General features: G+C 38.5%; 1 protein-coding gene across 1 annotated transcript; it reads left to right on the top strand.

Moving 5' to 3' along the window:
* Positions 1-28,123: 28,123 nt before the first annotated feature.
* Positions 28,124-53,458, top strand: SLC10A2 (solute carrier family 10 member 2). Its single transcript, XM_003914055.4, has 6 exons — positions 28,124-31,487; positions 39,011-39,129; positions 44,678-44,766; positions 45,989-46,164; positions 47,965-48,122; positions 51,169-53,458. Exons 1-6 carry the CDS (start codon positions 31,111-31,113, stop codon positions 51,294-51,296), a joined length of 1,047 nt encoding a protein of 348 aa, XP_003914104.1. The 5' UTR covers positions 28,124-31,110; the 3' UTR covers positions 51,297-53,458.
* Positions 53,459-72,089: the final 18,631 nt, after the last annotated feature.

Here is a 72,089-nt window from a genome sequence, read left to right as displayed (position 1 = left end):
TACACTTTCCTCTTGCTACTCTGTGACCTCTTAGCAAGTTCTTTACCCCTCCACCACTCAGTTTCCTTGCCTGCAAAATGGATATGTTATTGATATATATCTCATAGATTTGTAGTAATTAATGAAACAATAAATGTGAAGCATTTAATACTGTGCATGACATATTACAGCCACTTAATACATTTTAACCTATTGCTATTATTATAAATTGTTTGTGACATGTGTTTCAGATATCTTGAACAATTTTCCAGGCCTTAGTGCTTCTATTAACTACATAATATTTACAGAACTGTATAAAAATAGATAAAGACACTTAAAAGTATGTATGACATGTTCGTTTTAAAAACTTGAATTTATGATTTTTGGAGAAATTTATGATTTTCTCCTATAAATCATTATTCTTTTAAAATCAACCATGTTGAGGCATAATTTACATTCAATAAAATTTACTCATTTTATGTGTAAAGTTTAATGCATGTTAACTAATGCATACACCATTGTGACTGGCACTACTTATGAGACACAAAATACTTCCATCCCTCCCCCTGAAAGGTCCTTTGTGTCCTGATCCACTCAAGCCCATTCTACCCCTACCCTGGGAAATTACTGATCTACTTTCTCTCACTACAGATTCATTTTACCTGATCTATAATTTGATATAAATCAAATCCTACAGTTTGCTTTCATTTTTTTCTGGTTTCTTTTCCCAGATTAATGTTTTGAGATGTGCCTATATTGTTAAATCTATCATTAGCTAATTTTTTACTGTTTTTAATTTATTTTTTTTTTACCCATTATATGGCTATACCACACAGTTTGTATATTGCTTTGCTGTAGATGGACATTTGATTGTTTCAGTCTTTTATGCATCATGAATAAAGCTGCCATGAACATTTCATTACAAGTCTTCATATAAACATACATTTTCATTTCTCTTGGAATTAAATTGTTAGGTAAAATGGCAAGTGCATATTTATAAGAAACTTCCAGGTTATCTCCTATTTTGATTTCCCCCAGTGATGTATGACTTCCAATACTCAATGACGTTACCAATATTTTGTGATGTAAGTCTTTACTTTTTGTCTTTCTAGTAGGTGTACGGCAGTATCTTACAGCGATTTTCATTTATTTTCCCCAATGATGAATGATGTTGATGATCTTTTCATGTGCTCCTTGCCCATTCATATACTGTCTTCTATGAAGTTCCTATTCAAATATTTTTTTTTCTTATTAAGTTGTAGAAACTCTTTATGTATTCTAACTACAACTCCCTTGTGAAATACATGTAATCTAATATCCTCTCACAATCTTCAGCTTGCCTCTCATATTCTTAACCATGTCTTTTAAAGAAAAGAGCTTTGGATATAGTCAAATTAATCATTGTTTGTTATATTTAGCTTTTGTTTTCTGAGGAATTTTTGCTTACCCCAATGTCACAAACATTTTCTTGCATGTTTTTGTCTCATAGTTGTATGGTTTCAGCTTTAACATTTAACTCTATGATATATTTAAAGTATGTTTTTGTGTAAATTGCAAAGTAATGGCTGAAGTTTATTTTTCTTATACATATATCCAGCTCCTCCAGAACAATTTATTTTTTAAGAAATGATGTTTCCCCAGTGAACAACTGTAACACTTTTTTTGAAAATCAATTGACTGCATATGTATGTGTCTATTTTTAGACTCAATATTCTGTTTCATTGCTCCATGTGTTTTTCTTAGGCCAATATCAGTGTTGAACACAACTAAGCCTTGTGTCCCCACCCAAATCTCATCTTGGTTGTGTCCCTACCCAAATCTCATCTTGAATTCCCATGTCTTGTGGGAGTTACTCAGTGGGAGGAAAGTGGATCATGAAAGCAGGTCTTTCCCATGATGTTCTCATGGTGGTGGGTGAGTCTCATGAGATCTGATGGTATTATAAGGGGGAGTTTCCCAGCACAAGCTCTTTTCTTTTGCCTGACGCCATCCATGTGAGACATGACTTGCTTCTCCTTGCCTTCTGCCATGATTTTGAGACTTCCCCAGCCACTTGAAACTGTAAGTCCATATTAAACCACTTTTTTGTAAATTACCCAGTCTCAGGTATGTCTTTATCAGCAGTGTGAAAACAGACTAATACAGTAAATTGGTACCAGGAGTGGGGTGTTGCTGAAACAATACCCAAAAATGTGGAAGTGGCTTTGGAGCTGGGTAAGAGGCAGAGGTTGGAACATTTTGGATGGTTCAGAAGAAGACAGGAAAATGTGGGAAAGTTTGGAACTCCCTAGAGACTTGTTGATTGGCTTTGACTCAAAATGCTGATAATGATATGGACAATGAGATCCAGGCTGAGGTTGTGTCAGATGGACATGAGGAAGTTTTTGGGAACTGCATCAAAGGTGAATCTTGTTATATTTTAGCAAAAAGACTGGTGGCATTTTGCCCCTGCCCTAGAGATCTGTAGAAATTTGAATTTATGAGAAATGATTTAGGGTATCTAGCAGAAGAAATTTCTAAGCAAAAAGCATTCAAGATATGACTTGGGTGCTGTTAAAAGCATTCAGTTTTATAGGGGAAGCAGAGCATTAAAGTTTGGAAAATTTGCAGCTTGACAATGTGATAGAAAATAAAATCCCATTTTTTGAGGAGAAATTCAACTTGCCTGAAGAAATTCGCATAAGTTACAAGGAGCTGAATGTTAATCCCCAAGGCAATGGGAAAAATGTCTTCAAGGCATGTCAGAGGTCTCCAAGGTAGCCCCTCCCATCACAGGCCCAGAGACGTAGGAGGATAAAAATGGTTTCATGGGCTGGGCTCAGGGTCCCCATGCTGTGTGCAGCCTAGGGACTTGGTGCCCTGCATCCCAGTCACTCCAGCCACAACTGAAAGAGGCCAACGTAGAGCTCAGGACATGGCTTCAGAGTGTGCAAGCCTCAGGCCTTGGCAACTTCCACATGGCGTTAAGCCTGCCAGTGCACAGAAGTCAAGAATTGGGGTTTGGGAACCTCTACCTAAGATTTCAGAAGAAGTATGGAAATGCCTGGATGTACAGGCAAATGTTTGCTGCAGGGGAGGGACCCTCATGGAGAACCTCAGCTAGGGCAGTGAGAAAGGGAAATGTGGGTTCAGAGCCCCCCACAGAGTCCCCATAGGGACATCATCTAGTGGAGCTGTGAGGTGATGACCTCTGTCCTCCAGACCCCAGGATGGTAGATCCACTGACAGCTTGCACCATGTGCCTGGAAAAGCACCACTCAACACCAGCCTGTGAAAGCAGTTGGGAGGGAGGTTGTGCCCTGCAAAGTCACAGGGGCAGAGCTGCCCAAGACCATGTGTATCCACCTCTTGCATCAGCATGACCTGGATGTGAGACATGGAGTCGAAGGACATCATTCTGGAGCTTTAAGGTATGTCTGCCCCGCTGGATTTCAGACTTGTATGGGGCCTGTAATCCCTTTGTTTTGGCCAAAGTCTCCCATTTGAAATAGCTGTATTTATCCAATGTTTGTACCCCCATTGTATCTAAGAAGTAACTAACCTGCTTTTGGTTTTACAGGCTCATAGGTGGAAGAGACTTGCTTGCCTTATCTCAGATGAGACTGTACTTGGACTTTTGAGTTAATGCTGAAATGAGTTAAGACTTCAGGGGACTGTTGGGAAGCCATGAGTGGTTTTGAAATGTGAGAACATGAGATTTGGGAAGGGCCAGGGGTGGAAAGATATGGTTTGGCTGTGTCCCCACCCAAATCTCATCTTGAATTCCCATGCATTGTGAGAGGAACTCAGTGGGAGGTAACTGGGTCATGGAGGCAGGTCTTTCTCATGGCGTTCTCATGATGGTGGGTGGGTCTCATGATATCTGATTGTATTATAAGGAATGTTTCCCAAGACAAGCTCTTTTTCTTTGCCTGCTGCCATCCATGTAAGATGTGACTTGCTCCTCCTTGCTTTGTGCCACGATTGAGGCTTCCCCAGCCACTTGGAACTGTAAGTCCATATTAAACCTCTTTTGAGAGGCTCAGTTATGTCTTTATCAGCAGGCTCAGGTATGTCTTTATCAGCAGCCTAGGCTCAAGTATGTCTTTATCTGCAGTGTGAAAATGGACTAACACACCTTGAAATCAAGCAGTATAAGAGATTCCCCTTCATTCTGTTTTTTCAGAAACTTTAAGCTGTTTCTTACCACCATCCAATATACATTTTTTGATGATAAAAATGTTCTATATTTGTGCTGTCCAATACAATATCCACAGCCACATGTACCTAAGTGTATGAAAAATTTGGATTTTATAACTGAGAAACTAAATTTTTAATTTTACTTAATTTAAATTTGACTTTAAATACTTACATGTGGCTAGTGGTTACCATATTGTACAATAAAGTTCTTTGCCTTTCCATTGAAATTTTAGAATCACTTTGTAAATTTCTACCAAAAAAAATGCTTTCTAGGATTTTGATTGGGATTGTGTAGAATCCATAGGTCAATGGGGAAAATTCATATCTTAATATCATGTCCTAAAATCTAAATAAATTCCCATTTATTTATATTATCTTTAACTTCTCTCTTTATTCTTTGTAGATTTCTCTACACAGATCTTACACAATGTCTTAGTTCATCCTGGCTGTTAGAAAAAAACACCACAGACTGGGTTACTTGCAAAGAGCAGAAACATTTCTCACAGTTCTGGAGGCTGAAAGGTCCAAGATCAAGATGCCAGCATATTGAGTGTCTGGTGAAGGACTGCTTTCTGGTTCATAGATGGCACCTTCTAGCTCTGTCCTCACACAGTGGAAGGGGTAGCTGAGCTCCTTCAGGCTTCCTTTATAAGGGCACTAATCCCATTCATGAGGGCTTCACCCTTACGACCTCACTACTTCCCAAAGGCCCAGCCTTCTCATATCAACACCATGGGGGCTAGGATTTCAACATATGAATTTTGGGGAGACAAATTCAAACCAGAGTGCACATTTTGTCTAATTTATTTTTAAGTATTTCACATTTTTATATGCTATAGAAAAGACTTTATGTTTTTCTATGGCTATTTCTAACTTACTAGTATTTTGCTAAGAATTTTTGAATTTATGTTCACTAAGGTATTAAGATTGTAATTCTGGCTTGCATTGTTTCTTATGAGAAATCAGTGGTCACTTTTAACTTTGTTCTCTTATGTGTCATTTTTTTTCTCTTGATTCTAAGATTTTTCTCTTGTAACTGTTTTTCAGCAATTTGATTATGTCTTAGAGAAATGATATTTTTATTTATTTTTATATTTTTATAGCTAATACATAGAAACAAAGCTGATTTTTGTGTATTAAGCCTATATCCTGCCATTTTACTAAAAATTTACTCATTAGTTCTAGTATCTGTTTTGTAAAGCCTACAGACTTCTAAGGTTATGTATATACAATTCATGCCATCCATATATAAAGACACTTCTTCCTTTACAATCTAAAGTCTTTGTTTTTCTTATCATATTGCACTGCATAGAAAAACCTTGGGTACAATACTGAATGTAAGTGATGAAGATGACTAGCTTTGTCTTATTTCTGCCTTAGGCGCCTAACGTTGGTAGGCGTGACTGCAGTAGGTTTCTTTTATAGACACCCCTTACCAGGTTGAGGAAATTTTCTTCTACTCCTAGTTTATTGAGAGTTTTTACCATGAGTGAATGTTGTATTTTGTGAAATTCTTTTCCTCAACCATCAAGATGACATGAGTTTCCTTTTATAGTAGGAGTTAATAAGATTTTCTTTTATAGTAAGAGTTTATCTCTGGAATGCAAAGTTGTTTTATTGTTTGGAAATAAACCAACAATGTAACCATTATACTAACATAATGGTTAATATAATATGGTTTCTATATATCACTTAATTCAATTTGCTTGTGTGTGTGTGTGTGTGTGTGTGTGTGTCTTGAGATACAGTCTTACTCTGTTGCCCAGGCTAGAGTGAAATGGTGTGATCATAGTTCACTGCACCTCAACTTCCTGGGCTCAAGCAATTCTCCTGCCTCAGTCTCCTGAGTACTCTGCCCTGTAAATTCCAGCCTCCTCCTTCTCTGTCTTCTCAGTTCAGTGCAACCACTATGGTCTGCTTGTGTTCCCTCTCCTCATAGCATGTTCCAAAATGTGTTTTCAGGAAGAAATCTGAGGAACCTATGGGACTCACATTGTTAGTTCCCCTTTTCTCAGGCATTAGAAGACTGAGCTGCTTATTGCCAAATATCTGAAAAGTTATTTCCTGTATATCAGCCAACATTGCAGTTGATTGCAGAGAAAAATGAGTCCTATATTACCTATTTTCTTCTCTTTTTTTTTTTTTTTTCAGGGAAGGGGGAGCAACAGAGTCTTGTTCTGTCACCCAGACTGGAATGCAGCAGCCCAATCTTGGCTAACTGCAACCTCTGTCTCCCAAGTTCAAGGGATTTTCCCGCCTCAGCCTCTAACTAACTAACTGTAGGATTACAGGCATGTGCCACCATGCCCAGCTAATTTTTTGGTGGTTTTGGTAGAGAGGGGTTTTGCTATGTTGCTTGACCAGGTTGGTCTCAAACTCCTTACCTCAAGTGATCCACCTGCCTTGGCCTCCCAAAGTGTTGGGATTACAGCTGTGAGCCACTGTCCCTGGCCCCTATTTCTTTCATAGTTGAAAATCTCTATGCACTTATACATACATTTAATATACAATGTGTCATTGAATTATAGCTTTTTAAAATTAATCTACAATACCCTGCTAAAACACTTTGAGTTCAAGAATCTTTTGTCTTTCATATTTATGAAACCTGAATTTAGCAAAATGCCTGGCATATAATGAACATTGGCATAAAATGTTTGTGGAATGTGTGCTTTCTTCTTCTCTCCCGACTCTGACCTCCAGTCTCCCAGATGTGTACTGGCAGGCTGACTTAATTTTATTTTTTATGAACCTTATTTCCCCCATTATTCTCTCTGCTTCCTTCAATTCAGGTGTTGAGCTATGTAATTTAAGCCAAGTCAGGTAAATCTACCCTGATTCCTATTTATTTCTTGACTTGATTTTTGATTTTCTGTATCCCAAATCCAACTAAATTAGTAAGAGAAAGGGAAAGATGTGAACTTCCTCCCTTAGCATGTCTAGGAAAATCAAATAACATATGTGGTAATACATATCCAAAAAATTAGGTAACACATAAATAGTACTTAATAAATGTGCTGTTATTCTCCTACTCTCACTTACCAGCCTTCATCAACACAGAAATCATCAAAGGACCCACCACTTTTCCATTCCCAAATACAAGTTAACAGAAACACTCAACAGTTAATTTGCCACCCCAATTACACAGCTACTTTGCGTTTTACATGCAAAATGTTTAATCCAGTTTTGACCCGTACTACTTTGAGAGTTTTTGTCTGCTCACTTATTAGTTCTACATTTAATGCTTTTGTCTATCAGTTCTTCATGTACATAAGCTCCTAGTAGGCAGTAATATCAGCAATAGCTCATGTTTATCTGGCACTTAGTTGCAAGTATTGTGGATCTAATAACACATTTAAATTTCCCAACAACCTTGGGTGGTAGGCGCTATTATTTTCTCTAGTATAAAGATTAGATAACCGATGCCTATAAAGGACATGAAACTTGCCCAAGGTCACCTAGCTAGTAAATTCAGGAGCTGGGATTCAAATTCCAGAGCTGGAACTCCTACCCGCTACAAGATGCTACCTCCACAAGGATGGTCTTATCTTCCTGACAGCAGAATAGTCCTCATACATTTATATCATGTGCCTTGAATTGGATGCCAGACTACTTTATTATCACCCCAGATCCACCAGGCCCCTCTACCCCCTGGGTCCCAGCCACTTGCTTCATCTTCTGGCCACAATGGCTGCAGTAAAGACAGAAGCTTCTGCAATCATTTCTCTGCATCTCATAACACCGTCAATTTTCTCAGTCTCCCTAGAGGATAAAAGTCAGGCTTTGTCTTGGCTTTTATCTCACTCATTCCTGCAGGAAATACAACCATCTCAATGCCCAGATCCAATGTGATTGGTCCCACCCAGGGTCTAGCTATTGCACAAGATGTCCAGAGTGACAAATTAATACTGCTAAGAAGGATGAGGAGTTAATGCCTCATGGAAAGTAATGTGACCTTTGATAGACAGGAAGAAGCCAGGAGATCAATTCTTCTTCCTTCCTTCCTACTTGACTGCTCCAAGACACAGTGATTCCATGTCACTTCTCCAACTCTCTAGATACAGTCCCAGTAACTGAGCAACCAACTATGTAATCTTTCAAAGTTGTAGTGTTGTGGGAAGTCAGAGACCCCAAACGGAGGGACTGACTGTAGCCGTGGCAGAGGAATATGAATCGTGAAAACTTCATGGACATCTGTCAGTTCACAAATAATACTTTTATAATTTATTATGCCTGTCTTTACTTTAATATCTTAATCCTGTTATCTTCGTAAATTGAGAATGTACGTCACCTCAGGACCACTGTGATGATTGCTTTAACTGTACAAATTGATTGTTAAACATGTGTTTGAACAATATGAAATCAGTGCACCTTGAAAAAGAACAGAATAACAGTGATTTTTAGGGAATAAGGGAAGACAGCCATAAGGTCTGACTGCCTGCAGGGTTGGGAAAAAAGAGCCATATTTTTCTTCTTGCAGAGAGCCTATAAACAGACATGCAAGTAGGAGAGATATTGCTAATTTCCTAGTAAGGAATATTAATATTAATACTCTGGGAAAGGAATGCATTCCTAGGGGAAGGTCTATAAATGGTCATTCTGGGAGTGTCTGTCTTATGCGGTTGAGATAAGGACTGAGATACGACTGGTCTCCTGCAGTACCCTCAGGCTTATTAGGGTGGGGAAATACTCTGCCCTGGTAAATTTGTGGTCAAACCGGTTCTCTGCTCTCGAACCCTGTTTTCTGTTGCTTAAGATGTTTATCAAGACAGTACATGCACAGTCGAACACAGACAGTTAACAGTAGTTCCGTTTTGCCTTTGTCCTGTTCCCTCAGAAGCATGTGATCGTTGTTCTGCTTTTTGCCCCTTTGAAGCATGTGATCTTTGTACCTACTCCCTGTTTTACATCCCTTCCCCTTTTGAAACCCTTAATAAAAAACTTGCTGGTTTGAGCCTCGGATGGGCATCATGGTGCTACCGATATGCGATGTCACCCCCAGCAGCCCAGCTGTAAAATTCCTCTCTTTGTACTCTTTCTCTTTATTTCTCAGCTGGCTGACACTTATGGAAAATAGAAAGAACCTATGTTAAAATATTAGGGGCAGGTTCCCCCAATATTGTAGCCTGTTCTATTAGGCACCACTTTGAATTGTTTCCTGTCTTCCTTGCCTCACTTTCTTTTTCCCCTCATTATTTCCTCCCTCCAATTATATTCTCTGGCAAAGCATAAGCACACAAGCTTGACTTGAGGGTCTGTTTTCTTTGGGCAACCAACTTATTTTCTTCAAATAATATAGGTTAATTTGTGCTGACACATATGTTCTCTGTCTTTGCATATTAATTATCTATTGTTGTATAACAAATTAGTCAACACTTAGTGGCTTAAATCAAGAAACACTTATTATCTCATGGTTTGCATGGGTAAGACATGCAGAAGCTGCTTAGCTGGGAAGTTATGGCTCAAGGTCTCTCCAGAGGTTGCAGTCAAGATAGCAGGCAGAACTGCAGCCTTCTCTGAAAGCTCAACTGGGGCTGGGCCATCTGCTTCCAAGATGGCACACTCACAGCTATTTCCAGAAGCCTTGGTTTCTTACTAACTCTTAGCAGAAGGCCTCAGTTCTTCACCAAATGTATCTCTCCATAAGGCTGCTTACATGTCCTCCAGAATGAGTGTTCCACGAGAGGGCAGCAAGGAAGATGCAATGCCTTTTATGACCTTCTAAGTCACACACCATCATTTTTGCCTCATCCTATTCATTAGAAACAAGTCATAAATGTGGCTCACATTCGAAGGGAATAGAAGTACTCTCTACCTTTTAAAGAAATGAGTGTGGACAGAATTTTAAATCACCACACCTGGTTTTTCTAGTTGCTAAGAATATATATTTACAAGGCAGATTGCTAGGGTTATAGTCTACTGGCTTGAAATAGAGAGTTGCTAAAGATTCTATGAAAAAAAAAAAAAAAACTGAACTCGTGGCCACCACTAACACTTTGCAGAGTTCTTTCTAACTAACTGTCTTGCTGTATGGCACTATCATAAATGATTCGCACTTCTTTTAGGATGTAATATATGATGTCAGCATCCCAAAATAATTTTGGTTCAGCCTTTCTTGGTTCTTTATTCTGTCCTCTCCAAACCTATATCTGCATTTTATGATAAACATCCCAACAATTGATGATACTGACCACGTCTACTATTGGTAATGAATATTAACAAAATAAATCTTCTAATTTGCCAGTAATAACAAGGTTATTGGAAGAATCAAGTAAGTTAGCAAATGAAAAATGATCTGGCACAGTGGGTAGTCAATAAATGTCCTCCTCTAAATCAAAACAAAACAAATCTAAAAAAAACTATTTATCAGCTAATAGCTCTTACCTTACTGCTTCTTGAGTCACTGCAACTATACTCTTGTAGATCACATAATCAAAATTTGTTCTGCCCCTACATGGTGATAAGTAACTTGCCTCTTTCACCTGATATTTTGTTGGTATAAAACATATAAAAAAAATGACATGTCAGTTTCGGTATTTCTGCTTAACTGTCTTCTTCCTATACTTTTGATATACCTTGTCTACCACTTTGGCCTTGGTGAAATTGAATCTCACTCACACTACAGGTTCAATGAGATTATTATTGCCCTGCATATTCAATAAGATAGTAGTTTATGTCATTAGTTTCCTACTTCAAGATACATTCACTCAGCTATTGAAACAATTAAACTTTTAACTGAAAACAAATGCTAATTGCTGGCCACAGACATAACTTTCTAGGTATTAGTATTATTTAAAAGCAATATTTTGCACACACATAAAGGTAAGCCTTATAGCCACTCATCGAAGATCTTTAGGTCTCTTGTTAAGTTCCTATGTACGGCCAATTGTTAATTACTTGTGCTAATAAGTAACAACATAATTGAAATTAATGAGCCAATAACTGTCTCCTACCTTCCAAAAAACTTCCCTTTTCTCTTTACTACAACATCTACCACACTTAAATAATGTGTTTTATTTCATTCTATTTCTTCTATTTATGCTTATAAAGTGCTAATAAGCAGAGAAGAGTCAAAATAGGTCAACCTGAAGAAGAAAAGCAAAGATCTTAGTATACCTAAAAATGAATATTCATTCCTCAAACAAATGAGAAAGAAATGCATTTTTCTAGGTATAAATACAGAGTGGGAAAATCTTCGTATCATGGTAATTATAAGTGATATGCCCTTAGACCAAGAAATTATGTTTATAACTAGGCCAATAAATAGTTTTCAACTCATGTACCAATTTCATACGGTGCACATACTGAAAAGGATCCCAAAACCAAGGACACAAGGGACAGGATGATAGCACATCTAGACCCATGAGAGCAGCCTTATTCATAATAAATTGCTTGAACATTTTCATATCCATCATGTCCATTTAATCCACACAAACCTCACCTTTGAGTCATCAATACCTTCTATTTCTGGGATGCAGATTACAATTTACCATTAATTTCCTTCACCCCACCCCTATTAACCCAGCTGTCCCTGTGAATTCCTAGTAACTGTGCTCATTCTGGAAGGACAGCAGCAATGAGGGCAACAGTGTGGCAAGTTTAACTGAGAGAAGGAAGCAGAGAGGAAAAGATAGCAAGGCTCCAAGGGAAGAGTCAGAGATCATCATGGTTTTGGAAGGTGTTTATAATGCTCTCTCAGGAGAAAAAGAGAAATGCAAGTTTGGTGTCTCCAGAAACTTCTCCTGGTGATTCTCCATCATAAGAATTCACCTGGCTTGCCCTGTAGATCCACTTCCAGGCTAGGGAAGAGGACAGTGGGCTTGTATAGAGGTAATAGGGCTGGGCTGGACATGGCAACTTCTGGAAGACATCTCTTCATGCAAAAGCAGCTATTCTATAAAAGGGCAATTGCTAAACTAACATACCTTCAGCAAATATGGTTACCCATTGCCTAGTTGATGAAACACTATAGTACTTTCCAATTTACTTTGCATTTCCTCCAAGAAGTAGGGAACTTCACCTTGACACTCTTGGCCCCCTGAAAGTCGGCTCAAAGTATCTATCTGGCTTATCAGGGAGAGAATCCAACATTTTCTCCCAGAGAACCAAGAAAACAACTTAACAAACTTGACTATTATTTCTCTCAGCGCAACAAGGACTGCTTTACTTTCCTGGAGAGGCAGTGGATCCCCATGCTCAGCACATAGCTCCCCAGGCGTGTTTGGTCACCAGGCTAACACTATTTAGCATCCATTTCTTTAATGAGGACTTTGCCCTCACAGGGTTGACTGTTGACTCAGAGAGATGCAAAAGGCCTCCACACTTGATGTGCCCAAGATCTGGAATGTCCTTCCAGACAAACGCCCAGTAGCTTGGAGCCCATTTATTGTGAAGACAAATGCATTTGTTCCCATCACAGAACTGCAGGCAAAGTCTAGCAGAGTGGGAACGGGAAAATGAAAAATATATCTTTATAGTCTATGTCTGTGTATGATTTCAATCAAAGTAACAAGGCCAACAAAGTAACAAGGCCAAATAAATTTACACCAAAGACTTCCTACTCCAATGTTAGCATTGTTGTGGATACAGTTTGTAAAATATAAAAAATAAAAGCTGGATGCGGTGGTTCAAACCTATAATCCCAATGTTTTGGAAGGCTAAGCTGAGAGGATTGCTTCAGGACAGAAGTTTGAGACCAGCCTGGGCATCATAGCTAGACCCTGCCTGGAAAATAAATATAATTTTTTAATTTTTAAAAAGTCTGTTTTGAAGACCAAATCTTAATGTTGTAAGTACCTAATCTAAGTACCATTTACTTCGGTTACTCTAGTGAGTCCTAGATGATATCCATGTGCAATTTTTACCTAAATTTCCATGACTTTACTGTTGAAACACTGGACTTACTATTTTTTAACTCTCCTAGGCTACTTACCTTCCATTTTTCTTTTCCTATTTTTCTCTATAAGCTAAATTCTAACTTCACCACTTCCAGGCTATGTGATCTGGAACAAGTCACTTCACCCTCCTTGTGAAGTTCTTCATCTATGAAGTTCAGATAAAATAGACCCCACCTCATAAAGCTGGTGGAAGAACTGAATATGAATGCATTGAAACCTCACAGAACTGAGGCATGCCATTCTCTGATTCAATATCACCATCAGAGAGAGGGAAAAAAATGCAGGTTACAATATCTGCAACTTCATTATTATACAATGAATATTAAATAAATATTACCTATTATTATTGGGCCCACTACACAATGGGACCATGTTCCAGGTATCCCAGTCCTAGGCATTTTTATCTTATTCAATCCTTTTTCATCAACATTGTTCTCATCACAAGCTGACTCTTGACTTTAGACTTTCTCTCTTTTAAGTAGGCAGGCTTTGTATCTGTCTTCTGGCTCCAATCTTTCCTGGCTGTCTGGAGTAAAGATGCAATACCTGTCCTCCAGTACCTCCCTCCCAACACCCTTCCCAAGGTAACTGAACATTGATAAACAAGCACCTGTGCAGTGAGAGGGAGCTGCTCAAGTGCATGAACTGGAAAACAGCATCTTGAGCAAGCGCTAGGTAAATCAGTATAAGTGCACTTTTGGAACTTGTTTCAGCTCACTCTTTCTTCCATCAGTTTGTGGTTTATAGAGTGATAAATAACATTTTTAAATGTTGCTTTCGTGACACTCAAGTGGAAAGAAAATTTGCCATAAACTAGATAGCAACCTTTGCACACGCTATCCGCCATTCCCTTTTCCTGGGCAAGCCTAGAAAGCCCAGGACTTAGGAAGGAAAGTGAGACACATCTAAGTCCAGAAGTAGCAGGGAGCTGATTGATTTGGTCTAACCAAGCCTCTTTGAAACACAGAAGCAGGCTATAACACAATTGATGATCTTGGCTCTCCTCAGATCCACCGTTACTGCCACCAACTTTCTTTAGAGTCTTATCACCTCTCACATGGATTCTAAATTGCTTCCAAGTCTTTCTTGTTCTTACTGGCAAATTCCTTCTGATCCACAGCACTTTTCAAATGGATGCCAAATTAATCGGATTATTGCATTCTGATCTTCAATGGTTTCTTGCAGCCAGCCGCATTAGGTAGAAAAGACGGATTCTGGCATTCAAAGCCCTTCAGAAGTTTAGCCCCAACCTCACTTTCTAGCCTGATCTCCTTTCATTGCCTACAAACACCATACTCTCCAGCAGGGCCAGATCTTTTTCAGCGATCCTTTTAATGATTTGCAACTTTATTTCCACCAGAAACTTATTCTCCCATTTCTCCCCCAGTCAATTTCCATTTCAAATTTTACTTCCTTCCTGACCACAATCACCCTATCCTCCTGCTCTCACAACAAGATGTAATCTCGTCTGCATCAAACATGTCTTGGTGCTGTGGGTATAGCACTCCTTAGGCTCTTACTACATTCTGCTCTGTATGGTAATCACTTGTATATTGAATTTTTTCCTTGCCACCATCAAACCATAATCAGCCTGAGCATAAAGACTGTATCATTACATTTCCTCCGATGCCTAAAACAGAGCTTGGCCTGCTGAAAGCACTGAGTAAATATTTTTCAAATTGAATTGAATACTGTTTCATGGAGAAATATCCTTTATTCACCTTATATTTATTTAAATTTGTTTTATTTTGCAAATATTAGTAACTATATCAACCTAACATTTATTTTTCCTTTCTGTTCCTGTTACTGCCAGTGAACAATATTTTCCATAGCTGTATCTATATACTGAAAGCCAGAGAGAGAGAGAGAGAGAAGAGAGAACCAGGCATTATATTTAATGTTTCCAGATGAAAGGCCACCAGTACTTCACGTTCTCAGGTGACCGCATAATGCACCAGGCCATGGAGTCACTGAAATAAAATAAAGTTTAAAAGGCAAGATTCTATTATTATTCTTTGGGACCATACTTCTCAATTGCCCTTTGGTTTATCTTTAAAAGAGTCTTTCATCCCATGAAATTCAGTGTTCTCTCCCTTTTCTCATTATAAACAATTCACTTCACATATGCAGAAAAATGAAATTAGGTTGAATAATAAAAAGTTATGAATGCTGATAGAAAATAAATATCTTTTTATCTTCCTTTCATTTTGCTGCTTGGTCTCTGTGGTTTTGCCTTTCTGGATCCGTGCCTTTTAAATGCCTTCAAGTCTAAAAGTTGAAAGGTGGAAAAGATGAGAAGATTTACTGTTAATGAGCACAATTGGGTCCTATGTCTTTATAGTCAATATTTTAAGTAGTTTAAGGAAAAGAATGTTAATTTAAGAGATAGGTCAAATGTTTTGTCTTGTTTTTCAACAGGAGCACCTGGAAGAATATGTTGTTTTTATTTATTAGATATTTATAAGGCTCTCAGAGCCCAGCGAATTATGATGAACACTAGGTATTTAATACAATATGATAAACATAAAAACTCCCAATACAGTTTATTTGTTTGTTTCCAGATTTTTTTAAAAAGTACTGAATCACGGAACTAGTAAAAAGAAAGAGAAATAGAAAGAAGGAAGAGAGGAAGGAAATAAGGAAAGAAAAAAGAAAAAGGAACACTCATATTGGGAGAGGTAGCCCAGGCTGTCTTTCATAATAAGAACATTGAAAGAGCAAAGGGAAGGCTTTCAGCTAACTTACCGAAGCACCTGTCAAAATTCAGGGTTGAGTCTATCTAAAGAAAACAATACGGTCAGTTTCTATTTACTTTAAAGAGCTACAATAAATCTGTTTGAAATGTCTAAATGTATGCTTATTGTGAGTCACTGTTTTCGTGAACACACAGTCATGTACCTGTCTCTTATACAGGCGGTAGCATTTAAGGTAATTTTATAGGTTGAATGACCAAAAGGCTACGTGTCTTGGAAACCCTTATACAGAACATCTATGCTGGAGGATCAAGGAAGATCAAGGTAGGGTCAGGGGAGGGTGCTCAGAAATACACAGTTTAAAAAAAAAAAAAAAAAGGAAAGAAAGAGTACTATTCCAGGGATTATTCCCACCCCAATTCTTCATTCAGATATTTCTACTCAAAACCCAATTTTCTCAAAAACAAAGTGCCTACATCTATTTCTCTTGCCATTTCCTTAAATTAAAATTCCTTCTATTCCCTATTTCTGTTATTGGGGTTGCAAGATTTAGCAAATAAAAATACAGGACATCAAACGAAGTTTGAATTTCAGAAAAATAATGAATACATTTTAGTAAAAGTATATTCCATGCCATATTTTGTATGTACTTATACAAAAAAAAGATTGTCTGTCTGAAATGTAAACAGTGAATCATTTTTAGTATAAGTATGTCCCAAATATTGCATGAAACATATTTACACTGAAAAAAATATTTGATGCTTATCTGAAATTCTTATTCAACTGGACATCCTGTATTTGATCCGGCAATGCTCATGTAAATTCTTGCATCATTCAAAGCCCATATCAAATCTCATTTCTTTAGTGAATAGTTTCATAGCCATTTTATTTCAAAAGGATTCATGCATTTATTCATTCAATCAACAAATATGGGTTGAATATTTAGTGTCCTCCAGGAACTGTTAGGCATTAAGGCTAAAACAAAGATCCTGTTGTTAGAAGGCAGAGGTACCCTTGAAACCAGCAAGAATGACACAGGGTAACAAGAGCTATGAGAGAGGTGCATGGGGCACCATGGGAGACCCTCAGTGAGCCTCTGCCTCTTGTCTCCTGTCTAACTGCGTCGCACATCGGCACTTGGAGCTATACCTTTCACTTCTAAGCCTCTCCCTAGTGTACTACTTTGCTTATGGTAGGAACTTAATATTTATTTGTTTTCATATAATGAAGGGCTTTTTCCATTCACTTCCCCTTCACTGGAGTTATTAGAAAGCTAACCGCAGGATTGGGTTTGGTTTGTTTCTCTTTAATCAAAGTAAGAAACTGCCTTTTCCAATAAGCTAAATGTGACAAGCTTTGCTCCATGTTCTTTGAACAGTCATTTAATCCTCATGCTGTCATCATGAACTAGGTGCTATTTATAACCCATTTTACTAAAGAGGAAACAAAGACACAAAATACTTCCGTTAATTTGCCCCAGGTCAGATGAGTAGGAAAGGAGGGGCTGAGATTCAGACCCAGCGGTCTAGCTCTAGAATGTTCTGTTGCCACTCTGTAGTAAGTAATAGAGGTAACTTTAAAAATTAAAACTAATAAGCTTCTGGAATTTTCTGTAGACACTTAATAGCTTCCTTTTTAATTTTATATTTTAAAAAAGCTATCCTTATTTTATTTCTGATGATCCGCAAATGAACCAGATAGATTCCTCTCTACTTCAAAAGGAAGAAATGTTAAGGAGAAGGAAGCCAAAACTGTGCCATCTCACATAATGAAAGCATTTGTTTGTTCATTGCATTCTCCTTCATTGCAGCCAGTGCAAATCATTCTGGTCTGTGCTGCAGTCTAATGTCTGATTCCAAGGGTCAGCTCCATACCCACCCATACGGCATAGTACAGACAAGAGCAATTCTGATGTCACTGGGAAAGTAGAGTCATGAAACCTTTTACAAGTGACTGCTTAACTTAACGTTGGCCACTACGGAGTTAAAATGAACCAAACATTCATAAACATTCACTAAGAAATGTTAAGGAGATGTGACACAGGAGAGAGAGAAGTCCTAGGTATTGAGGGTTGTTACTTTATTGCCTGATCTATGAAAATTCAAATTTGAGTATCCTGAATGTTATAAAGTCTTAGGGATTTCCAAAATGTGTTCTGCATGAAGCTATTGATGAATGTTAAAAATATCCATTTTCCATGTGTATAGAATGAGGATACTTAAAACATAAACAGATTAATTTGGATGCACTACAAGTCCCCTTTCTCTCAACATAGTACTGCCTGTTCCCACTTCTTGATAGATGGGATTTCTCACAAATAAGTCATGATTTAAATGTTAGCTACCTGGAATACCAATAGGAACCAGTTAAAAAGCATTTTTACTATGGAAAAAGATGAAGAATTGACAGCACTCATAAAGAGACTTTCATCTTCAGGAAATAATTGTCCTGCTTTGAATAGTGCAGGTTGTTGTGGTTTGGCCCCAGTGTTTATGTCCCACTTCGATTAATGCATTGTATTAGGAGAAGGCTAGCTTTGTGGAATCTTTGCTAATAAATTATGTGTTAAGATAAGTAAAATAAATAAAATTGTTGGGACAGACCTATTTGTCCCTAGATGGCATACTGATACCAAAGCTAAGACTCTATTGATATTTTTTAAAGGTCTGTTAACTGTAAAATATAGTTTATGGCCTCCTTCACTTTCAAAGTCAGAAAATAATGCAGAAATGGGAAGTTATTGTAGAAAATTCTGTTTAATATCTTATATAAATCAAAAGTTTCAGAATCTCAAAACCATACAAAGCCCTCTTATTTTGCATAAATTGTCCCATATAGAAACTAATATGAATTTCATATATAATTGATAGGAGAGTGACATTTAGAATAATATAAAATGTCAACAGGGACATCTTGAATAAACACATCACAAAAGCCTGTGTTTATAACAATAAAAGACAAAAAGATTTGGAGGGAATAAAGGAATCTCAGAGGTTGAAAGAACTTTAAAGTTTAACTAGTTCACCCGCCCCACTCTCATACACTCTATATTATCTCCTCCAGAGACCTGAGCCTGGGTGCTTGTACAGTATCTCCTAGGAGTTCACAGACTCTGTGTCCACCCAAACATTATCCCTGGGACTTACTGGTAAAGAACAAGAAAATGAGGCCAAGATCAGGAAGGACTTTGAAAGCAACTATTTTCCCCCTCTCCCACAACAAGCAATGCTTTTGTCTCCCTCTGAATCTCTCAGCACTTTACCTCCTAACCCTTGGAGAATGTGGGTGCTCGAGGAAGCACCATTGGTGAACCAAGAACCATGGACAGGAAAATTCGTGTGCAATGAAAGCAAGGCCAGGAAAAGTGTGAAGGTCCGTGGGACAGTGCAAAGCTCTGATGGAGGTGGCAAGTGTCCTGGTATTGGTCTGAAGCTGAGAAAAAGCCATATGATCCAAAGACTATCCTTTCATGTTTAAATTGTGGTTGAAAAAATAAGTAACATAAAAGTTGCAATCTTAACCATTTTTAAGTGCATAGTATTAACCATATTCACATTGTTGTGCAACCGATCTCTAGAACTTTCCATCCTGCAAAACCAAAACTCTGTGCCCACTGAACAACAACTCCCCATTTTCCCCTCCCATAGCCCCTGGTGACCACTTTTCTACTTTCTGTTTCTAAGAGTCTGACTACTCTAGATATCTCCTGTAAGTGGAATTAGGCAGTATTTGTCTTTTTGTGACTGGCTTTTTTCATTTAGCAGAATATTTTCAAGGTTCATCCATGCCATAGCACATGACGGGACTTCCTTCCGTTTCAAGGCTCCATAATATTCCATATATACAACACATCTTGTCAGCCATCCATCTGTCCATGTTTATTTAAGTTGTTCCCGCCTCTTGGCTATTGTGAACAATTGTGCAATGAAACATAAATGTGCAAATAACTCTTTGAGATACTGTTTTCTGTCCTTTTGGATATATACCCACAAGTGGGAATGCTGGATCATATGGTAATTCCATTTTTCATTTTTTGAGGACCTCAAGACTTGTTATTTAACCATATTGCTACTTATTCTTTTCAATTGCCTGTTCTTCCAATTCTTGCTTCCCAGTAGAGGCTATTAAATCAATCCAGGGACACCTGGGGACAACCTGCCACTGGCTTCTCCTACACAGATTCACACTATTACTGGGACCAAACCAAGCCTTTCTATACCACCTTTCACACATTGCTCCAAAGATGAAACACTGTCCAATCATTCTTTACTTACTACATTTGGACAGGAAATACATGTTGATTCTTTTTAGTAATTATTTCCCATTTTAGTTTCAAGATATCATTCAAGAAAGGCTCCCAACTACACAAATGCTATTTTTATTTTGAAGGAATGATCTTCCTTTCTTTATTTGAGAAAAAATTTAGATGTTTTTAGGGGTAAAAAGTATTATTTTGAGAGACTTGATATGAAACATGTAAATATGTTTGTGTATATTAACTTATGAACATAATTTATAAACTAGATAATGCCCATCAAATAGCTAAGATGGTTATCTTCTGCAAATTAAATTAGTAAAATAAACATGTCAAGGAAAAGATAATTTGTTGCAAAAGTCTTCAGAAAGACAATGTTTTTAGGTAAAATCCTCAAAAAGCAAAGCCTGTGATATGGTTTGGCTGTGTCCCCACCCAAATCTCATCTTGAATTGTAGCTTCCACAGTTGCCATGCGTTGTGAGAGGGACCTGGTGGGAGGTAACTGAATCATGGGGATAGGTCTTTCCCATGCTGTTCTCACGATAGTGAATAAGTCTCACAAGATCTGATGGTTTTAAAAAGAGAAGTTCCCCTGCACAAGCTCTTTCTTGCCTGCCACCATGTAAGACATCCCTTGCTCTTCCACCATGATTGTGAGGCCTCCCCAGTCATGTGGAACTGTGAGTCAATTAAACCTCTTTCCTTTATAAATTACTCAGTCTCAGGTTTGTCTTTATTAGCAGCAGGAGAACAGACTAGCCGAGAAAAAACTTAACTAATTATCCAGAAAATGTTCAATGGGATTATTATTCTGAAAAAATAATGTGTAAACATCAAGGCAATGTTCAGCAGAGGTCAAATAAAGGCAAGTACAAATCAAAGAAATTCCTGTCTCTTTATCAAGTATTCAGAAGAAAGCAAGACTGAATTGGGGACAGAAATGCTGTTCTCTCTAAAACTCACTAGAGTTGTGAAATCTGGAAGGCAGGGAGAGCTCTCTGGATTTTACATAGCCTGGAAAAAAAAAAAAAGGTGTTAAGATTATCTTTCTCCTTTCGTTCTTTTTAGCAAGCAAAATTCTGAGTACCCTTAAGGTACCCTGAGACTGCAAAGGAGGTATGTGAATAGAGACCACCAGAAATAAATTTTCCCCATTGCAATTAATAATTATTTGGCATTTTGGTTCAAATATCACTGTCTTGTGAGTTGATTTAAGGAACCAGTCATTGGAAAGTTGATAAACTCCAACCACTCTGCACCAGCAAACCAGAAGCTAAGACATAAGGAGGCCCTATCCTGGTTCCTGCTTAGCTATGCAATCCATCTACAACCTCCTGAGTGATAGAAACCCAAAAAGTGACCAACTTCTTGGAATAAAAAGAAATTCTTACAGCAATAATAATAATAATAATCATCATCATCATCAAAGAATTATTCTACCACACATGCAGCAAAAATTCAAAATGTTCTCTTCAGTAATTATCCAATGTTAAGAAAACCCTCAAAGAAACAGATGGAACAAATTGTAGTTAAATTTTTAAACATTTATTGGGGCTGCAGCAACCTTGCAGACAGTCCAAAATTCCAGAGCAGTATTCCTCAAGATGTAGTGGAGATTTTTGGAGTTCCGACCACATTTGAGAAGCTCTGCTCTTCCTTTTCAGCACTCAGTAACAGAGAAGGGCGTTCTGATTAATAACTTCCAAATCAATAAGATCTTCTGTTTATGAAAATGAGATATGCCACAGGAAAATCAAGCCCATATGTGAGTAAATTGTGGGGCCTTATGATGCTTGATGGGAATTGACACCCATTTATTTTTCAAAATATACATTTTACCAGAACTCAGATTTTGTTTGTTTGTTTTTTGAGACAGAGTATCACTCTGTCACTCAGGTTGGAGTGCAGTGGCACGATCTCAGCTCACTGCAACCTCTGCCTCCCGGCCTCAAGAAACTCTCCTGCTTCAGCTTCCTGAGTAGCTGGGACTACAGACATGTGCCACCACACCCGGCTAATTTTTGTATTTTTAGTAGAGACAAGGCTCAGATGTTTTTAAACAAGGCTTTCCCATATAATATCATCAGCTTCACTCATTCCATAATTAAGTTCAATTAATATGTCCCAAATACCAAAGGAATTGTCAATAGTGACAATATTTAGTTCAATCGATGTATAAAAACTAAAAAGTTTGTTCTTTATTGCATTTAGTTACATATGATATTCCTCTTTACTCCTCTAATGTCTCTTCTTAGAACCCTGGGAATTAAGTTTTCTTGCGGTAGTTTGTACATATCAACATATTTTAAAGGCAAGTTTACTGGAAGACCACATAGTGTGAAGATTAAACTATCAGTTCATAATAAGAGTGAGAAGTTTCCATCCCTGGCCCCTCTTTCCTGTCAATTGGCTGGTTGAAATCAGGCTTCGTGAAAGAGATTATCTTTGAAGACGAGAAAAGGGTAGTTTGAGAAGAAGAAATAGAATATTCCTCAAGATATGCAATAGCAACCCCCACTTCTATCAAGTAAGGGGAATAGACTAAAATAAATTCTAAGTACAGTCATACCTACAATATTTAGTGACTATTTGAGCATAAAACAAAATACAATGGTAAGGATCAAAGACAGACAGCAGCCAGCAATAAACTACATGGTAAGGTTTGAGATGGTGCTTACTAGTATGACTTAATACCACATTTTTCTCGAAATAAAGCTTCCACATTAATTGCAAATTCTGCTTGACTAACTCATTGACAGAAATAAATTCACATATGAATGTCAATCAATAAAAGAACAAAAGGAAAGTAACACTAAAAACAAACATTTGATAGTTCTTCAAAATAAAAGTACCTAAGTTAAAGCAGAGTAAGCATTTTTGACCAACATTTTCATGAGACGAAAATAGGTGTAAAAACCTTAAAAATAATCTGCTGGAAGATAACAGATAGCTAATAAGATGGGAAATAGAGATCCAAGGAGGTTAAACAAATGGCAGAGGCCATTTTTCCCAAAGGATTGTTCTTGGAATACTAGAAGAGATAATAGAGAGAATTAGCTGCACAGCTGACAATGTTTTAAGAATAGAGGACAGTGATTGGAGTCTGGTACAGAACTTTTTAAAAATCATCAAGGAGACAGGCCAACATAAATGAAACCCAGTATGGGGGGAAAAAAAAGGCAATGGAATCAGATCCATGGTGGTTCCAGATACTAGAAAGTCTATATTTTTAAGGAAGTCTGCTTACTGTGTTCAAGAGTATCACAAACAAAATTCTCGTCATAGAACTAGATAACTTAAAAAACTGAAAATAAAAGGTACAATAATTGAAATTAGAAACATATAGATCAGCTTAGCAGCAGAATAAACACAGTTGAATGAAGAGAGAATTGGTGAACTGGTATAGACCAGAAGAATAGGTTCAAAATAAAGGATGGAAAAAATATTATAGATGATATATAAGAAAGAGTGAGCAACTCAGAAGGCACAGTGAGAAAGTCTAAAGTATGGGCAATTTGTGTCTGAGAAAAAAAAAAGAAGTAATGTTTGCTAAGATGGTGACTGACAGCTTGCCAAAATTGAGACAAGATGTTTAGTGATATATTTAAAATCATTATGAAGCTCAGGCAAGATAAATAAAAAAAGCATATGTAAGTACATTGTATTAAATGCTGAAAACCAAAGACAAAGAGAAAATATTAAATCAGAAAGAAGGGAGAAAAAGGATAAGTTACTTTCAAAGTAACAACAATAAGCGTTATAGATAATCACTCAATAGACACAGTGGAATTCAGAATAAAATGTAGTTATAACTTCAAAGTGCTGAAGGTAAATCACTCCTAAAATATAATTTTATACTTAGTTAAAATATCCTGCAAGAATGGAGATAGCAAATCATAACTGAAAAAACAATTGCTGCTAGAAGCCCCTCCCTAAAGAAAATGCTAAGTGTTGCCTTCAGGAAGAAAAAACCAGACAGTTGTTCAGAAATGAAGAAAAAAAAAAAAAATGGGGAGCAACAAAATAAGAAGTATTTGGATAAATGTAATGAATATTAACTTGCAAATGAAAATAATGGTTCTTTTTCTTAATTTAAGCTAGAGAGACATAAAATTCACAGCTTCAATGACATGTGTCCATAAGGGTTCTTACATTATCTGAGAATGAGACAAAAATACAAAAACAATGGCTTGAAAACTAAAGGAGGCATGGTGTAATGTCTAATGCCACCGCTAAAATAGTAATAGCAACACTGTTTAAAACTCCCAATCTAACACATAAGACAAATGCAATAATAGAAAATAATAAATTAAAAACAAGGCAAGAAAGAAAAAGGGAATATAAAATATGTATTCAAATAGAAAGTATTTGGTAAAACTAAAGATTTAAACCCAAATATAGAATACATCATATTAAATGTAAGTGAAAGGAGTTTTCAGAATAAATAAACTCTGCATTGCTATTTAAAAAAAAACACATCTTAAATTTAAAGAAAAAGAAAGATTACAAATGAAAGGATACAAAAAGATATGCCACACAAGCATGACAAGGAGAAATCTGCTGTAGTCATTGATATGGTTTAGCCCTGTGTCTCCACCCAAATCTCACTTTGAATTATAATAATCATCATGTGTCAAGGGCGGTGCCAGGTGGAGATTACTGAATCATGCAGTCAGTTTCCCCCATAATATTCTCGTAATAGTGAATAAGTCTCATGAGATCTGATGGTTTTATAAGTGGGAGTTCCTCTGTACATGCTCTCTTGTCTGCCGCCATGTAAGACGTCCCTTGCTCTTATGCCATGATTGTGAGACCCCCCAGCCATGTGGAACTGTGAGTCCATTAAACATCTTTCCTTTATAAATTACCCAGTCTCAGATATATCTTTATTAGCAGCAGGAGAACAGACTAGTACAGTCATTTTTTTTTTTTTTTTTTGAGACGGAGTTGCGCTCTGTCGCCCAGGCTGGAGTGCAATGGCACGATCTCGGCTCACTGCAAGCTCGGCCTCCCGGGTTCCCGCCATTCTCCTGCCTCAGCCTCCTGAGTAGCTGGGACTACAGGCGCCCACCATCGCGCCCGGCTAATTTTTTTGTATTTTTAGTAGAGACAGGGTTTCACCGTGTTAGTCAGGATGGTCTCGATCTCCTGACCTTGTGATCCTCCCGCCTCGGCCTCCCAAAGTGCTGGGATTACAGGCGTGAGCCACCGCGCCCGGCAGTCATATTTTTTAAAACTGATAAAATTTACTTTAAGACAAAAAGCATCACCAGAGATAGATTGGCAGGCATTCCTGGTGTCACTCAACATGTCCAAATTCCCTCTTTTTCTGAGGACACCACTCTAACGGCTACATTATAACCTAACCACCACTTTAAAGACCTTATCTCCAAACATTATTACATTCTGAGGTACCAGGGATTAAACCTTCTGATTCATGAATTTTGTGGGGACACAATCAATCTCTAATGCGTAATTATAGTAACTCATAAAAAATGCTGATCTGATTAGCTTGAAAATCACAGCAGATAAGTAACAGTCAGTTTTTACTATTTTATATTATATGACAAAAGGCCCCACGCTCCCTGTTGTTTATAGCACAACCTCGTGTTTCTGTGGCTTCCATGGCTCTGCTCCACGTGTCTTCTCATTGTAGGAATAGATGAGGGAAGAGCTTTTAGCAGGGATTTGCCATTCCCATGCAAAGGGGAAAGAGTGGGGAAAATGTGCAAACACACAGTGATTTTAGGAGTTTCTGCTTGGAGGTAGCATACCTATCACTATCACTATTGCTTACTTGGCCAAAGCAATCCCATGGCTCAACACTAACGCTTAACAATTGGCTATTCTGGGCAGGTGTGGTGGCCCATGCCTGTAATCCCAGAACATTAGGAAGCCGAGATGGAAGGATTGCTCGAGCCCAGGAGTTTGAGACCACTCTGGGCAACAATAGTGAGACTCCCTCTAGCCCATCCCCGACCCCATCCCACCCACCCCCATCTTTACAAAAAATTTAAAAGTTAGCCAGGCATGGTAGTGCATGCCTGTGGACCCAACTAGTAGAGAGGGTGAGGTGGGAGAACAGCTTGAGCCTGGGCAATGGAGGCTACAGTGAACTGTGATCACACCACTGCACTCCGATCTGGGTGACAGAGGACGACTCTGTCCCCCTACCCTGCACAAAAAGATTTAAAAAAAAAAATTGGCTATTCCTTCAACAGGGAAGCGCTGCAAGCCAATTTCAACAGCTGTGACTATAGAATCCCTTTACAGAGAAGTAGGAAGCAATTAACTGAGAGCAGTAATACAATCAGCCACCGCAAGGTCATGGATTTACAGGAATTTGCTATTCACTCACGTTATAAAAGCAAAGACAAAAATGTGAGTAACAAAATGTTTGTCATGCTTGCAAGGGACAACAGGAGCTGTTAGCAAAATACATCGATTAATTTTCTACTTTAAGATTACGTGTTTCTAGTGAACCAGAAAGCATGCAAAAGTTGCTATCTACGAAGAGGATTTGCTTGGAGGTTTATCTAGGACTGATTAACCAAAAAGTATTTAATTATAGGTTCAGAGAACTTAATGTTTTCAGATACTTAGAAAATGATTGATTGATAACAACAACAAAATGAGTGAGACATAGGATAATTAACAGAGCCAACCCTTGCTAAAATGATGAAGGTGAACTAGCCATCCACCTACACACCTCCTAGCCCTATCCCCCAACCTCCCCTCCCATCTCTACTCCCCGTCTTATTCTCTCCTGAATTCTGCTCAAGTTCAGTGTCATTTTCTGCCTTCTCTAGACCTGGGCACAGACTGCTCCCTGATCTCTTCTTATCAAATGTGTCAGGTTGACTTTTGGTTTTGTTTTTGTTTATATTGAAGTATTGGTACTTGTGACCCTTCCTAGTCTCTGATCTTCCATACTTCCAAGGTAACAACTATCCTAACTTCTAACACCATAGATTCACTTTCCTGTTTTTGTATGTGTTCCTTAGTTTCTGGTTTCTTTCACTCCACATTAGATTTGTGGTAGTAGATTACTCATCCAGCTGATATATAGAAGTCCATCGTGTGAATATACTATAATATATTTACCTATTCTACCTTTCATGGACATTTGGATAGTTTCCAGTTTGGCGCTATTATGAATGGAGTCACTGTGAACATTCTAGTTCATGTCTCTTGGGGAACCTCATTTATAGATTTCTTTAGATTGAAACCTAGGACTGAAATGACTGGGTTAGAGGGCATATGGACATTTAGCTATAATCATTTTCCAAAGTGGTGGGACCATGCTACAGACGTTTAATAAGGATTTGCATTCATTCATAAAAACCTGAATAGTCTGCACAGTATTTTCAAAAGAAGCAGATCGAGAACTCAGTTCTGATTCCAAGCCTAGTACGTTTTCCATCCAGTGGATTCCAGGTTCTTCTATCCTACTTTCTTCTCCTCAATACTGTGCTGTCTTTTTCCTCTAAAGACTCAAGAATGAATAGCTAGTCATTCACGGGGCATTCTCCCCAGGGTACTTTTTGTCTTAAAGAGGGTCAGTGGTAACTCCAAAGAGCTCTAATTGTGGGACTTTCAGGTTCTATAAAAGATCAATCTGTAGGAAGGAACTAGAGAGGAGAGAGAGGGAGATAACTTCAGTCACAGGAAAGTACTTAACACAATCACTCAGATCCCAGAGAGTCATTGACCTGAATAGAGCCATTTCTGATGAAACACAATAGAAGATAGGAAGCTCATCTTTTATCACGTGAACTTCAGGGCAAACATGCTAGAAAGCTATTAAACCCTGGCCTCCTCAAATTGATACACAGGAACCAAAGGGAAGTCTCAGATGTCAAATTAAACCACAATTCCCATGTCTGCACCCAGGCGGCCAGAAGCAGGAATCGGCTCCTGGTTTCTTGAGGGTGGCCTGCATGTGAGCCCATGATGTGACAAAATGTAGCAGAAAAGACTGAGAAGGATGACAATGAACATGAAGCTCCAGCCTCCTGACTTACCCCTCTCAGGTGGGCATCTGTTCCCAATTCCGTATTACAATTAAAGAGAATTCTTTTTATACATTTAGATACTTTCAGTGTCTGGATTTGAATATAGCTGAAGTTAAGGGTACTAATTAATTGTGAATCATTCCAATACTTGAATATAAAACCTCTTGAGCCTAATGTGAAAATTTATGTAAAAACATTGTGAAAATTAGAAATGCACTGGCACTTTTTTTTAAGCAGAACTGTAGCGCTCTGTCTAGTCGAACAGACTGCTCATTTGCAAGTTGTCTATATGCAAAGCGTTCTGCCCCTGGGAGCCTAAAATCTCCTTAGCAAGTCATCTGAAATTTGAGAAGAGCTTTGTTCGGAACCTGCTTTCTGCTCTCTTCACTTTTCTTCCCTGTTTCCAGCACTGTGGGCAAAAAGCCTAAGGATGGATTACACCTGGCCAACCCAGCAACAGCCGTGGCCCAAAACAGGAGGCCTGCCCTGGGAAACCCATTTGAGTTCAAAGGAGGGTGTCTAAATATGCTTGTCTTGAGCCCTGTGCATTGGACCTTGCACTGCAGCCTTCCAACTTTAAAAGAAATTTCAGAATCCTCAGAGCCTCTGCAGGGCTCAAATTTTCTTTTGCAGATCAGACCTGGTGAAGAGGCTATTTGCTGTTCAATCCTAGGCTAGCTTTCTGCCTTTCACCTAGTGTTTGAGGTTAAGAGAAAGCAGAAAAGAGAGACTGTAAACTGATCAACACTGCATGGGCATCTGCCTCACCCAGCTTTGGGAGTCGGGGGAAGAGCCAGCCACAGGTGCTCGAGTGCAGGTGCCCAGGTGTGAGCGGCCAGGTGCAGATGCTCAGGTGTGGCAGCAGGGAGTGCACTTGGCCCATCTGCCCTGGGGAGGGCCAGCTCCCGACAGAAATAGGCCAGAGGTCAGTCTCAGGAAATGCTTGGAGCAGCCAGCAGGGTAGGGCCAAGTCATGATACACCTAGGAGTGGGAGGGGAGGCCTCTTTGGGAATTACCTGGTTTATCATTTAGCTGTTGGGGTGGGGAAGAGGTGGGAAAGACAGAAGGCTCTCCTAGGAATTGGCAGGCAGCCAGGACAGAAGTAATGGCAGCCCACTTGTGCTAGAAAGGCAGGCAGGACTTGATAGCTCAGAGATTCTCTCCTGGGCTGGGAACCACATCAACAAGTACAAATCGCCGTTGCCCTGGAAGGAAATGGCTCAGGTTTTTCCCAGTAGCTCAATGCCTAGGCACCCCCACCAGTGGTTTGGACATTTCGCTCTATTAGCTCTTCTGCTCAGTGGCCCATTCTGCTAGCCACGGCTCACATTTACTCAAGTTATGAAAAAGGTTAATTTTCCCATACTGAGTTTCTCTGCAAAAGCTGCTTTCAGTTGTGACCAGTAAGTTCCGTTGTCACCAATATGGGTACAACTGTTGTCACCCTGATATCCTGAGGCCATGATACTAAAAGTGTGAGCGCAGATCAGTGTCATTGCCATCAACTACAAGCTTGCTAGAAAGAAAACTCACCCTACACTTCCAGAATCAGAATCTGCATTTTAACAAGGCCCCCCAGGGAATCCTGTTCACACTGAGTTTTGAGAAGCTCTGTTCTAAGATATTACTCCAATCCCCAGCAAGCCAAACCGATCCTTTTCTTCGCATAATCAGAACGCTCGGTTCCAGTACTCCAGATACCAGCCATAGGAAAGCACGTTGTTCTCTCATTTCCCTTTAACCTTATCTAAAGCACTCAATTTCCTCAACCCTTAAGTCCTCATCTGTAAAATGGGAGAGATAATCCTGCTTAATTTAAGATGATTAAGTTGAATATTAAACTAGAATTTGTCCTACAAATTGTGCATCATGATTGGAATATTCAATTTTCTTATTACTCTGTGTCCTGACTCAATAACTGGGTTATACACTCCTGAAAACAGGACAATCTCTTCTCTACCTCTTTCTTTATCTTCCCTATGTACTGAAATATAGCATTCTGCCCATAATGAGGTCGACTATTTGACATTTACAAAAATGTCCCTTGGAATCCCCCTGCCAAAAAAAAAGATCGAATTTCAATTTATGACTCCAAGCACAAAGAGATCCTGTCACTTTGACCTAATTCTCTGAGGTTCATCCCTCTAAATAATTGTATTGTCTCCATCTATAAAGCACTCTGTTACTATGACAACGCACACATAATTGCATGTGTAAGTGGTTGAGGGTGGCTGTACAAGTCAGACTCCTTTCCACCAGAAAACATTCTCTCTTCCCAAATGTTACTCTCTCAGATTTGCACCAAGACCCTAGAAGTTTCTTAAACTTCCATATGCTTTATGGACACTATAGAGCAATTCCAGGAAACACTGATACAGTAGCAAAACTATTGGGAGAGGAAACTGGATGGAGATCTGGGTCCCAGTTCAGAGTCTGACACCTAATTTGCAACATAATTTGGCACAGGGCACTCAACTATTCCGGACCCTAAACCCTTCTATTGAAAGGAAAATGAGGGAACAATATGTGTTCCTATGGCTCAGTCCCTCCAAGATTCTGTACTATTCAGAGTTGATTTTAAGTGTCACTTAACTGAAATTATCCAACAAACCTTCATGTCATTAAACATTAACATGGCTCTTTTTATATGGCTTGGTTCCTATGGCTCAATCCCTATAAGATTCGGTACTATTCCGAGTTGATTTTAAGTGTCACTTAACTGAAATTATCCAACAAACCTTCGTGGCATTAAACATTAACGCAGCTCTTTTTATATGGCATGGTTCATTATCATGCCAATAAATGATTAATCGTAACTCTCTGTCTTGACCAATAATTTTGCCGGGCTTTTATGATTCACAACGTGCTCTGTGTTGTAATGCTACCTCTTGAAACTGACATCCTAGCATTTATTGTTTTTTATTACTTCCCTAATGTGGCTTTCAAAAGAGACACCAAGTGACATATTTTTAGAAGGGGTTTAAAAGTTTGATGGGGTAGAAGTAAACGTTGCTTATCTCAACTGGCAGCAGAGCCAGGCCCCAGGGACCAGCGCTTCTGTGGACTTGGCCTTTTGAGCAGCAGACCCAGCAATGAATGATCCGAACAGCTGTGTGGACAATGCAACAGTTTGCTCTGGTGCATCCTGTGTGGTACCTGACAGCAATTTCAATAACACCCTAAGTGTGGTCCTAAGTACGGTGCTGACCATCCTGTTGGCCTTGGTGATGTTCTCCATGGGATGCAACGTGGAAATCAAGAAATTTCTAGGGCACATAAAGCGGCCGTGGGGCATTTGTGTTGGCTTCCTCTGTCAGTTTGGAATCATGCCCCTCACAGGATTCGTCCTGTCTGTGGCCTTTGACATCCTCCCCATCCAGGCCGTGGTGGTGCTCATTATGGGATGCTGCCCCGGAGGAACTTCCTCCAATATCTTGGCCTATTGGGTCGATGGCGACATGGACCTGAGGTAAGATTATCTATCTACACCTCTAACTACTCAATCACCTTGGAGTAATCCTTCCAGAAGCCTATGGCATACTGAATGTCCAACTGATTTGCTACCCATCTAAAGTATGACTAAGGAATTAAACAGGACAGAATAAATGCATTCACATGCCTTCTAGCACAGCTGTTTAGCTATTTGAATTGGGGGATTTATATTTTGTGCTTGTGTTTTTAAATCTAACTCAGTTAACAGGGAGTTGCATAATTGCTGTTGATCTCTAGGAAAAGATTCAAAGCTTTTTTTAAAAAGTAATCTTTTCCAAACCACAAGCTGCAGCTGAGGAGGTTTATCCTGTTGGTAGCAGGGGGAAAAAAAAAAAGGAAAATACACTTTCTTTGTAATGATGAGGAGCTCTGGGTGCAATCAGAAAATAAAACTGTTTGTCAAACATTAGAACCTCTAGTGAGACAGTGATCAACTCCATCAAATATAGCCAGTTCTTTGGGCAAACACTTTCCTGGTATAAAACCTAAGGAAGAGTTCATATATTTGTTTCACCTCTACTGGCATTAAAAGTGGGGGAAAAGCCTACAGCAGCTTTTTTAAAAATTATGCTTACCTTACTATGAAATAAACAGAAAATGGTTTCTCCACTTCCCACAAAGTAATCTAAATTGCAATGTTTGCCCAATTCATCCTGTGCCAGTCTGAACTAGCACTGGAAAAAAAAAAAAAACTAATAGAAATAAGATGAAGCATTAATGTGACGAGACTGAGAAATTTAATGCTGAAAGTTGAATAGACAAATGTCTTTTTTCTTAGCTCATAATTCCTCATTTCCCTTGAAAGGTATGCATTTCCTTCTGCAAACCATCCAGGTGCTAACGCAATGTGTGCTTATTAAATACTGTACAGTATGCAATTAGCTCTGTTCATCCCCAGCTACTACAGGCAGAGGAGAGAAGCACAAAGTGTAGAAATGTAGCCACTGGATTGATAGAGTACCCAGTGAGCACTTAGGAACCTGCTGTCTCATTTCAACTGGTACAGGTTTCTCCAGAAGCTTTGGAAAAGTCATACAAACCCTATACCTTCACATGGCTTAGTCTTTTACATAAGAAAGCACATGATATCCACCATGCAATTGCTTTTTTTTTTTTTTTTAATTTAAGGAAAGCCCTATAAAACAACAAAGGATGGCAAGTGCTATTCAGATTTAGTTAATCTGTGAACCACAATATAGCAATAAGGTCTTTTTAGACTTCGATTTAGTTTGACCTGGACACTGATACACAGAAGTGAGAATTGTAAATGCCAGCAACTATTACACTGAGAAAAGTGAGCTACATGGAACAATGGGCCTTGACCTCCGATAAACAGCTTTCTCATAATATTTGTAACTTTTAATGCAGAGGAGTTTTGTACCTCAATGTAATGCCACACATGGAACCCTTTTATAAGACAGAAAAAAATGTGTGTGGTGCTGGACTATTAGGTTGTTGAAATGAATTCTCTTCTGTCAGCTAAAAACAGTAAGATATAACCTAAAAGCTCCAAGTTACATTTTTCTGTGGTTTTAAGGAAATCTTATTTCTCCTGAAACAGGAGATGATTGTGTAATCCTGTCAACCTATCATAACAATTCCTATAAATTATTTTTTCAATAAGAACTAAAAGTAGAATATGAAGCCTTGGTAGAAACCTCCAGCTAAATCCGTGCAAATGAATTCTTCCAGCAAGTCAGAATAAGCCCTATAACGCAACATGGAGCAACCGCACGTATCCAGAGCTCAACAAGACCCAATAAAAGACACTGCACACCCAAAATAAATTTCACTTAATCTCATAAACACTCCTCATGCAGGACCTACATAACTATTTTTATTCTAAATCTCTGTTGTGCTATTTTCCAGAAATGAGAAGCGGGGAAGGAAGCAGAGTGTTAGGAAGGGCAAAAGAGCAGATCAAAATACCTACAAAGCAAAGCAGACACTGACAACACACAGCCATCTCTCTATCGCTTATTCTCTATCACATATTCTCTCTTCATTATCAATTATTCTCTCTGGTTTCTGTAGCACTTATTCTAGTCTCTGGTCTCTGTGTCACTTATTCTACAAACACAAGAAGTTGTCACTGTATTTTAGAATAACCGATAATCATGTTTGTCAGGATGGGTCTTAATCATTGAGAAGAAGTTAAATTATACTGCTATGTAAGATGATGATATTATGCATTGTGTGTTAGGAAAACAATATTCCAATAGTTCTTTAATACAAATTAATTAAAAGAGTAGAACCTGAGTTATTGGGTAACAGTTTTCCAAAACTTTTTATTCTTCTGGATTAAGAATTGGATAACTAAAGACTTCTGATAATTTATTTAGATACAATCCTATCTAACATTTATATTTCCAATTGTATATGCTTAGAATTTTACCTTCTCCATCTCCACTTGAACTCTAGCAATGGCAAGAAGACATGACTGTTTATATTAACAGGCAGCTCCACTAATTGAGCTAATGCCACACAATGCCAGCAAAACCATTCCACCTGATTTTAACTCTTTTGGTTATGGTTCTTGGGAGAAGAAACCAAAACATTTCCCTCTCACCCTATCATCTCTTATGAACCTGGAAAGCCACTGCATTTTGCAATCTCTGGTGACTTTGAAAAATAAAAAATAATAGACAATAATCCTTGATCATTGGAATTCAGCAAGTACTATTTCAGCTCCTTCTCTGACCACTCCCAGCCTGGAAAGTTGTTTGTGAATCTGATTGGTGCACATATATTTTCACCTAAGTTACAGCTGTGCCATGGACATCACATGCACAAAAAGATCAGGGAGAAGAGAAGGTGACATTTCAGGTGAATCTGCTGGTGGCTAAAACCCATAGTTGAGGGGACACAGAAACCTCTTATGTCCTTTGTGTCTGCTCTCTACCCAGACGCAGGCAAATATCTGGTGTCTTCATGCTTCTTAATGGCCTCAGCCACATCATGCAAGGACTTCTCATTTCCTTTCTTTGGCTTCCTCTTTGGGTAAACCATTCTTATGCATCCTTCTCCCAGTTGCCCCCGATTCCTTCCCTGCCACCTACTTTCTACATTCCTTTTTATTATTTTATAGACTTTCCTACCACATCCTTTGTTCTTTGGTCAAATGCTGTTAGATTTTTCAGCTTCCAGTGTAGCATTCACTGATATTTTAGATATTCAAGAAACCTGACCCTCTGCCTAATCACAAATTCACAGCAATAAATCCTTCCTATGTCAACCCCTAAATGTCTCCTGTCTACTCTGGGAGACCTAACCCAAAACCATTTGGCTTTTTCCTTTATTCTCCCTCAAAGTAACCAAAAATTGTTTCTCTCCAGTAGCATTTATTTTACTAGCTAATATTTATTAAACACTAGTACATGCCATGCACAGTGCTAAGTACTCAAAATACGTTGTTGTATTTCATCCTCCCAAGAATCCTCTAGAGTTAGTACTATTATTTTCTGCATTTGGCAGATAATAAAGTTAAGATTCATAACCTTGACCAAGGTCATTGAGTCAATGTATGCCTGAATCAGAATTGGAATCATTCAGATCTACCCACAACCCCTATGCAGGCTCATCAGCTTTCTCTACACTCTTTCCATCACTTTTCATTTCTCCAATTTCTAGCACTGCCTATATACACTACATTAGATCCTTCACACTTGGTATTTTACTTCTAATATGATTACAGTCTTTTACATTGCTTAACACTGATTTCACTGAATTCCTCAACATTCACTAAATTTATATTGATTCTTTCTTTTATTTCCATACACGTGAAAGAAAATCTCCCTGGCAAGTCAAAATTAAGGCCAAGTGTTTATTCTTTTTTTCTTATACTTTACTCTTTTCTCTCATTCTAATATAAATTCAAGGTAGTATATGTATTTTTTATATCCATGCCTTTTATAGAACTTCAGATTTTTTTGTGTAAGACGATATTTTCTTTTGCTAATTTAGGCTCCTATATTATTTCTTAAAATTCATTATCTGTGAATTGTTTTGAATCTCATTTTGAGTGATTTGATTTTGTTCTTGTATTCATTCAAATAGCATCAACTTCCAGCCACCTATTCGCCTGTTCATCTGCAAGGTGCTTCATCAAGGCTCCTCACAAGTCTAAACCTTTCTTTCTCCAAATCCTCTTTTGTCCTTCATCACAATCCTTAAGAAACTGCTCTCAACAAACTCAAAATTATGATACAACATCATAGATTGTCGTAGCAATATTCAGAATTAAAAGTTTGTCAAGCATCTTCGAAAGAAAACCAAAGACAGAAAAAGACTTCCTTCTTTAACATTTTCTCATATTTTAAAACAAAAATTCTCAGACTTCTCTTCACTGGGATCCAGTTAATAAACCCTCCTCACTTCCCCACCAGACTCCCACCGCACTCTAGAAAAAAATATTGGATGCACAGAAACAAAAGTGATTTTATTATAGGGACAACTTTAAATCCATTCTAATATATTTTTTAAAATAAAAGATAAAAAAGAGAACCCTGAGAGAAGGGAGGAAGGAAGAGAGAAAAAAAATCACCTTCAAACTCTAGTACTTTCATTATAAGTAGGACAAAGTACTGTTAATAACAAATTAACTTGTTTGGTGTACAATTCTGCCTTAGCATCTATTTTACACCTAAATTAAGTTAACCTATAACCAGAATAGATTGAACTGCTCAGAGTTTTAAATACATCCACAGCATTTGTTACTGTTATAATATTTTAGCTCTACTAAAACAAGTATTTTTATCCAAATTATTTAAACCTATTTTAAATGAGGTCGTTCTGGTTAAAAATAAATATATTATTAGAGAAGTTAAGCTCTCTGATGAACTTTGTCCCACGCTGTGTTTTGCCAAACTGTGTAAATTTATCTACAAGCCTTGAAACGAAATTTCTCATTGTTAGCTCCTTTCTTAGTATAGTGTGTTGTTGTTGTTGTTGTCGTTGTTGTTGTTGTTGTTGTTTTGGGGGACAGGTAATATAAATATTTAGCATTTTCTTTCAAGTACACACATAATACCCTTAAGAAATGACTACTCTTGACGACCTCAATGACGACCTGTTGGGAGAAGGGCCTTTCAGAGAAATTTCTCATTTCTCTAAGTTTCCTGATTCTATTTGGTGGAACACAAAATACCACAAACATGGTAACATAAATGATCACAGCAGAGAGATGCAGGGTGCAGAGGCTCCTGCCTGTAATCCCAGCACTTTGGACGGCCTAGGCAAGCAGATCACCTGAGCCCAGGAGTTTGAGACCAGGCTGAACAACACGGTGAAACCCCATGTCTACAAAAAATGTAAAAATTAGCATGGCATGGTGGCTCGTGCCTGTAATCCCAGCTACTCGGGAGGCTGAGGTGCAAAGATCACTTGAGCCCAGGCTTCAGTGAGCCAAGAGAGTGACCCTGTACTCCAGCCTGGGTGACAGAGATAGACCCTATTTTAAAAAAAAAAAAACATAGTAGTAGCAACCAGCTCTTAATAGAGTGCTTTGCGTTGTTCTAAGTGCTGGACACCGTTGGCTCATCCTATCCTTACAGCCATTTTAAATAAGGAAACTGGTAAAGAGAAGTCAACTAAATTACTCAAATTAACACACTAAGTGGCACGGCACCGCCTGCTTTCAGCCCAGACACTGTGTGGCTTTAGAGCTCAGCCTTTAAAGGCAGAGAATGTATGCTGTGTACAGATCACCTCGAAGAGGACCAGGAAGACTCACTCCCCAGAAATCTTTCTTTGACCCACTGTCTTAGTACTAGAGATAGCATGATTTGGCATTAATTTCTCCATGTAGAGAGCCTGCTCAGCCAGACCCTCTTACTGAAATAAAACGCTGTGAGCAGGGATGATACCAGACACTAGTTCTTCTGAACACACATTTGCTAAATTGTCAGTGACTTACTCAGTGCTAAGAATTCAGGTCTACCCTGCCTGCTTGCATGCTTTCTTTTGATTTTTAAGTCAGTTTCCTCTTCTTTTATCAAGCTAGGGTCACTTGGGCAGTAATTTTTCTGCTTTATGGCAGTACACCGAGGCCTCCTCCCTTGGACATGCATTCTATTCCAGGGGCCCAGGAAGGCCGGTTCCATCTCAGCATGGTCAGACACATGCAGCCCTGATGGTGTCAGCTGCTTTAAATGTGCAGCCCTGATGGTGTCGGCTGCTTTAAATGTGTTTGCTTTTCTTTGATTCAATGTTTGAAGGATGGCACACCCAGCAAACCTTATACATTGTTTAATGATGATTTTTAACCCATTGTTTAATACTGTTTCTGACCCTTAAGAATAAAAGGGGAGGGAAGGATGGCACAAGGCAAAGTGGAAAGACACCAAATATGGCCCATTGTGCTCAAGGCTAGGCCCTGAATACACTCCAGCACATGTGTATTTCTGTTCATTACACCAGATGATGCTATAGGTTGAGACAGATTCTTGCAGGACTTCCTTATCATGAATCGAAAATAAAAATTGTTTCCCATTCTGGAGGTTGTTTGTCTACTCTGTTGATAGTTTCCTTTGCTGTGCAGAAACTTTTTAGTTTAGTTATAGTCCAACAAAACAACAAACAAACCCATTAAAATGTGGGCAAAGGACTGGAACAGACGCTTTTCAAAAGAAGTCACACATGCAGCCAACAATCATATGAAAAAAAGTTCATCATCACTGATCATTAAAGAAATGCAAATCAAAACCACAATGAGATGCCGTATCACACGAGTCAGAATGGCTATTAATAAAAAGGCAAAAATTAACAGATGCTGGCAAGGTTACAGAGAAAAAGGAACACTTATCTTCTGTTGGTGGGAGTGTAAATTAGTTCATCAATTGTGGAAAGTACTGTGGCAATTCCTCAAAGACCTAAAAACAGAAATACCACTCAACCCATCAATCCCATTACTGGGTATATACCCAAAAGAATACAAATAGTTCTGTTATAAAGACACATGCACACATATGTCCATTGCAGCACTATTTACAATAGTATACGCATAGATTCAACCTAAATGCCCATCAGTGGTAGACTGGATAAAGAAAATGTGGTACATACACACCATGGAATACCATGCAGCCATAAAAATGGACGAGATCATGTCTTTTGCAGGAACATGGATGGAGCTGGAGGCCATTATCCTTAGCAAAGTAACACAAGGACAGAAAACCAAATACAGCATGTTCTGACTTACAAGTGGGAGCTAAATGATGAGAACACATGGACACACAGAGGGGAACAACACACACTGGGGCCTATTGGAGGCTAAAGGATGGGAGGAGGGAGAGGATCAGAAAACATAACTAATGGGTACTAGGCTTAATACCTAGGCGATGAAATAATCTATATGACAAACCCCGTGACACAAGTTTACCTATATAACAAATGTGCACATGTACCCCTCAACTTAAAATAAAAGTGAAATTAAAAAATAAAAATAAAACAGCGTCTTCCCTAGAACACACAGGTGGATGTGTCAATCTGCCCGTTGCCTTTCAGCGTCAGCATGACCACATGCTCCACACTGCTTGCCCTCGGAATGATGCCGCTGTGCCTCCTTATCTATACCAAAATGTGGGTCGACTCTGGGAGCATCGTAATTCCCTATGATAACATAGGTAAGTCGTCCCTCTGCAAGACCGTTGACTGTTACCCTCAAACTCTCTGCTTACCCCCTGCTAGGCTCTCAGACCAGGCTCACACCCGACTGTTATTGCCCTAGCAGGAGTTTCTGCCCGATTTCATTATGAAGTCACCCCTGCGTTTGAAGAGTGTTGGCAGAATGTAAATTCCAAACCTTGACCTTATGGGATCACCTGTCTTTTCTTCAATTTGAATCACCAGGGAGAGGAGCCCCCTCCCCAGCCCTGTCAGTCTGGACTGAGGAGGCTTAAGCTTTGGGGACGTGGGAGCCTCCACCTATTCCTTAACCCAGAGTGTCACTAGTTCATGGTCATAGGATTTTGCATCCAGACACTTGAATTGAAGAAATTTTTTTTTTCCTTTGAGATTGAGTCTCGCTCTGCCACCCAGGCTGGAGTGCAGCGGCATGATCTCGGCTCACTGCAACCTCCACCCCCTGGGTTCAAGCAATTCTCCTGCCTCAGCCTCCCTAGTAGCTGGGATTACAAGCATGCACTACCACGCCTGGCTAATTTTTGTATTTTTAGTGGGGATGGGGTTTCGCCATGTTGGTCAGGCTGGTCTCGAACTCCTGACCTCAAGTGATCCGCCCACCTCAGCCTCCCAAAGTGGGATTACAGACATGAGCCACCGCACCTAGCCTGAAGAAATTTTTAAATATCACATAACGGTTTCAAAGTAGAGCACTGAGTAAGCAGTCCAGAGTGTCACAATAGAAAACCACTAGATGAAACACACTGTTTCTAACACTCAACTGTGAGCCACACCGTGATGCAAAAGTTGATTTAATGGCAAAGTCTGTATTTCATGCTCCAGGAGTCAAATTTACTAGTAATGACTCTGTCTCATTTCACCCCCATCCCAAAAAACTTATTTTCTGTTTCTGGGGAAACAAATTATAGTGGGAGATTAAGTTATTGTTGTAACTTAGGGACGAGGGTCAAGAGAAGAACAAGAGAGTTCCTGGTATACCAGGAATAGGCATTTCCCATAGAACTATCACTAATAAAAGACAAGATGTAGGCAAAATAGTACAACAATCACCAGGTACACTACACGCTAAATACCTGGATTTTTTTCCCCCCACTGACCTTGGAAACAAATCCCAATGAGCTGCCTTAAAAAGGTGTGGGTTTCCCATTGAAGAAAGCACCCAAGCAAAGGCTAAATGGTGAGCCACCTGGATGCTTATAAGAGGGACTCCTATTGGGATGAGAAGCTGGGCTGAAATGCCTTCCATTTCCAAGAAAGACTGCTTCCATGATTTAGTGTGATTGAGGAAATATACAACTGAATTAGAACAAACTTTGTGAATACTAATTGGGGATGATCTGTATTACAATGTTTGTAGCCTCTTCTCTCTCTCCTACTCTTACCATTACCATTAGACCATAAAAAAGAATTGTCCTCCTTGATATGCCCTATTCAGTGTGTTTTTTTTGATATACAAGATTCTTCTGACCCCTGGAGAGAACCTTCATATCATATATAACCTCCTGACAACAGACTTTAGGGTGACCCTCCACGACCACCTGCCTTTGCCTTCACGCTGCTTGACTCTCTAGCTGCTCTCTCAGTGGATGCCTTCCACAGAGCTAAAAACCATAGTTAATGTGAGTGGTAACTATTATATCCCTCTCAAAGAACCTGCCTGCTGAGTGAGGAATTTCGATTCCACATTACTCACTATAATAATTTAATAATTTAAGCCATAAAATATTCTCCTTTTGATATACATTCCCTTCTGGAAAATGGCTCATGGAAATACTGAATAATTCTAACTACAGTGTGAAAGACTTATACCATATTCTGTAATGTGAATAAATTTTGAAATAAGGAGAAAATGAAAAATCAATCAGCACCTCAATGGAGGAAACAGTCATCATAAAAGAGGTCAAGAGTGAAAAGAAAATAAAAGAAAAACAGGAAGAGAGAAAAGAAAAGGGAAAAAGAAAGAAGTTGCAAAAACAAAGATATTGTTATATGTAAAATGTTTATTCAGAAACAGAATGCTTGTTCCTCAGTACTGCAAGGAAAAATCAGCATTCAGACCAGAAGTTTTCACAGCAAGGCAATTTTACTTTCTGCAGAAAGAGTGCTCCTCACAGATGAAACAATGGCAAGAGCACACCTGAACAATGGAGGGAAGTAATTTGTATCCCTTACGCAGCTTGTCCCGACTACTGTGTCTCTCTCCATTGACTGGAACCAGACCTCACAATCTAAGCTAAAACTCGACTGGCTAATAATTTAAAACTTTTCTAAATAGGTATAGGCAATAGAGAACAAAGGAAAAGAGGAAGTTGCTTGTGAAAGGACTTAGAAAAGTAATAATATTTCCAAATAAGGAAGGGTCATACACTGTGAGCTACAACATGCCTGTGAGCATGTTCAGCACAAATAACTTGGTTAAAGTACAAGGACACAGAATGTACTTATTCCTTTATATCTAACAGCTACATAGAATAGGGCTTAACAAAGAGTTATTAGCACAAAGCAAGGAGGCTTAAAGGAAGTTAGTCTTTAAAAGAAATTATTTCTAATGTTTATTATTATTATTATTATTTTCCTTTAACAAGAAGGGAAACTTTGAAGAGGAAACTTTTTACTTCCTACAGATATTAACCCTGTGCCCAGGCCTCCAAGCTCATCTTTTTGCATTGGTTTTTCTAGTTATTTAACATAGAAAATAAATGAACTGACTGCTTCACAAGATGTTATCACTGCTTTCTAAATTGTGGCTCAGGGTAATTATTTGCCCAGGGTCACTAGGAAGCTGGAATAGCCCACAGTCTATTCTCTACACGGCTCTATGGGCAGACATGTTTGGCACAACTTCATGCTCCAGTGATCCAGTAAACACCTGAGAGCCCCCTCAGATGCTGACATCTGGATGGGGAGGAGGCAGACCATGCAGCTGGTACCACTAAAATAAAACTACTGCTGCAAATTGTTGTACTCACTCCTCTCTACTCCACATTTGTGTCTTGTGCCAAGAAGTTTATAGCCATTTCATCATTTAATTATCACAACAGCACTGTGAGGCAGACATAACTCTGCCCATTTTACAAATAAGGAAACCAAAGCTTAGAGGGGTTCAACATCTTACACAGTTCCCACAGTTTGGGAAAACAGAAATGTTTAGCTCCAAATCTATCTGACTCCCACTCCCACCACATGAATCCATTCACCACCACTCTCTTTCATTCTCATTCTTCTTTCTACCTTTCCTTCCTCTGATATCTACTGTGTAAACTTGGTTAAAGATCAAGTTACGGATTCAATGTGTAACCATGAGTGGATGCTTTTTCATCTACATAGACAGGCACTTTACAGGGGGAGCATCAGCATATAAGGCATACATAAAACAAACAGAGCCTGGCGAAATAAAAGAACAAGATTACCAGCCCACTGGAGACCAAAGTTAAAACATCCACCTCTACAGGCAGGAGCCACACACTGTGGGTGTAAAGAAAAACAGAGTCCCTTTCCCAGTCAACCCCAGGTCCCTGAAAAACTTCACCTGGCCTCATCTGGTCAGGAAAGGAAAACCAATTCTGCCATGGATTTTGGCAGGTGGTGCTGCTTGTGTGTTATCCCATTGGCTTGGGCTGCCTCAAAGAGATGAAGACTCTTAGCAGGAGGGGCCAAACAGAATCAGCACATTAAAATATAGGACGAAAACCTAACCACACTAACATTCCAAGCACAGGACTTGCACCTAGATTTAAGCTACCACATCACAAACAAGTCATATATCCAGATGGTTTTAAGACCTACAAACTTCAAAAATTTAGGCAATGGTCTAAAGACTCAGGACAGGGTGTTTCCTCCTTGTATTCACCTGTCCTCTTATTGCTATAAAGAATTACCTGTGACTGGGTAATTTATAAAGAAAAGAAGTTTGGTTGGCTCACAGTTCCACAGACTGTACAGGAAGCACGGCAGGGGAGGCCTCAGGAAACTTACAATCGTGCAGAAGGTGAAGGGGAAGCAGGCACCTTCTATATGGCTGGAGCAGGAGAAAGAGAGTAAAGAGGGATGTGTGCACACTTATAGACAACTAGATCACATGGGAACTCACTATCACAAGAACAATAAGGGGGAAGTTTGCCCCCACAATTCAATCACCTCCCACCAGGCCCCTCCTCCAACAGACCCCTCCTCTAGTTGTAATCCTCCAACTGGGGATTATAATTCAACATGAGATATGGGTGGGGACAGAGAGCCAAACCATATCACTCCCAAAACAGCAGGATGCAAGGATACCCAAGAGGGGGTTTTCTGGGTCATCTCAGCAGTGCATGTGTCAATGCCTCTCTTTCACGTTCTTTTTTCCATTATTCCCTCCTTACTCTCCCGCATTTATCTTTTTTCCTACTCTGAGTACCCTTAGTCATTATTTAATTCTGCCAACTAATTTCTGTGCAAAAGTCATCACTGACCCTTATATTGCCAGGAGGGCTAGAAGACTACAAGGAAATTATGTTTTCATCATTATTGCATTCACTTTAAATTAATATCTATTGCCTTGGATTCTAGAATCTGTTTTCCAGTCCTAGCTCACTCTACCTAGTTCAATCAATACTATGCAACATCCACTCTCAGAATGTCACCGTTCAATATCACTTTCTTATACTGCTTTAAAAGGATGTTTGAAAAAGAAACAACCTATGAAAAGTTAGAAGTTGTTGGTGCTAAATTATATGAAATCAGCTATTGGACAAATGAGTGTTAAATAACATGGAGAAACAAACCATATGATGCAAGAACAGCAGTAAATTTAACGTAGTGAAATTGAAGTATGACTCTTTTATCTGGCCGGATGAGCATGTTACTGCAAAGAACTATAATTACATGAGAGGTCGTCAAATATATTATCTCATGGAAAATTTAAAGCATGCTTTCTCAACTTATATTCTCACCTCTCTGCTGTAAATTTGAATAACTAAAGCTAGTTTTAACCAGAAGTCATGAGATGTCAGAACACCTGGTGACCTTGAGCTAATTTTGGACATTTTCTTTCATTTTACAATATTTTAAATTTATTTTTTATTTCTACTACCATGAACTAGCAAACACATGTAAAATATCATCTTTGTATGCCATACACACACATACACACACACACACACACACACACAAAAAACCTTGGTGAGCTATTCTTCCTAGAACTATAAAGATCCAAAGACTAAAGAAGTCAAGACTCTGACAAACTGAAACTAACATATACTGGCAATATAAGAAACTCTAAAAAATTAATGCAGAATTTAGTGAAAGAATTTATAACATTGATATTATCATTTATCTACCAATAATATTAAATTATTTACTGGAGTGGGTGAAGAAGTAGAGTGAGTGTGTGTGTGTGCGTGTGTGTGTGTAATTCTGTATACTGTTTTGTGTATTCAAGAAGGAAGACTGCAATACTACTTAAGCCTTCTTCAGTCTGTTTGTTCTTCTGTGTTTCTCTTTCCTGTGTCACCTGTTCTGCTGATGACATTGCCCTTCTGTCATCTTTAGGTACGTCTCTGGTTGCTCTTGTTGTTCCTGTTTCCATTGGAATGTTTGTTAATCACAAATGGCCCCAAAAAGCAAAGATCATACTTAAAGTAAGTATCCCAGTTCACACCGTTAAATGTTCCACCATGACAATCAAAACGACAGGGTTTTCCATCCATGAAATGCTTTTATTCTCATTATATGATTACTGTTGAGTGGAGGCCTGAAGTCATCAGCCATGCAGTCTTCTCTTTTAGAATGCCCTTCTTTATATGTGTGTAGAGGAGAGAGCTGGGATCTCACTGTGTTGCTAATGCTATTCTTGAACTCCTGTGCTCAAGTGATCCTCCCAAAGTGCTGGGATTACAGGTGTGAGACACTGCACCCAGCCTAGCATGCCCTTCTTTATTGCAGTCACAGGAAAAATTTCTACCCATTCTTTAAGACACTCAACTGAACTATCACCTCCTGATTTTACTCTATTCTGTCCTCACCACATATTACTGTTATCTCTGTTATGTGAATTTGTGTTATACAATGTATCTTAATGGCTTTCTTAGAAAATAGAACTTATCTTTCTTATGTCTGTATCCATATGGCCATTTCATTGCTGGCAATCAGTAAATGCTATTTATATAGTAACTATTCACTCCCCTTCACTAACTATATTCTAGCTAGATGATCTGGATGTGGTTGTAGATAATATAGATAGATTCTGCTGCTCAGGGGGCAAAGTAAGTCCATTGTATTCCTTACTTTTCTTGACAAAAAATATGTTTATAATCTCCAAATTTTGTTTTAAATGTGAAAAGGAGAAAAAAAATAGCAACAGTGCTTTTCATTTGCTTATACCTTTTTAAAAGTTGTATAGAGTTCTATACCCATTTTCTCATTATCATAACAATCATAAAAGGAAGCTGGGGCGAGATTTTATCCCCAATTACAAATGAAGAAACTACAGTTCAGAAAGTTCGTGATTTACTGAAGGAAACAGAATAGGAGTAGTTGAATCCGGAGGCCAAGTCTTCCAGGTTCTCATTGAAATGGGCTGTCTTTTTGTTCTGACAAGGATAATTTGCAAGCCAGAAAATATTCAGGCTAATTGCAAATGGATGCTACTTGTCCTGTTGTGTAATTAAAGCTTAAAGCATGGGACAAGCACCAGGATTTCCAGTGGCCTGATTGCAGCCTCCCGGCTAGAAGCACATAGAAAGACAATTTTACCATCACTTTCCCCAAGGGCAAGGAGACCTCTGAGGTTTCGTCTCTGACGAGCATACTTGGATTTGCTTTGACTCATGATTACTTGTTCACTTGTTCCCTTTTTTTCAGATTGGGTCCATTGCGGGCGCCATCCTTATTGTGCTCATAGCTGTGGTTGGAGGAATATTGTACCAAAGCGCCTGGATCATCGCTCCCAAATTGTGGATTATAGGGACAATATTTCCTGTGGCAGGTTACTCCCTGGGGTTTCTTCTAGCTAGAATCGCTGGTCTACCCTGGCACAGGTATGGCACTTTAGTAAACCACATTGGGAATTTTAATCTGTAATGTCTGTTGTATTCCTTTGCTAGAGTTGCCATAAGACAGAACCACAAACTGAGTAACTTAAACAACAGACTGTTATTGTCTCGCAGTTTCAGAGACTAGAAGTGAAAATGAAGGTGTCACTGGATTGATTCTTTCTGAGGGTTATGATGGAGGGATCCCTTATTGGCCTCCCTCGTGGCTGCAAACAGCCGTCTTCTTCCTGTGTCTTCCCTCAGTGCACATCTCTGTGGCCAGACTCCCTTTTTGATAAGGACACCAGTCATTGGATGAGGGCCCCCTCTAATGAACTCATCTTAACTAATTATATCTGCAATGACCCTGTTTCCACATAAGGTCACATCCTGAGGTGCGGAGTGTTAGGACTTCAACACATGAATTTGGCGGAGAGGGAGACATAATCAACCCAAAACAGCTGCAAACACTGAAGACAGGATCAAAATCCTTAGCCTTTCATCAATCACATTCATCCTATTTCTGAATATGTCATTCTAAATAGGCCCATTCATTCCAAAGTCATGCAAGTCCCCAGAAAGAAAATACTGACTGCCTCTTTTTTGGTCAAAGTATTCTGGACCATTCCACTTTCTGTGCAGATGGGGCTCTTCCACTGCTAAGCATTCTTATTCTCTGAGTGGAGTGACATTAATGAAAGCAGTTGGGCTGCCCTGGAATAGACAAGCGTTCCTCCAGCTGGCAGCAGGGTGAGCTCATCCTCCAAAGGCGCCAAATATTAGAAAGGGTTTTGCACTTCTGGATTTGACACTGGGTAAAAACAATTCTTTTTGACTAATCCATCGAATCCACAGGCAGAGAGAACACAGGTGTAGGGACAGATGCACGTATGAAGTTGGGAAAGAGAGGAGTGGCAACGGGCAGCGAGAAGGGCACAGTGTTTGAGTCAGGCAGACCTGGGCTTCCCTTCCAATCCTACCACACACCACCCGGGGGACCTCAGGCCCAGCACTCTCTCTTTCTCTGAGTTTTATCATCTGTAGAGTGGGGACAATAATTTCTACCTTACAGACTTTTTGTCAAGATTTAAACATTTTTTTTTTGAGACAGGGTCTCACTCTGTCACTCAGGATGGAGTCCAGTGACACAATCATAGCTCCCTGAAGCCTCAGCTCAAGTGATTCTCCTGCCTCAGCCTCCAGAGAAGCTGGGACTACAGACACACACCACCTTGCCTGGCTAATTTTTTTTGTTTTGTCTTGTTTTTTAGAAACAGGGTCTCATTATGCGGCCCAGGGTGATCTTGAACTCCTGGACACTTGGGCTCAAGAAATCCTCCCACTTCAGCCTCCCAAAGTGCTGGGATTACTGGTGTGAGCCACCTGTTTAGCCCAGCCTAAACAAAACAAATTAAACAATAAAACAGCGACAACAAATACCATATCTTGAGCATTTTCTGAGCTGCTGCCCTGTGCTCTAGACTGTTACCAAAATCATAATTGAAAAGGGTGAAATGAACCCTCTTGGCCACTTACCGAACACTGTGGTAAATGAGCCAACTCTTCATATGTACATATTAAATATATTTATGTATATTATATACAATGGGTGATATGATGTATAATATACCATAAGTATTACATTTATTCCATAGAAAGTCATATATTGAATAAGCCTATCTTAAATATATGCATTAAAAGCAGAGACAAGATGCTCATTTATGTACTTATTATTATATCTGCTTGTAATGTCTCACAATAACAAAACAACAGCTAAAACATATGCTCTCTTAACATCTTCTTTAGGTGCCGAACGGTTGCTTTTGAAACGGGGATGCAGAACACGCAGCTATGTTCCACCATCGTTCAGCTCTCCTTCACTCCTGAGGAGCTCAATATCGTATTCACCTTCCCGCTCATCTACAGCATTTTCCAGCTCGCCTTTGCCGCAATATTCTTAGGATGTAAGGAATCATGCCAATCCCATTTCATGATGATCTTTGAAAAATCCTGGAGTTGCTAAAACAACATTTTTTTAAAACTCCCCATTCCTGGTGGTGAATTGTACAAATATATGAGAGGAAAAAGCCACCGTCATGTTATCATGACTTTCCAATTGCTGATGAAAAGATGGTAGTTTTACCAAAAGATTCTAGCAAAGATTATTTTTAAGTGAAAAGTAATGGAGGTCAATTCTCTCCATTGACTTTCTTTTCCTGAGTAATTAGGAAGGCAGAGGAACCTGTCCGGACCATTTTATTGTGCGCCTTTCGGCATTCGCCCAGGAACTCAGGATTTGGGATCTTTTTCAAAACATTGTCTTGATATGCTTTATAAATATAGGATATTTATCAGAAAACTGGTACACAAAGAAAATTTAACAGGCTAACTTACAAGGCAGATGTGTGTGTGTGCATATGTGTATACACACACACACACACACACACACATATATATATTTTAAATACCCATATAATTGAAGTGATTGAAGCAAAAATATTCTTCATGTAAAGTACTAGGTGTAGTTTAAGTAATTCCTACTTCTCCTGTCCTGTGACATGAAGCTCTCAGCGTCTCCCGTCAGGCCCCACCACCCACTGGCCTTCACCTAGTTGAAAATTCTTTCTACATTTTCCTTTCCAAGGGCTGATAATATCTAACCTCTATTTTTACATTCTATTTTTTTTTTATTAAAAAGCTAGTTTTTAAAGCCTCATGACATTTTAATGGGGAATATAAAGTGAAGGCACACAACAAAACTAATGTAAATGTTAAGTCACTAAATGTCCAGAGATACAGTTTGGTTTTGTTTGGTTTTGCTTTACTTTACCTTCCTTTTTTTTTTTTTTTTTTTTTTTTGTGAGATGGAATCTTGTTCCGTCACCCAGGCTGGAGTGCAGTGGACTGCATCATTTCATAATGATCTTCTTTGAAGATCTTGGCTCACTGCAACCTCTGCCTAGCAGGTTCACGCCATTCTCCCACCTCAGCCTCCCAAGCAGCTAGGACTACAGGCACCTGCCACCACGCCCGGCTAATTTTGTGTTTGTATTTTTAGTAGAGACGGGGATCCGAGGCGGGCGGATCGGGAGGTCAGGAGATCAAGATTATCCTGGCTAACATGGTGAAACCCCGTCTCTACCAAAAATATGGTTTTGCTTTACTTTTCTACTTAACTTCATCAGCTCTTCAACCTGCCCTCAGATGCGGATCTCCTCTGCACTACTGTCTTGAATGTCATTCTCAAATCAAAGGCTTCCTTTCTAGAATAGAATACTCTGGATCCACTGAAAATATTCCACAGATTTATCGCTACTCCAGGAAGCAGGAGTCCAGGCCTAATTACCTTGTTTTCTGTATAATAACCTTGTTTGTACAGAGCTCTGCTAATTTGGCACACAGTGGGATTTTTCCAAATAATTACTTAATGGTGTCAGTAGATAAGCCAGAGAAAGTGGACTGGTTGATAGAACAATTAAGTAAATGCACTAGTTGAAAACTAACTCCAAAGAGATTGATTAATAAAAAATCAAGTTGAAGGAATGAGGAAAAGGGAGCACTCAAGTTGGTCTTGAAATTTCCCACAGTTATATCAGTAAGTATAAAAATAAGGGCGGAATCTTTGTTAAGTGTATACAATGCCTGGAAACATATTTTGGTGATAAGACTAGGAATCTAAATATTTTTTGGATAAAGGAGAGAAAAAAAAGAAAAGGGAAAAAAGGAAGGATGGGGGAGGGAAGGAGGGAGGAAGGCAGGAAGAGAAGGGGGGAAAGAAAAAGGGATAAATAAGAAGTATAGTTTGGTTAAATGAAATCATTGGCATAAGTTTAAGCTGAAGGACTCTCAGCTCAAAACAGTTTATAATAAGTGGCGGATCTTCAAATTGACCACAAGCTCAATTAAATTCAATAGTGTGGTTCAGTGGCTTCGAAAATAATATATTACTAGAAGTTCAGGGACCAATCTAAAGGAGATATTGATCTTGGGTTAATAAGATCTTTGAAGCAAGTCATTGTCTCTCTTGGCTGTGTATCATAATGAAAGTTAACATTTATTGAGCATTTACTATTCTTCACAGACCATGCTAGGCATTTAATTTTATCTCATTTAATGTTCACAATTGCCTTATGAGGTAGATAATATTACTATGGCCATTTTATATGTGAGGCATTAGAATTTGAGGGGCCCTATAAGTAGTATTTTCTGTCCTCCTCTTGCCTTTGTGACCAATTGAGAAGTAGAAGAAAAATCAGATATTCAGATAACAAAATAGCCCTTTTACTATGGATAAAACTTAATTGAAAAACATGACTTGAATCTGCAACCAAATGGGCTTGTTGAAACCACCCTTTCCTCCACTGCCTCACACATGTGCAGACATGTACTCACACATACATAGACACCACAGGTCTTGCCTCGCAGGGCAGAGCCTACCCTGATGAGCTGACCTTAAAAATAAGCCGAGAAATGCTTGCTACCAGAGACCAGCAGCTAAACAGAAAAGAGGAAGGCTGATCGCCCATCAGCCGAGTCTCTTCTCTCCGGGAATGAAGATTGAATGAAGGCAGGGAGGGAACTGGAATGTTGTTCTAGTTCAAGTCCTTCTACAGCAGACCATCGAACCAAGGTCCTGGAGGTTGCACTGCACCATGTGTATATGTATTAAGAATGAGCACATTAACTGGGATATGGTAGTACACAATAAATCCTCGCTATTGTTCTCATCATTGTCGAGTACCACGTGCAGGGCTGAATGCCTGAAGAAGGCTTGTGGCTGCCCTGAGCAAATGTCTCATAAAGATTTACGCTAGGTCTTCCTGAAGTGCAGTCATCCCTCTCGCCATGAGTAACCATGGAACTAAGAATGGTGATTTCTTTCTCTAAGCAGCCTCCAGTCTACAGAAAATGTGATCTGCCATGTGAATCATAGGTTAGAATCTCTAGGCAAAGTAATTTTGCAGTGTATTATTATAAAATTTACTTAACCACCTGTGTATTGTTTTCTAGTTTATGTGGCATACAAGAAATGTCATGGGAAAAACAAGGCAGAAATTCCCGAGAGCAAAGAAAATGAAATGGAGCCGGAGTCATCGTTTTATAAGATAAATGGAGGATTTAAACCCGATGAAAAGTAGACATCAAGTGGACAAAAGAGACGAGTTCTAAATTACATTCTTAAACCATAACTATATTTAATTATTTGTTTTGGTAGGACAGTTGGCAGAAAAGAGTTAAAGTGGAAATCTGAATTTCATTTGAATTCATGTATTGGTTTCAGTACCAAGTGACTGGTGGCCCAATTCTTTAATGGGACAAATATTGTTTCATATATATATACACATATGTTTTATATATGTATGTATACTCATATAGATACATTGTCATTGAAATATTCCCCCATAATATTCTGAAGCTAAACCTGACATAGGGAACACCGAGAATGAGAACTTCGTCACACCAAAACTGAATTCTTACGCAGAACCTCCTAGCCCAGAGATGAGGACCTGACTTTCTGTATGTTAAAGTAGATGTAATGAATTATTATTATTATTATTATAGTGGTCAAGATTTTCTTCAGTGTTTATGATTATAAAAATTGACACGAACATCTTTCACTGATATTTTAATCATTATTTTGAAAGCTTTGCAACCCATTTATTTATATAACTATGTTATATAACTATGTAATATAACACGGGCAAATATCTGACTTCTGTATTTTTAAAAAATTGCCTTCTCCAGGGACAGTCCAAAAGCAGAACTGAGAGGAAATTATTACGAAGTAGAATTCAATAACCATATTGGATGCAGGCTCTTAACTCAGCTGGAATATTGCACATCTGTTGCTCTACCTCAGGGGTCCAGTGATACCCACTAGATCTTTCAAGGAAAAACACAATTCTTTCAAGTGGTTTGTATTTGGCAAAGAGCTCTTCAAACCTGGAAGAGGGACTTCCTCAAGGTTTTCCTGTGTGCAGCGGGTCCACGTAGCTAATATGACAACTATTCCGTTCACAGTGACCACCCACAGTAAGCAACATGGTCAGGGAGGTAGCAGGAGGTGCAAAGACAGAAGTATTGGGAGAAATAGCATGACTCTACTGGAGGAATGAATTCAATGGGTGATAGTATAAAATACATAGAAAACACAAGTAACAGAAACCCGGTTGAAATGCTTAATTAGAGCCAATTAGATGTGCAGGAGTAAGTAGCATAAGAAGAATCAAGTCTGGGAGTGATCAGGAAATGAGTATTAAACAGTATTTGAAACAGAGAACATGTCCCAGGGCCCTAAAGTCAGAAGGGCCCCACCAGCCAGGCAAGTTGTTTGGATGCTGTAAGTAGGTGTAGCCAAGGGAAGCCACGAGCATCTGACATATGGCAGCAGGGGTTTCTGGTTGCCAGGGGAAAATAACTTGTTAAGTGCTGAGCTTTCAATTATAAGATCGAATTTAATTTCCTTTCCCTCTTTCTGCAGCAATCAGAGTACACAATCTTATCCACTCGGTCCTTAGTGGTTTTGTTCCATTTTGTGCTGGATATTTTCACTGCCTCATAGAGTCCATTTCAAGTGTTTTGGCTGAAAGGGCTTTTTGCATTTGCATGTTCTGAGTTCAGATCCTGCTGGCGCACCCATGCATTATGGAAACAGGAACTCAACTTAGCTCTTCCAGTAGAGGAATGAGGGATGGATTCTGCTTTTAAAATTCATAGCATTTATCTTTTTATACTAGGTTTCCATTTACAGTTGAATAAGTGCTTCATATTTTTCCATCATTAGACAAATACAAAATGGACTAAATAATTTTAAGAAATAGTGGAGGAGAGGGGGTACAGATTTCCTTCTTAGTGAGTGTCAAAGAATATGCTCCCAATGGTGGAAAGGAAGATTTTCAGTCTAGTGGCTAAGTACCTCCTACACATTTCTCATCCCATCAAAAGATAGACAGGTGCACTAAAGGGACCCTGAGAACTCGTATCGTAATTTCAACATACCCAAAATCAAGGGCCCGGATGCCAGCAACTGCAGCAAGCAGGTTTCTCCTCCCTGTTGATCCAGATAGGTGAACGAGACAGAACTTGGCTTTCTTACATGATGCGGTATCTTGTGACTTGTGTCTTTTTCCCTACCGTGCTAGTGGGAAGAAAAATAGTTGAGCTTTCTAAAACGATAGCTCTCTATTTTTAAACGAATTTGAAAAGTCGATTAAATTATGTATTTTATTGCCTCTGTGAGTATCATATTAAATGAATATTTTATTTTAAAGGCTTAAATAAATGAAAATGATTTTTGTAATGTTTGGTCTAGTTGAATCTTTGTGACTTGTGTCAAGATTTTCTCACTGCTCAGTTCTAGAGATACAAATAAGGTGGAGTTTCTCAGATATTAAATTGTTCTTTGAAAAGCGCCTGAAAGAAACTCTTAATTAAACACTCTCGTAATTCGGTCTCCCACTGATACTGACTGGGATTTTCCTCCAGAAATCATACGGGGGAACATTAATTAAAGACTCTTAAAAATAGTTTGACAGTGATAGCTGATTTAAAATAATAATGAAAGTATTTTATGAACTTACATATGAAGTCACCATCTTCTACAAAATGGTGATGTATATACATATATATACATATGTGTGTGTATATATATATAAAATGGTAACCTATTTAAAATAATACAAGTATTTCATGAACTTATAAATAAAGCTTTCACCTCCTACAAAATGGTGGTAGATAATATATGTATATATTATATATATGTCATATATATAATATACACGTACACAAAGAATTATGGAGCTCTTGCATTAAAATCTCTCATAAATGAGACTTGAAGAAATTCAGGTTATCAACCTCATTTGACTCCTCCTCAAAGACGTCATTCTCTTTTCCATCTAGGAAACTCTCACTCTCTTCCAGCAGGAAACAATTTATCTCCTTGGAATATTTGATATCCCATTGCTTCTCAATCCTTCACCTTTTCAAAAACTACATAAGTTTAGAACAACAGTCTTCAAATTGCAAACTTCAAACTGTGGTATGGTTACCTCTGGGAGTTCATGCAATTGTTCAAAGGGTATGCAGGCATAGATAGGGAGTAAGTTTCCATTTCTTCAACTTCCAGATGTATGCCTTCCTGAAACTGCCCTGCCTGAAATGCCCAGTGTTTGAGTTGTCCTGGGTTCTCCATTTCCACCTCCTCTTTCACGTCCAGGCCTTATTCTCAGGCCTAATCTTACTATGGTACATTGGTCAAGGGTAGGAATATTTTTTTAACACCAAGCAAACAATTCAAAATATTGATACCTGAGAAAAGCTTATTTTTCCCAATTGTATAGATATGTACTCAATGACTTAGAAAGGAAGTATTTGGGCCCGTGTTGGAATATTTGTATAGGAATGTATTTCATGATTTAGAAATGAAGTATTTGGGCTTGTGTTCAAACATTTTGAATATATAAAGTGGTCTAGGAGTGAAGACAATTTTCCATTAACATGCCAGCACTTCCATCCCAATATTTAACCACAAAAGCCATCACCTTTGAGAGTAATACTGTGAGAGCAAACAAAGTAGCGTTGGTTAGAGACATTGAAAGAGGACACAGGGTATTTTTTCCTCCAAGAGATACCAAACTATGACAAATGTTTGAGCCTTATCTATCTATGTTAAGTTGGAATTCAGATGTGAAATGGTCAACACAGAGGCCCATGTTGATATATTGTTAAGACTGAAAAGAGAAGTCAAACAATTTTTTTCTGACAAAAAGTCTGATGTAATTGACTGGTTTCTCTGCTAATTAAGAAATATAAAAGACATTTCTTGTAAATTACATGAGCTCAATCTATAGCTCTAAGGTTTAAAAAATATATTTAAAACATACGAAAGCACATTATAAAATAATTGACCTAAAATACATAAAGAACTCTTGAAACTCAATAATAAGAAGTCAAGGAACCCAACTGAAAAATGAGCAGAAGAATTTGAATAGATACTTCAGCAAAAAATTGTACTAAAAGCAAACAAGCACATGGCAATGGGAGGTACATTCATGAGAAGATACTCAACATGACTTAATATTAGATAAATCCAAATTAAAGCCACAATAAGGTACCACTGCATGCTCAATAAAATAACTAAAAAGAAAAAAGTGCTGATAATAATAAGTGTTCACAAGAATGTAGATTGCTAAGTGGTACAACCACTTTCAAAAACATGTTGCAGCTTCTTATAAACATACACTGACCATGAAACCCAGCAGTCTCCCTCCTAGGTATTTACTCAAGGTAACCAGAAGTAAAATGGTGACAAAAAGCCAATCAGGCATCAAGCATCTGGGGAGGCAATTACAGCAAAAAGACATGACACACCGTTTGGGAGTGACAGAAATGTTCTATATCATAACTTTGGTGGTAGATCCACAACTTTGTACACTTGTCAAAATTCACAGAACTGTACATTTAAAATTAGTGAATCTTATTCTATGTAAATGTTATTATAATAAAGCTGATCAAATACTTTATTGCCCAAGATGTAGCAGGAAATGTATCTAATACTTTTATCTTCCCAACCCTTTTCCGAGAATAGAGTTAAATTTGCAGACTCTAAGTGGAAGAAGAAGAGTCTAGAGCTCTTTGATACATCTAGGAAAGCCTTTGGTGGCACACTTTCCAGAAATTGAGACAGCAAATGACTTCAGTTCAAGAAACATTTTGAAAGATGGGAAATTCCAATTATTTATTTTCAAGAAAACTGAAAGAGGATTCCATCAAGTTGTTAATCCTTACATTTTAAAAAGGTTTTGATGATAGACCACTATGTGATATTGTTTTTGCATGTAACTTGGAAATCTGAGGGACAATATATACCAAAAATCCTCTCGTTATCATCTTTCTCTTTATGTGAACAAGGTTTATAAGCACTGAAATCCATAAAAAAGAGGCACAAAATGGTGGTTGAACTCTGTCTCAGTCTAACAATAACAGGATAGTGTGCATTGCATTCCAGGCTTTCGTCTAAGTTATTTATATATGTGAACTCATTTAGTCCTCACAAAAACTCTACAGGATAGGTAATATTTCTCCCACTTTTATAATTGAGGGAACTTAGGCACAGAATTGTTAAATAAATTTCCCAATGTCTCTCAGCTTTCAACGGGCGAAACTTGAACTCCAGAAGTTTAGCTGTATATTCTGTACTGTTGACCACAGCACTAAACTACATAATATTTATCCAAAAATACACAAAGTGTCAAAATTTTCATAAATATATTACATTAGAATAAAATTCTATAATGGAAAATGGATTAACATAAATTCAAGTCAAAAGAAAAACAATGTAAAATTCTCAAAAATGAAGGCAGAGCTTCTCATTTTTAAAAAAACAGGTAATAAATATCATATCTATGAGCTGTGTAGATTTCAATGGATATATTTAAAAGTGATGTATCACTTTAGTTTTAAATTTCCATTTTTATCAAATTGTATTTTCAGCTTTTGTCAGAAATTGAACTTGTAATTATTTAACCTTATAATAACAAATGTTAAACGTCAGCTAAGAATGTACAAAGTATACATCAGCTTTAAAAATTGTTTTGGAGTTATGTAACCAAGTTTCTTTTATTTTCTAAATTCCAGTGGTTTGACCTTCTATTAATTTGCTAAGTAGTACATGTAAAACCGGTTCAGTGTTATAAAGCTGGTAGGGAAAAATTAATTCTAAGAAATGATCATTGCCTTTGCTGGGAATAAGTACATACCAACAAATACACCAATAAGTAATAAGAGAGACAGTATCATCATTTAAAATTAAAAATAATAGTTTAGGATGTTTAAATAGAAAGATTACTTACATGTCAAACCAGCAGGGCTTTCGGCTGCTTGATTGATTTATACAGTATAAGTGAATTCTTAAGTCATTGTGGTTACTGTTCTCAAATCAGAAGAATTTTAAAAGAATAGCTTTGAAAAATAACAAATACAATTCTGTCCTTTGGCTACTAGGACATAATGACTCTTTTATGCCTCATGACATAAGAAACATAAGGCTAAGCCTTCTAAGCTGTATCGCTAATGTCAATCCTTTAAAGGAGTCAGTGAAGATAATACAGATATTCATTAAGAACAAAATGAGACAGGGAAGGAAAAGGGTTATGAAATCATGTTAAGTGAAGAAAGCAAACTGGTAGTTAATTATATTTATATTGCAATCCATGAAAATGATAGGAAATAAAAAGGAGGAGAAACATTAATGGTTTTTTTTTTTTTTTTTTTAAGGAAATGAGACCTTGAGGTTGCTTTTTCAATATTTTTCTTTACTATCCTATGATATCTGCGACAATAAAATCAAGAGAAAGAAATATTAAAAGTGGCTTCAAGGGTTAACATGGCTCCCCTGGGGTCAATGTATGGGTCTGTTGAGTATGGAAGGAGTGGAGAGAAATGAATGTCTCCATTGGTCTTGCAGTTTCTGCCATCTGTACCTTCTTCCTTCCCACTGGCCCTAGGAATCTCTGCCCCTCACCAGTAAGGCACAGGCTTTTCAGGTGTGGCAGACATTATTGTCTGGTTAACCCAGCACTCATTTCCAACCCCCTCTCCGATTCCCACCTCAACTAAAAACACACATGTCAACCTTCATTTGCAGCTAGGTAGCCATGTTAACACATTTTTAGACAATTACATAGAAGCAGAAATCTCTTCAGGAAGATTCTAGCAAAGCCTTTGGTAATTTTTTGTTGATGTTGCTATCGAGGTAATAGAGGCACCTGCCATTGACCCTTCTCCCACCTCCTCCTGCCTTAAAGACAAAGGGTTGCCTGGTGCTGCAACTGCGACTATAGAACAGCACAGAACCAGCTATAGCAGTGTTGAGCCACTGAAGCGAAGCCAACAGCTGCCAGCCTGCAGACTTGACACCTAAGCAAAACAAACACCTACTTACTTAATCTGTTGTTACCCAGATATGTTATCACTTGCAGCTAGGAGGATTCCTAATTTATAGACCTGTTGATCCCTGTCACTGGAGTTGCCTTAGATATAAGGTACCCACAAAAATGCCTGAGGAGTCAGTGAACAACAGAAAACTTAAAAGGCTAAGAGGAGTATCAAGGCAATCTCTCCCTAGAGCATTTGGCTTGGGGCACAACAAGGTGGAAAGTTGCGTAAAGATTATGACTATAACATTTGATTTGCCATATCTCTCATTATCACAAAGGAAATTTATTGCATACTTATATTCATATTAGCCCTGAATCCAAATATTTAAAATGTTGCTCATTTCCAAACCAACCAAAAGAATCTTCCCCACAGACTTAAATTTAAAAGTAACAAACACAGAAGTTGCAGAGGTAGAGAATAAAAATTATTTGTTACATTTCCAAATAGCTATTGCCAAGATATGTGTTGAAAATATTTCATTTGTACACAGTGCAATTATAATGATTTTTATTAATTCTCCAGCAGACCATACACATTTCTTTAAAGGATAATTACACTATTTATTTGCAGTAATAAAAATAAAGTCCTGCCATATAGCAATTAGGTGGGGTAGAGGGCAGAAAGCAAAATAAAAATTATGTAATTCTAATGTGTAGTAATCGTTTTTGAAGCTTTTGAATACATATTTATTACACTGGGTTTCCAACTGCACATAGAGTCATCACTCATACCATCCTAAGACTTTTGAGTAAATATGCATTAGGCGAGTTTTAAGCACTCATTATTAACTCAGTCAACCAGAACAAATTCATTAACTGTAAGCTTATCTAGTTTATCAAGTGAATCTAGACTAAGTTCTTGGGAATGTGCTTAAACTTTAAATATTTATTCATTAGATCTTGCTAGAATCCTAGAGTAATATATTCATTATGCTGGGAACTTTTAATGTGCTGTGTCAAATTATGTTCTCCCAAATGCTGAAGTGATATAATATAATTAACTTTATAACCTGGGTGTTAATTCTTATGATATAAAGGACCATGAATGAATCACCAGCATTGCAGGGTTTGCTGCCTTTGGTCACGAAATCCCCATACGTTGTCTCTTCCAACATTTTCAGCTCTCGTCTCTCTGCTCATACTAGGAAATTTGGTTTCTTTCTTCTTCACCTGAAAAGTCTACTGTTGAACCGAAAAATTCCCTCAAGCCAAACACTGATACCTCCCCCAGGCCACTCAATAAGGTCCTGTGCTTAAAGTTGCTCCTACATCCAGCCTCCCTTCAAAAGAATCTCTCATCTCCCAAGGGCCAAGGAGGTGAGAATAAAATCACCTGTCCAGCCCGAACTGCTATCTCTACAGGATTCACTTTATCTTACATGACACACACCACCATAATTGTTAAGACACTGTCCATTATTTTTCATATTTGGTTATCTCATTACTCTCCACCCTTTCTAAACTCCCATCATTTTTATTTTCTGCACTATCGTCTGGCACTTTGCAAAGGCTTATTTTGTTAGTTTTCTTTCACCTTCTCCAAACCTCATAAATAGTTATGGTTTGATGACTCTTCAGTAAATTAATGATTATTTTAATGACCTATATCAGAGACCTATCACATAGGTCTTTAAAAGTTTCAAAATGTCTTTATTTCTTTTCCATGCCACCTAGCAAAGGCGTTCTTATCCTTGTCTTTCAAAATATCAATAGCCCTGCAACAAATTATCTCATAACTCACAAAATACACATTGACTCCACACATACATATCAGCAACCCATTTACAGTCACACCTTGCCGTTCATGCCAAATGCTTCCTGGTTAAACAAGCAAGCATTTATGTAGGGCCATACTTAACCGTTACCTGAATTATCATCAGTTCCGTGGAAAAACTTATGAGAAATGATGACAATTACCCAAGGGCCGACTGTGTGACTGTGTTTGTGTTTATGTATGTGAGCATGTGAAAGCATGTTTTATGTGTCTAACTAGTATAAACAGGATCCTGATATTTATGCAGATGTTTTCCATAAGATACAACACTATCCTTGCAAAAGATGTGTATTTGCAAAGGAGAGACCTTCTGATTATCACTCATGTGTGTTGTCCAGCTTACTGAAGCTTCTTCCGTTTATTACACACTTTTCTAACAATGCAGAAAAGGTCTACTCAGCAGCTTCATTCCCCAGAGTAACAAACACATCTCCGATGCCTAGTCCTGCCCTGTCCCTTTACCGACTCCCTCTTTCAAGGACTTGAACATTGTATAGACTTGGACAGAAACTATATTATATACGATGGTGATGGGCGTAAGTCATACACCTCAGGTTCTGTTCATTCCACATTTCATCTTATCTTTATTTTATGGCTCTATTTTATTGTCATTGAGATTACTGAATCATAAACCTAAGAGGAAAAATGTTCCATTTTAAAATATATTTTATACTATTTGGGGGTTACACTCATAGTATGTATCTTCATATCTATATATCTATGTCAGTTAGTTAAAATGCCTGTGTATTGTATCACACAATATTATGGTATTTCAACCTCTCTTGCACTCACCCCACCAACAGGTGACCTCCATGAAGTCAGGGACTTTTATACTCAGTCTTAGAAACTTAGTGACAAAAATATACCTAGCTCATAGTAGGCATGCAACAATATTTGTGAATAAGAAGTCTACCAAAATTAACATTGAAAACCTCAACACATGTGACACTTGGCTGCTCCCATTTCCCTCCCATTTTTCTGCCCCTCATAAGTTTCTCTTCATCTCTCTGTGATCTCTCCTAGCAGTTGTGAACATGTGTGATATTTATTTCTTGCCTCTGTGATATCAAGCATAGAAAATAGGTAATTTGCCTTATTAAATTTAGATGTATTGACTTTAAATTTATACTGTTAATGACTCTAATATCTATTTCCAATCTTGATCTTTAATTTAAGCTTCAGTCCTATATCTCCAACTGCATACAAGACCCTACTATTTTAAGGTGATACCTGTCCTCTTCACACTAAAATTGAATCCGCTTACTTAATTCCATTCTTTCTATCAATAGGATTCTCTCAGTCAGCCCACTGAAAATCTGAAACTGTCTTCTACTCTTTTCTTTCCTTTATGCCCCATAGCCAACCAGTTAAAATGATCGGTCTAATCCTAGTTCAAAAAGTCTCCTAAATCCAATCCTTCCTCTTTGTTTTCATTACTTTATTCCAGTAATAGTTCTCATTTTCTCGTATCTGGACAACTACATCAACCTCTTGGTTTCTCTTATTCTAGTCTCTCCTTTCTCTAAAACCTTATACACCCAACATTTGACTGCATGTTCAGCGAATATTAGGAGTCAAGGACTATTTGTTCAATAAATAAATGAAAGAATTATTTAATGGATAAATGTTGTACCATATAACATGCCTTAGATACTGAATTTATCATAGGCGATATCTGCCCCCATACATTTCAACCCAGACTTCAAATCTATTCATAATCTGACTCCAACTTTTGTCCACCATGTCTAAACGACCCCCACTGTCCCAGGTAGTTTACCCGCATCAGTCCAGACTCAAGTTTCTCTAGCTCTGAAGAGCACCTCTCACACTTTCCATATATGTAAAATTTGCCCTATTACCTCCGTGAATAGATGTCAAGAATGACTTGTGCTGCTCATTGGCCTCTCAACTTCTCTGAATTCTTCTAATATCCTCTACATAATAGTAATAAATTTTGGCGTTCTAATCTGCAATGTCACTTCACTACTTCTTGCACATAAGTCTTTTTCCCTCAGAGAGATTTACATAATCTGGGAGGCCTGAGACTGCATCTTAAGGTCTTTGCTTGACTGACTCCAATGATTTAAAGGACTGTGTATTTCTTTAATGTCTACATACTTCATTTTGCTTTGGTATACTTCCTGTGGAGAATACAAAGGGAAGCTAACTTTAAAGCAGGACAAAATCTCCACCTAACGGGTTCCTGAAAGGAAAATCACGTTCTACATCAATTTATTAACAAGGAGTATATAACTCAAGAGGACCTTTCTAAGTAGAACTTCCTAAATGTTTTCATTTATAACCATGAAATAGAAAAAGAAGTAAAATATCAGGATAAGAATATCTTACTTTTTTATTATTGTTTCCTGAAATGCCCAAAATTGACTTGCTAATACTGCATATTAGTAGTCAGTTAAAATGAGAAAAAATATATAGACTTGCTCCTGTTCTTATAAAAGAAATGTCTAGAAAAACATTTCATTCGAAGGTTTTCTATGTACTTAAAAGTAACAAATCTGCATGACTTGTTTTTAAAAGCACAGTAATAGTAACAGTAATGCCAAAAGAAAGACAATAAACAGAGCTAGAAATCAGATATCAAAGAAAGTACCATATAATTTTATTAAGAATGTTTGTTCCTGCAACTCAAAAGTTGAAAATACTCTTATCGGATAAGTTTCAAAGATAAGAAGAATGACTGAAGATAAAAGTTTATTTTTGACCCTCCAAGGACTTTACTTTTAGTAAAATATTAAAAATAATAAAAGATACAACTCACATTGTTTCACCTAAGGAAATGCTCTGCTGTTATGGAAATAATTTCCCAACTTTTACTTCCTCTTTTTCAGATAATTATTTCAGTATTCATCTGGTTTTGGTGCTTAATGGTAAAATAAGAGTTTTTGAGGAAAGATCTCAGGCTAAAACGTTAATATGTGAACACAGCCAACCCCGAGGCAATTTTGAGAGATGAAGTGTGTATCTTCTTTTTCCCCTGCAGTTAGCTTCCCTCTTCCTGCCAGGTGGTCTCTGTTGGTTATTATAAGTTTCTAGTCTTATCTTGTACCACTTCCCCAGAAAACCTATTTTCTATAAAGGCCAATTTGCTCAGTATGTTACAGTCACTCCTCACACACACTCAACTCCATGCTGTTATGTGAACCGTTGTAGTGGCCTGGAACATTCTCCTCTTCCCATCCAGATCTCACTCATCTTTCAAGGCCCCACTCAAGCCCCACGTTTTTCTGCGTAGCCCTCCCTGATCGCATCAGTATCTTCTGAAACTATACAGAGCTGTAACGTTCATGAAAATGCTGTGTCTTTTCTCCTCAAGTAGATTTGCATGTCCTGGTAAATAATAGCATGTTTTATATTACAGAAAACAACCGATTTGGACCAAAACATACATCTATCTTGAAAAAAATGATTACCTATTCTTTTAACTCTCTCCTCCACTTTCCTGTGTAGAGTTCTGTTAAGTTTTCACATCTTGTTTATTGCCCTGTATTTTGATGAGTTCTTGTTTAAACATTTCTTTTTCTTTTTTGTGTGTGTGTTTTGTTTTGTTTTGTTTTTGAGATGGAGTCTCACTCTGTCACCCAGGCTGGAGTGCAGTGGCATAATCTCAGCTCACTGCAACCTCTGCCTCCCTGGTTCAAGCGATTCTCTTGCCTCAGTCCCCTGAGTGGCTAGGATTGCAGGCACGCATCAACACACCTGGCTAGTTTTTTTGTATTTTTAGTAGAGACGAGATTTTTCCATGTTGACCAGGCTGGTCTCAAACTCCCGACCTCAGGTGATCCGCTCACCTCGGCCTCCCAAAGTGCTGGGATTACAGGTGTGAGCCACGGTTCCTGGCCTGTTTAAACATTTATTATCTTCCTGACAAGAATATGATCCTTGAAACAGCAGGGATATGTCTTATACTGGATGACTCAACCACCAAGACTAGCACCATCATAGGTAGTCTGCTCTCCATATCAATGGGTTCCATGTCTGTAGATTCAACAACTGTAGATTGAAAGTATATGGAAAAAAAAATTCTAGAAAGTTCCAAAAAGCAAAACTTGAATTTGGTGCATGCCAAGTACTACTTTGAATCCACACAAATGAAGTCATATGTAGGCTTTGTAGTAGGTGTTTTCAGTAATCTAGAGGTGATTTAAAGTATACAGGAGGATGTACATAGGTTATTTGCAAATACTACACCATTTTATACAAGGGACTTTAGTATCCTTGGATTTTGGTATCCATGGAAGGTTCTGGAACCAATCTTGCATAGACACCTCATGTATTGATAGATAGATATACAACTGTATATGTAATAAGACATAATTGGGAACTCAACAGTAGTTTAGAGAGTTGGAAAATCCTGGAATCAAACCATAGCTTTGCCATTTACTAGCTGTAGTGATGTAACCTTGGTTTTGCTATTTACCCACCACCAGCCTCACTTGCTGCATCTGTAAAATATGGTTGTTCTCTGCTATTGTCAGTATTGTCGATGTGGTTGTGGTGGTGTTGGCAGTCTCCTTTCACTCAATAACCGGAAGAACATCCATGTCTGTGACAAGAGACAATTTTTTATTTAAGAAATCTTTCCAGGAGTGGTGGCTCACACCTGTAATTCCAGCACTTCGGGAGACCAAGGCAGGCGGATCACCTGAGGTCAGTAGTTCGAGACCAGCCTGGCCAACATAGCGAAACCCCATCTCTATTAACAATACAAAAATTGGCTGGGCATGCTAGTGCATGCCTGTAATCCTAGCTACTCGTGAGGCTGAGGCAGGAGAATGGCTGGAAACCAGGAGGGAGGCAATGAGCCGAGATCATATCACAGCTAGGCATGGTGATATAATCCCAGCACTTTGGGAAGCCAAGGCAAGCAGATCACTTGAGGTCAGAAGTTCAAGACCAGCCTGGCCAACATGACAAAACCCCATCTCGACTAAAAATACAACAGTTAGCCAGGCATGGTGGTGCATGCTTGTAATCCCAGCTACTTGGGAGGCTGAGGCAGAAGAATCACTTGAACCTGGGAGGTGGAGGTTTCAATGAGCCGAGATCGCACCACCACACTCCCATCTAGGTGACGGAGCGAGACTCCATCCAAAAAAAAAAAAAGGAAAAATCTTAACTATGTCATTAAACTCTCTTCAGAAAATTTATTGACACTTAAGGCATTTTTCTGAAGTTTTTCTTTCAAACTCCTAAAAAAATGTATGGGAAGGCAATAAACACAAAGGAAAGGAAATATTAATAATATATATATTCACTCTTAAAAATCCAAACAAATGATACCACAAAAGTATTTGCTGTCAAATATCACTCTGTAATCTTTGATGGGTGTTCAACCTGTTATGAACCATATGTCAGATGTGGGGATGATTTTATGGTTCATTGCAGCCTTGGTAGAAGTCTTTAACCCCATGACAGTTGCTCCAGTGAGAAGGTTCAAGACCACCTTCAGTCATTTCCCATATGACAACACTGACTTGCTTTTTGCTATTTTGAATCTATTCTGCAGCGTAGAGGTATACCAAAAAGGCATCTGAGCAGCCATGTGGCAGTCTTCTGATGTGCTAATATTTGCATGCCTGCATGACTCTGATTCTCACATGCCAAAACAATTAAAGAAGCAGATGTAGGTTAAAAATGGTCATTTTTTTTCTTTCTAAGTCATTGCACACAACTTTTATGCATCATTTGTTTTCCATAATGCAAACTTTAGTATCTTGTTTACTACCGTTCAGACGGACTATTCCCATCTAGGAAAGTTTCTGAGTTTCTGTGAATTGGTCAAGGGTGAGATTTCAACATATAAAGAGTAGTGATTATTCAGTTAAAGAGGGATCTGTGATCAACAATGAGCATGTGCAATAAACGCTCAGGGAAGTGAAGAGTTGAACTTGCTTGGGACCTGTCATTCATCTGAACATTCCTTGCTTATTGAGCAAATATCACATTCCAGGCACTTCACTGGGCACTGAGAGTAGATCAATTACTTTTCTTAAGAATACTATGTATTTTCTTTCGCATTTTTTATTCTTAATTAAGATGATCTAATTAACAACTCAAAGAGGAAAACATTACCACTCCAGAAGATTGGGTTAAACATAAAGAAAAGGGTGTAAAAATCAATCTCTCAACTATTGTCTAGTTGGCTTCCTCACCATGGTCTTTAAAACTTTTCAGTAACAGTGCCTCCCTAACATCATTATTTCATTATCCCCTTTTTTCAGGACATTAAATATATTGTCTTACATAAAGTCAATTAGGGCAAAGCTCCTAAACTGGAAATGCATACTTGATTTAGCCCTTTTAAAACTTTTATTTCTCTATTTTGTTGCCATTCTTCCCATTTTTAGAAAAGGTTCTTTCCACTCTATCTCCACTAAATCAAGACTGCTTTTCTCAAAGATTCATTTCTCCCAGGAAATTCTTTTACGCATGGCTCAAGTAACAATGTTCATTCAAATAAAGGACATTCCAATCAATGTCATACAATATCTAGATCATTCTAAAATATAAATGTCCTTGGTAAATATTCATTTATTATGCACCTTGCACAGAGCAGCTATATAATTAATATCTGGTGAATGCATTAAAATTTCCTTTAATTTCTCACATCTTTAGATGAAGTCTTTCCAATATACCATCATTTTCCATCACTGTACATTTTAACACTCCAAACAGGAAAATAAATCAATTACAAAGTTGTAAAGACCATTAGCGATATTAAGAAAAATTATGTGAAAAAATGTTGGCAAGATTGTGGAATTGAATTTTCCTGCACTCATGCCTCTCACAGAAACATTGATTTGAACAACTATCCATGCATGAAAATACATTTGCAAGAGGTAAGGAAACCAAGTAAGAGATTACAGCACCTGGGTGTGGCACAGAAACGAGAAAAGGCACATTGAAGAGGGTCAGAAAGACAGTTTCACATTACCCATGTCACCTCTCCCCCATGTCCAGGCAGCACAGGCTGGAGAGGAGATACCTTCTGCTTGGGGGAAGGAAAGGAAGGAGAGCATAGGACTTTGCCTTGAACTCCAATACCCAGCCCACTGCAGTAAAACCCAGCACTGGGCAGGTGCAGACGGACACAGACTCAGGCTCAATACCCACAGACTAAACTTCCAGGCCTACCCAGGCACCAGACTGGATCCCATAGGCCCAAACCCCAGGCCTGCAATGTAGAATCAGTCTCTGAACTACCCCACCACTAAGCCAACCCCAGCCAACCCAGTCTCTAGACCACCTCCAGCACCAGGCTGACCCCCACAGCACCAGGCTTCAGGCATGGCCCAGCACCAGGCTGGCACCCAGAGCCCAAGCCATCAAACTAGCACCTACAGGCCAGGGACCCATCAGTTGAGATACAGGCACAGGCTTTCTCAGCACCAGACCAGACCCTGTGGCCCTAAGCTCCAGGACAGCACCCATGGACTGAGCCTTTAAGTCTGCACCAGCCACAAATAGGATCTTGCAACCCCAGGTTCCAGGCCAGTCTGATAGACTAGGTATCACAGGGCTGGGCTCCACAGGCCCAGGCCTCAGGTCCACCCACACACCAGGTCAGTTCCTGTAGCCCTAGTCATCCAGCCAGCACCCTTGGACCCATCCTCCAGGCTGACCCCTGCAAGTTTAGACCACAATCCCAAAAAATACAATCCTTAATGCCATAATCCCAAACGCGGAAATGTAAAAAATCCCTAACATCTAAAATTTTAAACATCAAGCCAGACGTGTTGGCTCACTCCTGTAATCCCAGCACTTTGGGACGCCAAGGCGGACGGATGCCCTGAGGTCAGAAGTTCAAGATCAGCCTGGACAACATGGTGAAACCCCATCTCTACTAAAGCACAAAAATTAGCCAGCTGGGGTGGCACACGCCTCTACTCCCAGCTACTCAGGAGACTGAGGCAGTAGAATCGCTTGAACCCAGGAAATGGAGTGAGCTGAGATCATGCCACTGCACTCCAGCCTGGGTGACGGAGTGAGACTCCGTCTCAAAAATAAATAAATAAATAAAATTTCAAACATCACAACCACAGGATAGTTGTGTCATTTTAGATGAAATATACTTTGTTTCTGCCTTTGATTGAAAATTAAATATGGTTTAAGGAGCTATGTATGGGTACAGGTTGACAAAGGGTAGCCTTGTGGACTTACTTTTAGAATCAATTTGACTGAATTAAGGAATATCTAGAAACCTAATAGAAAATTATTTGGGGTGTGTCTGTGAGAGTGTTTCCAGAGTAGATTAGTGTGTATGTGAGTCTGTGTGGGCTAGGTGGGGAAGATCTGTCCTCAGCTTTGATGGGCACCATCAAATTAGCAAGGGTCCCAGAGAGAAGAAATACAGAAGGTAAACTGATCTCTGTCTGAGAGCTGGGAAAGACTTTTCTTCTGCTTCCTTGGACATCAGAACTCCAGGCTTGCCAGCTTTTGGACTCCAGGGCTTATACTACCAGACACCTAGGTCCTGAGCCTTTCAGGCTTGGACTGAGAGTAATACTATCAGCTTCTCTGACTCTCAATGTAAAATCATTGAAATTTCCTTCAATAAATGAAGAGATGTCCTTTTTTATACATCTGCATTTGTGAAATATAAGATTCTCAAGATCTCAGCTCTTTGGGCAACTGCATATGCAGTAGTAACCCATTGTGGTTTTTGACTGATCTTGCCAAAAGACTTAGATAGCTCATCATGGTATTTTAGATCACTGTAGTTATAAAGCTGGTTGCACACAATTACCAACCATAGTGATGTGTGTTCATACATTTTGCTTTTTGATCTAATTCTTTATGAATATGATTCTCTGCTCCTAACTGTTCTACTCATGCTACTGTCAGTAGCATACTTGAGTGCTTATGCTTGCAATAAGCACGTGCAATAAGTCTTTTGCAATAATATGTAAGTTATTATTTTCTATTTTATTGTGTAAAATGGCCTATGAAGTATTCTGTCATGTTTTTATGTGTTTGTAAAGTAAATCTCCTTTTAAAATGTAAATAATGTCTTTTAAAGAATTTTTTAATTATTTTTTTCAGAATTATATTTTTGGGATTTTGATCTTTCAGAATTTTAAACATTTGAGATGATGGCATTTGAGATTGTGTCTTTCAAGATTATCATTGACCCACCTGTGGGTAAAGGCACCAGGCATACCTAGCAACATGCAAGCCCCTGTGGCTCAAACTCCAAGCCTGTCCAAGATTTTAGAACAGCCCAGAACTAGGTTGGCCCACAGAGTCCTAGAATTTGAACCTGCTCCAGGCTGGCACCCCTGGCCTCATGCCCTATGCCTGCAGCACCTGTGGACACAAACTCTGGGCTTGCTTAGTCCCAGGTGGGTCCCTGCAGCCTCACCCACCAGGCCAACCCCTCTAGCCCCATGCTTCAACAGACCCAGCTGGAGTCTGGGAGGCCTTGGTAGATAGACCAGTTCCCATGGACCACAGCTCCAGGTTCCCGTCAGTAGACCCAGAGCCCATGGCCATTCCCATGGACTCAGGTGCTAGACCCACCCCAGTGGACCCAGGTATCAAGCCAATCCCAGCACCTGGCCAGTCCTTGCAGACTCAGGCTCAGAACCCAAACCACCAGAGCAGCCTCTATGGATCCAGGCTTCACAGACACAGGCTGCAATCACATCCTCTCTGTGGACCCAACCAACAGGTGGGTCCAGTGGATCCAAGTCTCAGGCTCAACTTTATGGGCCCAGACACCAAGGCGAACTTCCAGAGAACTCCAGCAGCAATCCCGTCTGTGGATCATGCCAAATAGCCTGCCCAAAATCTTTGAGTGGGCTGACAGCCAAAGGACTTTCCCAAATAAAGTCAGTCTGCAAAGACTAGGATGCCTCTCTCTTTCTTCAAATGCACAGACATCACTGTAAGGCAACAAGAAGTATGAAAGACCAAGGATGTGTAATACCAGCAAAAGAACACAATAATCTCCTAGTGAATGACCGTCCAAAAATGAAGATATATGAACTGCTTGATAAAGAATTCAAAATAATAGTTTTAAGAATGATAAGTGAACTTCAAAAAAATACAAACCAATGAAATCAGGAAAACAATAAATGACCAAAATTAGAAATTTAATGGAGAGATTAAAATTATTTTTTAAAAAACAAATTCTAGAGCTGAAAATTATAATAAGTGAAATGAGAAAAGCAGTAGAGGGCATCAACAGCAGAACTGATCAAGCAGAAAATAAAATCTGTCAACCTGTAGACAGCTTATTTAAAAATATATAGTCAGAGGAGAAAAAATAAAAAGGAATGAAGAAAAATTATGGGATTTATTGGGTAGTATCAAAAGAGCAAATGTTTGAGTTTTAGGAGTTTAAGAAGGAGGGGAGAGAGGACAAGTAGTAGAAAGCTTATTTTTACAAAATAAAAGCAGATAACTTTCCAAATATAAATATATAGGAGATTAAAAGTGTCCAATCAGATTCAATCCAAACAAGGCTACATCAATACATATTATAATCAAACTATCCAAAATCAAAGACAATGAGAATATCCTAAAAGCAGAAAGAGAAAAGAAGCAAATCACATATAAGGGAATTTCAATAAGTCTAGTAGCAGATTTTTAAGCAAAAGCTTTGCAGGCCAAGAGAGAGTCAGATGATATATCTGAGGTGCTGAAAGGGAAAAAAAAACTACTAACCAAGATTACTGTATCTGGAAAACTTATCCTTCAGAAATGAAGGAGAGACAATGACTTTCCCAAAAAACAAAAACTTAGGGAGTTTACCACCACCAGACCTGTCTTACAGGAAATGCTAAAAAGAGTTTTTCAGTCAAAAGAGAAAGAAATTAATTGGTAATAGGAAAATGTATAAAAATATGGCTGCATAGTATTCCATGGTGTATATGTGCCACATTTTCTTAATCCAGTCTGTCACTGATGGACATTTGGGTTGATTCCAAGTCTTTGCTATTGTGAATAGTGCCGCAATAAACATACGTGTGCACGTGTCTTTATAGCAGCATGATTTATAATCCTTTGGGTATATACCCAGTAATGGGATGGCTGGGTCATATGGTACCTCTAGTTCTAGATCCTTGAGGAATCGCCATACTGTTTTCCATAATGGTTGAACTAGTTTACAATCCCACCAACAGTGTAAAAGTGTTCCTATTTCTCCACATCCTCTCCAGCACCTGTTGTTTCCTGACATTTTAATGATCGCCATTCTAACTGGTGTGAGATGGTATCTCATTGTGGTTTTGATTTGCATTTCTCTGATGGCCAGTGATGATGAGCATTTTTTCATGTGTCTGTTGGCTGTATGAATGTCTTCTTTTGAGAAATGTCTGTTCATATCCTTTGCCCACTTTTTGATGGGGTTGTTTGTTTTTTTCTTGTAAATTTGTTTGAGTTCTTTGTAGGTTCTGGATATTAGCCCTTTGTCACATGAGTAGATTAGAACTTAAAGTATAATAATAATAAAAAATAAAATAATTAAAAAAAAAACACACTGGCAAAAGTAAACAGTCAAAATCAGAATATCGTAATACCATAATAGTAGTGTGTTAATCACTTATATCTTTAGTATAAAGGCAAAAAGACCAAATTATTAAAAACAATGATAGTATAATAATTTGTTAAAGGATACACAATGTGAAAAGAAATAGATTGTGACCCACAAAAGATAAAATGGGGAGGATAGAATAAACATTTTGAGTTTTTCAATGTGATAAAATTTAAGTTGTTATCAGCTTAAAATGGCTTATTATAAGATGTTTTATGTGAGCCCCATGGTAAGCACAAAGCAAAAACCTATCGTAGATACACAAAAGATAAAAAATAAGCAAAGTACATAGCTAGAGAAAATCACCTAATCAAAAACAAGGACAGGAAGAGAAAAAGAAAGAGAGAGAGAGAGGGTGGATGAAAGACAGACAGACAGACAGACAGAAAGAAAGAAAGAAAGAAGAAAGAAAGAAGGAAGGAGAAAAGAAAAAAGAAAGTTTATTTTTGTGAGGCCGAGAGCGTGGGGTCTCACGCCTGTAATCCCAGCTACTGGGGAGGCTGATGCATGAGAATTGCTTAAATCCGGGGGGCAGAGGCTGCAATGAGCTAAGATTGCACCACTACACTCCAGCCTGCATGACCAAGTGAGATTTCATCTCAAAAAAAAGAAAAAAAAAAGGAAGAAAGAGAGAGAGGGAGAAAGAAGGAAGGAAAGAAGGAAG

Source organism: Papio anubis, chromosome 15, assembly GCF_008728515.1.
Source record: "Papio anubis isolate 15944 chromosome 15, Panubis1.0, whole genome shotgun sequence".
In the NCBI taxonomy this organism is placed as follows: domain Eukaryota; kingdom Metazoa; phylum Chordata; class Mammalia; order Primates; family Cercopithecidae; genus Papio; species Papio anubis.
The sequence above is the reverse complement of the archived record's forward strand: the minus strand, read 5'-3'. Positions and strand labels throughout refer to the sequence as shown.

Bases quoted from the DNA above. Each gene is read 5' to 3' on its own strand.
- SLC10A2 (XM_003914055.4), top strand. From the start codon at position 31,111: ATGAATGATCCGAACAGCTGTGTGGACAATGCAACAGTTTGCTCTGGT. The intron at 31,488-39,010 runs GTAAGATTATCT...GTTGCCTTTCAG, and splicing joins GATGGCGACATGGACCTGAG to CGTCAGCATGACCACATGCT. The intron at 48,123-51,168 runs GTAAGGAATCAT...ATTGTTTTCTAG, and splicing joins TGCCGCAATATTCTTAGGAT to TTTATGTGGCATACAAGAAA.